Raw genomic sequence first — 72,089 nt, 5'->3', positions numbered from 1 at the left:
TTCACTTGATACTTAAGCAGAAGGACCAAAGCAGCAGACCAGGTCATGCACAACAATTCATTAGTTTCACAATTAATGGTGGTGCAAACACTTCTAACACCCGCTGCCGTAGGATGCGTAATTTACAAGAATATTGAAACAGAAAAAGAAGGTGCACTCTAAGAAAAGTCAATATCCGAAGTCGCTTTTTTTTGTATAAATTCTTCTTTATTTTGGATTTCGTTCAAACATCAAAGGCACAGCCAACGCGTTTCGTTCCACTCTTTGCCTTTTGGAACTTCGTCAGGGCTGTAATAATTATAAACATATATACACACATAAATATTCAATTGGCAAAGCCAACAAACAATTTAAAATACAAACAACAAAATTTTTTTACAAAAAAGGAAAAAGATAATAATTATACAAATGTATTACACAAACAACAAACCCAAGAAGATACAAACTCAAAATAATACAACATATTTAAAAAAAGGAGAAGCTGAAATTTATATCATTTCTAAAGTTCGCCATGACATCTTTACAGTATAGCCAGAACAAATGACAGCCATAATTGTATTGACTTGATTTCTGCAAAGCGTCCTGTATATTAAAAGAACCATCATGGTATGGTACCTTTCCACTGATGTTAAATGACCGTGAATAACGCCCTTCTCCTAGTGGGTACCTGTTAAAACCATTTACAAAACCTGTTTTTTCTATCTATATAAGACATACATAATATATACAAACTATATACAATAGAGCAAGTCAGGACACCGTCATGATTTACATTGAAATAATATGAAAAAATAAATACATAAGAGAGAGCAGTCTTTGAAGGGCGATTTTAAACAAACAGAGGGATTGGATATTCCGTCGTAGGTCTTAGAGTACCGCAGTTACAGGAAATGACACGTTGCCCTAGTTAGATCCCCTTTGCCCAAAATATGATGCAAGAGTACTAGGTTAGGGGAACCCCCACCCAACATAAGTGAGAAGTGGGGGAGGATTAAAGTGAGTCTACCCACAACCACCGAAATGTCAAGAAATAATAAAAAAGCCAGTTGTGCTTACCAATAGAAAATAAGCTTACGATTTCGAAGGCAGTAACATTCAGACTGCCGCATAGATCCACATATTGCACTGTGTATGCCGAAAGTGCGTTCTAAACAGAAGGGAACGAAATTATATAATAATTAATACACAGAAAAGTCAGCCCATTAGCGGCTCATTTAACATCAGTGGAAAGGTACCATACCATGATGGTTCTTTTAATATACAGGACGCTTTGCAGAAATCAAGTCAATACAATTATGGCTGTCATTTGTTCTGGCTATACTGTAAAGATGTCATGGCGAACTTTAGAAATGATATAAATTTCAGCTTCTCCTTTTTTTAAATATGTTGTATTATTTTGAGTTTGTATCTTCTTGGGTTTGTTGTTTGTGTAATACATTTGTATAATTATTATCTTTTTCCTTTTTTGTAAAAAAAATTTGTTGTTTGTATTTTACATTTTTTGTTGGCTTTGCCAATTGAATATTTATGTGTGTATATATGTTTATAATTATTACAGCCCTGACGAAGTTCCAAAAGGCAAAGAGTGGAACGAAACGCGTTGGCTGTGCCTTTGATGTTTGAACGAAATCCAAAATAAAGAAGAATTTATACAAAAAAAAGCGACTTCGGATATTGACTTTTCTTAGAGTGCACCTTCTTTTTCTGTTTCAAAATACTTTCACTTGATGGTGAAAAAGCATTTGATCGCATTGAATGGGAATATCTCTTTACGATTATGCAACGATTTGCACTGGGTGAGCAATTCATTGATAAAGTATGTTTACTATTTATTTATTTCAATTTATATAGCGCGTTATCACCTATAGGTCTCTAAGCGCTTGTTCAGGGTAAACACCGGACATTACAGGACTGGCAACCGACTTACATCACGCCCCATGCTTGTTGAAAGAGCACCGTTTTTAGCATCCGACGAAACGGCAATAGATTAGACTCCTTACGAAGGTGAAATGGCAATTTATTCCAAGCTGCAGGAAGAATGGTAGAAAAGGCACGCCCACCCAAAGTGGACAGGCAGAAGCGTGGGCTGACCAACAGAGTATCCTCTGATGAACGTAATGTCCTACCAGGAGTGTAACAAGACAGTCGGGCTTTAATGTAGCTGGGCGCATTGCCATATACTACCTTGTGTGAGATGCACAGACCTTTAAACATTGCTCTCTGTCTAATGGGGAGCCAATGTAATTGGCGCAGGAGGGGCGAAGCATGCGTACTCCTGGGCTTCTTAAAAATCAGTCTGGCTGCATCGTTCATAACTGTTTGCAGTCTTGAAAGTTGTTGCTGGGGGAGCCCGTCATAAAGGGCGTTACCGTAATCCAGCTGTCCTAAGATCATAGCGGACACCACGCTTCTTAGAGTAGAGAAAGACAACAGTTGAGAGATTTTACGAAGTTGCCTAAGAAGGCCGACACATGTGCCCACCACTGAAGACACTTGCTTCTTCATAGACAAATTACCATCAATGTGGATGCCCAGACTTTTCACCACGACTGCCGGTACTGGAGTCCTGCCCAACTCCTTGGGCTAGAAACGATCATTCCAGGGGTTGCCAGAGATGGTAATAGGCAACACCTCGGTTTTATCTGGATTAATCTTCAAGGAGTTGGCGGACATCCAGTTAATCGTATATTTTAGGATATTGTGCAGCCTGGCTTGGGCTCCTGGCAAATCCTCAATTTGGATGATAATCTGTGTGTCGTCGGCATAATTGTTTATCTGACATTCCATCTGATTAAGAGCTGAAATCAGTGGCTGCAAATAAATATTAAATAGGAGCGGTGAGAGAGCAGAGCCTTGAGGAACTCCACAGGTTATAACCGCTGCTGTTGATACTAGGTCTGACAGCTGAACCCTCTGAGATCTTTCCTGCAGGAATACTATATGATAGTCCACTAGCTCAAGTCAATTGTGGAGGCTTTTTTATTTACCTCCTTTCCTATTCGCAGAGGTACATGTCAAGGCTGCCCGTTGTCTCCTCTTCTCTTTCTCTTGGCGATGGAACCTCTGGCTTTGGCAATCCGACAATCTAATGAAATTGTAGGTGTTCCTCTTCCAATTGGCCATTCAAAAATCTACTTGCTGATGATATTCTTCTTACTCTTACTGACCTTCCTCGTTCTCTCCCTGCTCTTCTTCAAATTATCACTGATTTTTCTTCCTTTTCCGGTTATAAAATAAATTGGGATAAAAGTGAAGCATTACCCATGTCAATTGGTACTACAAAGACAGCAATTTATGGATTTCCTTTCCATTGGCAACAATCCCATCTTAAGCACCTAGGACTATTGATCAATAGAGGTTTGGATAATATAGTTACGGATAATTTGACACCTTTATTTACACAAATGCAAAGGGATTTTGATAAATAGAGCGCTTTAGGTTTAGGATTATATCTTTGGGGGAGGGTTCAAGCGGTTAAAATGGTCACTTTGCCGAGATTTCTTTATGTTTTAGGTATGCTTCCTCTTCAAATTCCTTTAGCTACTCTTCGATCCATTGACTCCAAAATAATACTCTTTATTTGGAGTACGGCTAAGCCGCGTCTCGCTATTGCCAAATTGAAAGACCATCAGTTATATGGGGGTATGGGTCTTCCCTCTATTGAGCATTATTCACTTGCCCTTCATATTTCTCAGTTCTCCTTTTTTTTACCTAAATCTAAAGATGTTCCTAAATGGGTACCACTTGAACGACACCTTTTGGCTCAAGACTTGGGATTATCCCTTTTGTACAGTACAGGAACTAGTTCTTCTGATCCTAAAAACCCTATTTTATCTGAAATGCATAAATCAACAATGTATTACAAAACACTTAGATCCTCCACCCGACATGCTTCAAGTATCTCCCATATTGTCTTATTTACAGTTGTTGGGGGAATTTTAAAGGAGTGACTTCTGGTCTTTATAAAACGCCTATTTCACATACTCTTCAGATGAAATGGCAATCCCGTTTATCGACTATGTATTCTAATACTCAATGGGACCAAATCTTAGAGGGACTGCATAAAGGTGTTCGTCTTAAATTCTGCATCTTCAAAATTCTTCATGAATGGCATTGGTCTCCTGTAAAGTTACACCAAGCTAAGCTATTATCGCATACTTCTTGCTGGAGATGTTCTGCTCCTGTTTGTGACATAACACACATCATTTGCGAATGTTCACGTACCAAACCCTTTTGGCTCTTCGTGGGGAAAACACTGACTTCTACAATGTCATTAACATTACCTCTTACAACCGCCACCATTATTCTACATGATTTTCGAGGTTTCCCGAAACTTTCTAAGCCACAAATTCGCCTTCTTCATACTGCTTTGGCCACAGCCAAGATTTGTATTTTGCGTCACTGAAAATCTCCCTCAGCTCCCTCTCAGGAAGAATGGTTAGTGGCAATGATGCAAACGGCTTTACACGAATGCACAATTTACAATCTTCAGGACCAAGCTTCCATTTTTCTTCAAACTTGGTCCCCGTTTCTGGAAACTACGGTAGATGATGACTCTACATCTACTGTTTCTTCTTCTACTCTTACTACACCGACTTAACTTTTTCTTCCTTCAATGATTCCTTCTTTATTACTTTACTCCATCTATCCCTTCCCTCCCCTTAAACCCCACCCCTATCCTTTCCTACATTGTTACTCTGGTACTTTTTTACTCTATTTATTACTTCTTTCTTCCTTTTCCTTTTCTTATCTATCTCCCTTCTTTTATTCTCTTCTTCTTTTTTTGCTTTTCTATTTTACTGACTTTTTTTTAATTTCTCTTTCCTTTTTATTCACTTTGCCTTCTACGCCAAGACATGTCCATTACCTTTTCTAATGTTTCCCCGTAATTGGTCATGAAATGTATGCTAATGATTATTTATTTTTTCCTCCCTCATATTTGTTTCACTTTGCATATGATTTATTATTGCTAGTATTTTCCATTTATTACTTTGACATTTTATTGTTTTGTTATTCTCTTTGTATTTCATTGAAAATGTTAATAAAAAATTTCAACACAAAAAAGAAATGAATTGATCCATCTTAACCTTTTGTGATCTGTCAGTCAAGAAGGAGGAAAGCAGTTTCAGTGCACATCCAAAGATACCTATTTGTTGAAGCCGATTGATCAACTTATTGGGAACGATGGTATCAAAAGCTGAGGACAAATTCAATAGGATCAGCATCGCGGCTAGCCCAGCATCGACAAGAATGCGTATGTTATTGACTGGAGTTATTAAAATCTGCTCCATGAACTGACTCCTGTTATTGTTGTGGAATCAGATGAATTGTGGCCTGCCAATGTTTCCTTTAGTCTCAGCAACCTCCTTATTGAGCCTGAAGCATTTAACCTCTCAGAAGATCCCTCCACGGAGGACCAACTTCCACAACTGCATAACAAGCGTTTCTGACTGGATAAAGACTTGGGGGCAGATTTATGATAACTGGCGCATCCCCAGGGATGCGCCAGTTATTTTGCGCCGCTGCTCCGCCACCCATTGTGCGCCGCATTTACAATGCGGCGCACCATGGGGAAAAACGGCACAGATGCGTGACGCATCTGTGCCGTAAAGGTGGCGCATTGCTGGAGTTGCGTCGCAAGCGCGACGCAGCTCCAGCAAGGCTCGGGGGTGCCCCATTTTTACAATGCTGTGTCAAGACCTACGCCTGCTTCAAGCAGGTGCAGGGTTTTGACGCAGCATTGACCTGAAAGTGACTGAGTGAAATCTTATAGATTTCACTCAGCTACTTTTGCGAGGCGCACCTGCCCCGGAACGCCCACCCTGCGCCGGAACGCCCACAAGTGGCGCAGGGCTTTACAACTTGACGCATCTGCCTAGATGTGTCACGTTGTAAATGGGTCGTAGGGATGCGCCACGTTTACGCCGCAGTTGCGTGACGCAAACGTGGCGCATTCCCAACATAAATCTGCCCCTAACTGCCTGAAGCTCAACAGGGACAAGACGGAAGGGCTGATTTAGGGACCAACACCTCCCTGTGGAACGACACCTTGTGGCCTCAGAACTCAGACCAACACCAACAGACCACTGCCCCAACCTTGGCATCATCCTGGACAACAAACTCACCTTGAAAGGTGAGATCAGCACAGTCACCTCTGCCTGCTTCCACACACTTTGCATGTTCTGAAATATCTACAGATGGCTCTCGGGCAACACCTGGAAAGCCCTAGTAACCAGCAAACTGGACCTAATTTTTATTTAAGCTCGCAGTCTTCCTCACACCCAAGTCTTGGCTAGTATTCATTTTGTCATATCTAAAGGAGGATTCTTTGACTTGGTTAATTCCACTGGTTTTAAAAAACAGTATCAATTTGTATAATTGTAATCCCTTTTTGTGGCAGAGCTCCTTCACATTTTTGACTGTTGAGCCAGAATTCAAATAGTGGATAACAAAATAATTGAATTAAGGCAAGATATTAGAGTTCTTCTAACCCACTATCCATAATTCGCCTGACTGCTAATAGATGTGGAGTCACCGGAGAATTAACACAAGTTTTTATTATACTGGGGACTAAAGATTAAATAAATGACCTGGTGGCCTAAGCCATAGGCTTTCCAACACACTGCAAAGCCTTAATAATAATAGTGAATGGTGCAATGCTTGAATTAATCTCAGCCACTAATAATTAATCAGGTTCAGACTATTGTTTTTTTTGTACACCATGACCCTCAGAATGGAACCACTCATATGCAAACCATCCTTTGTCCTGTTCCAAGAGGTTCAGCCGAGCCCACTTATCAGGCTTTGCCTTTATTGCAGAAGCATGTTAAACAAAAAAAAAGACCTCTGAGGAGGCCTGAACAAGCATAAGCTCTTAAAGGGAGCCATGTGCACATGCAGCATATCACATTGCTGCAGCTTCTCAAGTTCAGAGAAGAGAACAGCCCACCAATCACAACCACCTTGATAAGCCAACAGCTTTGAATGAGGGTCTGCCTGAGGTAATGAAGAAAGAGAGATAATGATATTGCTAATAAAAGAAACCACAGATATTGTTATAACCATGTTTCCTCTGGTGCTGTGATGCAATCTTCTAGTAATCCTGGCTTCCACTTCCAGAATCCTCACTGTGGATTTCTGAGCAGCTGGAGCTTGTATTCAGTTGCTGGAGGGCATACAGACCATGGGTCATTGTACCTGCTTAATAAACCTGTTTTCTCACTGCCAGCCGTGTGTCCTCAAAAGAAGCGAACAGAATGGGATCTGAAAGAAGAGGACATTTGTAATGAACAGGTCTTTGGTATAAAGTGGGCTGTGGATGCTGGGGGTACCTGTTCTTCATGTTACAGTATTTAGACCCCTGGTTGGTGGGATTGTGTTCTGGATAGCCCATCTGCTGGGGAATAGTGCTTTGGCATTGACATTGACCCCTAAAGGTGAACTGGTGACTCTGATTGAGGAAAGGAAACGTTATCCAGCAACTGCAGCAGTGGAAGAACCGTTTGTGTCAGCTGTTAAGTGGGCGAGCTGACTAATAGGTAAGTGGGTGTCTATTTTGGCTACGAGTAAAGTTTGAAAGTTTTCAGGGTCACTTATGGAACCTCGGTGAAGTTGGATTGAAGGTACTTTGGTGGACACATTGCCCGCCTTGATGCTCACACCCGGGCGTGTTTACTGTGTTGTGAATTTTTAAACCTTCTAAATACACGCTCCCAAGCAAACGCTGTCTGCAGAAGAACGTTGTGGATCGAAAGCCTGCAAGAACGGATTATTGGCCATCCATCGTGACGACATTAGATCACGTGTTTCCTTTTGTGACGTCAAACGTGGTGAGCCTCTATTGCGCTCCCTACATATTCTATGTGGCACTATGCAAGGTTATAACAAGCAGAACCGTGAAGAAGCAGGCACCAGTGTACATGTCTATGCAGTAGTGAGTGCGTGCGTGTACCACACGCTGATGTGCACAGCTTGTTAAGAAGTGCATACTCTGATGTGCACAGCTTGGTTTTAAAATCCTACGTAATGACTTAGATAACATATGCTTTTTGTTTGCGCACAGTGGGTAATAAATAAGTGATACGCACATTTCAAGAGGGTTAATTGAAGCAAAAGTTTTCACCATTACGGAAACATGAGCCAACGTCAGTAGTTCACACATATAGGTCACATATCCATATAGAATTAACTATAACATGCAATAATTGTGCATGTTCTACTTTATCTTAAGTAATTGGTACTCAGTGATCAGGATGCGCATAATTTCACTATTGACTTGTTAAAGGTGCATTTTATTTATTAACGCGAGGTAGAAGTGTGAAAGTGTTAAGAAAACCAAGGCATCACAGTTGATACCACCTCCTTCATCATTTTTACAAGAACCAGGTAACCCTAGTATGATTTGGGAAGATTGGAAGGAGGCATTTGAAACATATTCAGAAACTATTGGTGAAGAAGTATATGTTGCAAAGAGGAAATTAGCGATTCTTAAAAACAGTCTAGGTGTCGAGAGCAGAAAAGTGTTAAAAACTTTACCCAGATCTGAGACAAATGAAGGTGGAGGGGATATGGGTTCAAACACAAGTGAAGAGGATGAGGATGTATATGATGTTGCAGTCAAAGCATTAGAAGCACATTTTGGGAAAAAGGTAAGCATTGTCACTGAAAGACATACATTTCTTTCCCGTGAGCAAAAGCAAAGCTAAACTATAGACTAGTATGTTGCTGTTTTAAGGAGCTTATCAGTGACATGCAAGTTCAAGGAACTCAAAGATGAAATAATTGGACACTAATTAATTAACAGGGTGCAAAGTATGAAAATTCAAGAGAGATTACTTGGTCTAAAAGATCCCACTTTAGATAAAACTATAGCCAAGCACATGGAAAATACTTCCCATTATGATAAGGAGTAGAGGGGTACTGAAGCCAAGGCAAAGGGATCTGAAGCAGTGAATGAGGTAAACGTTGTTAAGAAGGCTTGGTCAGGTGAAAATAGGGAGGAGGACATTGAAGAACTAGTAGTTAATGAAGAAAAATCTGTCGAGTGAGATAATTTGTGCGCCATATGTTAAAAAAGATAATGTTTATCATCCACTTAAAAATACCATTGAAGTAAATGGGAAAATTGTAAATATGTGAGCAGATTCGTGTGCGTGAATTGAGTCCCTCAGATGTAGAACTAGTAGGCTATACTGGGAGCAAGTTACACATTATGGGTTATTTCATGCCTGAGTTAAAGTTTGAAGAAAGGAATGCAATGGGAAAAATGTATTTGGTCGAGAAAGGTAGGTCTTTGCTGGGCTGGAAAGAACAACGTTCGCTGGCAATTGATTTTAACCCAAAAAGGTGTTGTTAATGGAATCTCAGGTAGTGGATAGATGGGCCACCAAGTATCCTGATTTATTTAGAGATAAGTTAGGGTGTCTCGAAAGATTTGAAAACCACATTGTTTTTAGGGAAGGAGCTCAGTCCAAGGTGCACAAGGTGTGTGTCACGGGTCGGGTGTACCCAGGGAAAGAACGGACCAGACAAGAGACTAGTGGGAGGTACAAGACGTTATCGCACGTCTTCTTTTCCCACAATAGGATGACTGGATTTGTCCTTCCCAAGCAGTCACCGTAGAAATGGGCCCTGGTCCCTTTAACTGGGACTCTGTGGTCGAGGACTCCGCCTCCAGGGATGACGTCGCAGCCTTCGGACCAACAAGAGGAGGCGAGATCCGAAAGACCGTGTATGTCATCACCGGAGGACGAGAGGAGCAAGGAATGAGGAGAAGCAAAGAGTGGAGAACGAAACGGAGAACGGAGGAGTATGGAGAGAACATCAGGCGGAGGAGGATCGGAGGAGAATCGAGAGACGGCGGGAGAGCCTGGAGGCTAACGGGAACATGCTTCACCCAGCCATGCTCCAGGAGGAGCGTGGTTAACAGGTACGAGAGCGGTTCGCGGGCTGGGAAGGGAGGCGGGAGAGGCCTGAAGTGTAGAGGCGTCAGCTCCTTACCGAACCTTGTATATAGAAATCCCCCAACCCAACACCATCACTCCTCTCCTTTAGAAGTGTATCACTGGTCTTTGGGTTGCTCCTTCACTCCCCTTCCCTCCAAATGCACAACGTCTCAAAAACACTTACCCACTGTTTTCCTCTTCTCTTTTGGGGTTCCTGAGTGAAACAACGCTACCATCCTGCTCCTTGGAAATTTTGGAGGGAGAACGCCTGGTAATCGACTAAGAAGTCACCAGGAGACGGGGAAACCAGGAGGAGGCGTATCGGTTGCTTTTGTGTTTATACCTGCATACTGGCTACACGTAGGAGACGAGTGCTCCATAAAATAAAACCTACTTTAACTCGCCCTATTGTCCCGCCCCTTACTTCAGAAACGCCACAGTGCGCAATGTCCCGATTGCTCTGATTGATTTGCTGAAGGATGAGTTAAGAAGATTATGTGATGAAGGAGTGATATTGAAGCTATTAAAGCTTCAGAGTGGTTAAGTCCCATTGTAATTGCAAGAAAACCTCTTGTGAAGATCTGCATGTGTGTGGACTTAGGAGATTTAAATGGCTGTATTTGGGTTGACCGTCACCCTCCGCCTTTGTATTAATGAAATGTTGGTGAGTGTGAGGGGTGGAAGGCATTTTACCAACCTAGGGCCAGATGTAGGTAAATACCATTTACCGATTCTAAAATACCAAATTTTACCGATTCGGTATTTTAGAATGGGTAAATGGTATGTAGGTATTAATTCGGTAATTTTTACCAAATCTGTAAAATTCGGTAAATACCGATTCGGTATTTACCGAGTCGGTATTCCCCATTCATTCCTATGCACCATTCATTCCTATGGGCCTAAACGCCCATAGGAATGAATGGGGAATACCGATTTGGTAAATACCGAATTGGTAAGGGGGGGAAGACCTACAAGGGTGGCATGGTGTCACATTGACACCCTGTTGCACCCCTGAATAGTGCATGGGTGCACATGTAGCACACATACATGCCCTAAAGGCATGTATGTCTGCCACATGGCACTGTTAAAAAAGCAAAAAATTGCTTTTTAACGGTTTTTGTTATTTACCACCAACTTGTAGTTGGTGGTAAATAACGAATCCTTACAGGTGAAAAGCACTCACTTGAGTGCTTCCTACATTTCAGATTCGGTAATTTACTGAATCGGTATTTAAGAATTCGGTAATTTACCGAATTCTTAAATACCGATTCGGTAAATTACAGAATCTGAAATGTAGCCACCTACATCCCAAATGCCTAATACCGGTCGGTAACGGCCGAAATTCGGTAATTTCGGCAGTTACCGACCGGTATTAGGGTTACTACATCTGGCCCTTAGACCTTTCTGGTACCTTTTATGAGGTACGGCTGCATAAAGAATCATGACATTTGACTTCGTCCATCACACCTGAGGGGCATTTACATTTTTTGCATACCCTTTGGCCTGGCCTCTGCATTTGCAGTATTCCAGAGAGTCATGCAGAGCATCTTGAAGGACATGTCAAACACACTGGTGTTTCAAGACGACATATTAGTATGGGGAGAAAACAGAAGCACAATGGTGTACTGCAGTAAATGTTGGGCAAATTAGAAAAGGATGGGCTTACCATAGGTTAAAGTAAATGTAAGTTTTGGGTAAAATAAGTGGGATATTTAGGACATACACTGAGTTGTGAGGGAATCAAACCTAAACATAACTTAGTGGAAGCTGTAGAGAAGGCCAACCCGCCGCAGGACAAGGACCAATTACACTAAGTATTGGGGCTCGCAGAATACTATGCAAAGTTTGAACATTGTTTTGCAGAGAAAGTGCATGCATTACGTGAGTTGATGAAATTTGGAGGAAGTTATATGTGGTCAGCTGAGTGTCAAATTGCATTTGACGAAGTCAGGAAGTCCACTACGAATGCAATCACATTAAAGCTTTTAATCCTGAACATAAAACTATTATAGTAACAGATGCGAGTAATTATGGTCTTGGTGCTGCATTACTGCAAGTGCATGAAGGCATTGAAAGGGTAGTAGCATTTGCATTATGTAACTTGAGAGGGGCAGAAAGAACATACTCCACAGTGGAAAAGGAGGTTTTAGCATGTTGGTGGGGTGCAGCATTTCTGTATCTTCATAAGGGGTGTAAAGTTAGAGCTATGCACCGATCACATGCCATTATTGGAATGGTTTTCCACAGCCGGTTCTGGTAAAGCAACACCAGGTGTCGCAAAGTGGCTATATCGCTTGCAAGAATTTACTGTGAAATACATACCCGGGACAAAAAACATCAATGCTGACTGCATGTCGAGACTACCATTGAATAAAATCAGTGAGGTGGAGGAAGAAGACGAATGGATGGTAGCAGATGTAGTGGAAGCATGTGAATTCATTAAGAAGGATGAATGGAATGGCGCAGTGTTATCTGATCCATTATTGATGAAGCTGTTTGAGATCTTACTATGTGCTAGCAAAGAGAAAATGGTTGGCGAATTAGAGGTTTCTAAAACTGCGTGGGAGGAAATAATTGTTAAGGATGGAATTATGAAAAGAGAAGAGAAGAAAGATTAGTGTTACCTGCAGATTTGGGGGACAAGCTGCTCAAGCTATTGCATGAAGGACATGGAAGAATGTTGTTACTGAAAAGGAAACCATACCTAGGGCCCGATTCACAGAACTAACTTAAGACAAAATCCTAAACTCACTACTTGTGGTATTCACAGAATGCACTTACTACTTTTGGTATTCACAGAATGGGTTTCCGACTACTAACTTTACGTCCGCACTCGGGCTGGAGATTCTGGCCCAGAGGCGGAGCTTCTGGCCCGGAGGCGAAGCTTGCGGCCCAGAGGCGGAGCTACCGGGCCAGAGGCGAAGCTTGCAGAAATGCCAAAAATCCCTCACAATGTTCGCCAAGAGAAGGATTTTGTCCCTCCCAGGCGATTGATATAACGGACTGCTGACAGATTGTTGATCCTGAGAAGGATGCAACGATTGCTCTTCAGAGGGGAAATCGACCGAATGGCAAAGGAGCCCGCCAGTAGCTTCAGACAATTGATAAGTAATTTCAGTACGTCTGTGGACCACCGTCCGCTGGTGGCAAAATCTCCACATCTTGCGGGGCGCAAGATGTGGAGAACCCCATCGGCTGGCGTCGGACTCTATGAAGACGTCCGGAGAGGTGCCGAAAATGGCCTTGCCATTCCAAGCTTCATGTGATCTAGCCACTATTGGAGCTCCTCCCGAGCTTCCAGTGACAGGAAAATACGGTGATCATAAGAGTAACGTTTCTGAATATAGTACATTTTTAGACGTTGTAAGGCCCAATAATGAAGGGGACCTGGGAAAATGGCTTAAATTGAGGAGGCCAGTAAGCCCACAATCCTCGCCAACACACTCAACAAGATGGGTTGTTTGGACAGGGTGGCACAGATCTCTCTCTTTATAGATTTGATCTTGGCCCTGGATAAGAGAAGCTGTGCGCTGACTGAGTTAATCTGAAACCCGAGAAACTCCATCTCCTGACTCGGGGAGGTCCTGGATTTCTTAAGGTTTATTACAAAGCCTAAGTACTGCAGAAGAGAGGTCGTCCACCTCAAGTGTGCGAGAAGGAGGTTCTGATGCTGCGTCATAATCAACATGACGTCGAGATAGATGATTAACCATACCCCCCTCTCCAGCAGCATTGTGACCACTGGCTTCAGCAGCTTGGCGAAAAACCCAAGGGGGGGAAGACAGCCTGAAAGGAAGGGATAGATACCTGTACCATTGCCCTTTCCAGGAGAATTGGAGAAACTTCTGATGGGAAGGGCAAATGGAGACCATGAGATAGGCGTTTTTTTGGTCTAGCCACACCATCCAATTGTTTTCTGAGAGAAGATCTCGTAACAGATGGATGCCCTCCATCTTGAAGTGTCTGTACACCACAAACGGATTGAACTCTCTGAGGTTTAACACCAATCTTTGACCTGCTCCCTTCTTTTGCACCAGGAAAACGTTGCTGCAAAATGCTCCGGGAATGAAGGATCCTACGGCAATAGCTCGCTTGGCCAAAAGCTCACGCAGCTTGGACTCGATAAAAACGTTTTCTTGTAGGGAAAAAAGTAGGGAGAATCTCTTGATTCGGAAAGTCTAGTAGTTCGATTTGGTAACCTTGAACAGTATGAATGACCCAGGCATATGTGGTTAATTGTGTCCAGTTCATCACAAAATGTACCAATCTGCCCCTCAGGGGAATCAATGGAAAAGGGAGTGGACATACCTGAAGATTGGGTGTCAAAATTCTTGTAGCCCCGGTTGACGCCTCTGTTGAAGCGGCCGCAAAACCCTCGGGACCTGGAAGGGTAGAAGCCTGCTTGTTCTGGCTCTTGGCTGTACCCTCTGCGCCTGGGTGTGAAACCTTGCTGGGGACTCGGATTGGAATACCGGCCGGTCGATTGCCCCCTGCCGCGACCGGCCCTGCCCGAGACTGGATGGAAGGCTCTTTTCAAGGATGATTGTGACTTGTCTAAGGATGCAAAGGTACTCACTAACTTGGCAATGTCCATGATAAACTTCTCTCCAAATAGCTGCCCTTTCAGCTAAAGAACCTGGTTCGGCAGCCGTCAATTCCACCAGTTGCGGATCAATGCGTAACAGGACTGACTTACGCCATTCGGAGGAGAGGGCGCAGTTAGCATTCCCCAGGAGACAAATCGCCCTTTGCGTCCAGCCCGCCAGGACTCCTGGGTGAATAGCCACCCCAGTCTCTTGAGCTTGCAGGGCAAGTTTGAGGATTTTTGCAAGGGGCCCAGTGACGTCAAGTAGTTTATCTTGACACATTCTGAGGGCGGGGTCAATGCCCTTCTTTGGGTCTTTCTTGTACTTTTTCAGGAACGTCATCATGGAAGAATCTATGTCAGGGGTAACAGCCACCTTATGTGCCAAGTTGGGAAGGGGGGCATTCGGATTTAAGATGGGCCCTAACGTCTTTGTCAAAACTTTTGCGCAGGTGAACTTGCATGTATTCCGCCACTGCAGGGGCTGGCGCCCAATCAGAGGAACGGGGATGAACAATGTCAGAGGGATCAAATGAGAAGATGGAAGGTTGGGCAGGAGAGGAGGTGTGTTTGCGCTTCTTGGCGCGTTTCTGGGGTCTGGATTCCTGAGAGGAGTCGGTATCAGTATCTGTGGCCATGGTAGGGGAATAGAAAAAGTATGAGGAGGGGCTGTCATGTCCCCTAGGGCCTGATCTTTTGAAGTGCGCAATTTAGAGAATACCTTAACATTAGGCCAGCGAAGTCCGGGTGGCTCGAGTTCAGGGAGGGGGGCCGGGGTCTGACCGTCAGAAGGGGCGGGAGGATTTCCAACAAGCTGCTCTAAACGTTGAGAGATAGGCAGCAGAGCAGAAGAGAGTACCTTATCTAGTTTGGTATCAAGTTTCTTGTCAATGATAGCGTCCATAGGCTCTTCATAGTAATAAACATCATCGTCCTGCTCATCAAACGCAGCTACTTCTTCTTCATAAACGTCACAGTCCGACATAATTCAAATATATATATATGCACAGTATATATGACTCAAAACTTTCACCAGAGAGAAGCTCAATTTTACAAACCAGTACTCTCCAGAGCACGGCCATTAGTCGGGAGCAACCTGGGGCAGTGGGAGCCACAAGGTACCAAAAATATATCAACTATATCACCAACAACCCTTGCTGATAGGACTAATGGAGGGTGTAGACCCTAGTCGCCTATCCAGCACAGGGTCTGCCAAATCTCCGAGTGTGCGTAAAGCGCTTACGGTGGCTCACAAGCGATAAAATAGGCTAAATCAAAATTAAGGCACAGAATTTAAACACCTGCCTACAATAGCGCAACACGCACTGAAAAACTAAGGGGCAAAATTAAGCGTGATCACGCGTACAGTCGCAGCGCGGCTTGTAAGCGCTAAATGCTATAAAAGCATCACACGAGTATAGCATACATCAATACATAAGTAAAAACCATAAATAATGTATTACAAACATGAGAATCAGAAAATAACTGAGCACAATAATGAGGCACTTATCTTGACTGCAGAGCAGCAAAGAAAGAGGAAGCCAAGATGGTGCCTCATTATCTTATATGTTACCCTCCCATGTTATTGGTTCAATAAGGAGACATGGTTCAAAGCCTCATGGGAAGTGTAGTTTTGTGAAATGTTTACTTTTTTCTTATTGGCTGCTATTGAGTAGTAAAGATATTGAGAAAGCATAATTTGAAGCCTCCGGTCCTGCCATATAATTCAATACTCTCCTCCGTGAGCTGCTTCTGTTTATGGAAAGAGTGCCTCCCCAACATTATGCTGGGTTCATCAGAGTATTGCTTGGCAGGCGTTGCATTGCCTCTATATAGGCACCCCAGTCATTATCACTCAAATCTCCTTGTGGTGCAGGGACGACTAATGAAATAATAAAGCCAACTTGCACGCAGGACTGAAATCAACTGCATCTATCGCCACAAGATAGTTCTCAAATAGGCGTAACCAATATTTCCACTTTATTTGGGGCTTGTCAGGATGCTCTAGGAAAGGAGGAGGCTGCGCAAAATGTTGTGTTGTAGCCATGCTTGCCAGAGAACAATACACAGTAAGGCAGAAAATGCAAGCAAAGAAGCGGTTTAAACAGTACCTTCTACTGAAGAGCGACACCATCCTATGAAGCGTACAGTGAAACACTAGGTCCGTGCTGAATCCGCCTGCACAAAAATATGTTAAACTGTGCCAGAAAGAAAATATTCCAGTGAATTTTACATGGAACAGAAAATACAACTAGACTTGCTAACGTCGATCAACGAAAATTGGCAAGATGTATCTCCAAGATGGCCACCACATGTGATGATGAGTGAACGTTCAAAATAATTGGCTCTGATTACTGCACATCTAAAATGGCAACAAACGTGTTGATGATCCAATGTAAACACATCACTGGCCTTCGAATTTGTGGCTGATGTTTTGCTGATGTTGTCCTTCTCTCAGAATTTGATCACATCAGATGCTTCCTAGCAGGAGCGTAACACATTGCTTGTACAATCTCCCTGTCGGTGGACAACAACATGACTTCAGAATTTCGCCGCTAATATGTGGTGAGATGGGAACCATACATGCCAATAGACCCAATGCATTTTCTACAATAGAAGTCAAAGGGGAATTTTCATTCTCCCGATATTTTATTGTAAATCTCCCACGTCCCTGTCCTAAAATGTTTGCATGTATGGTGGGAACACCCAGAGGAAGCTGAATCTTAAATGGCAGTTTTATTTACTCAGTAATGTTGCCCTCGACCTGGCCGGACTGGTCAGCTCAGGATATCAATTGCAACTGGCTAAAGTTACCATTGAGCCACCACTCCATTCCAGAACAGGAATTCAATAAAAAAATAAATATGGCCCTAAAACAATTAGAAAATAGTACAAAGAACAAACATATAATGAAAATATGCGCTATTGTTCCATTTGCAAACACTACAATACAATAGTCCATTTTCTCTAGGATGATGTTTCTTTTATATTTCTGGAGTGCTGATGATAGTAATGTATGCTTCTCAGCCACCCATGAAATATGTACATGTAATATGGTACAATATTGCCATAGAGGGTTTTGGAGAAATCAAAAAGTATGAAAGCAAAGGCTAAGTGGTTAATAGCTGTCAACAGAAGTCCAAGATGGCACCATATTACCCATATTACCCGTTATGCATTTTTTATTTTAACTTGTTTATTTTAAGGTGGTTTAAAAAAATTATTTTTTGTAATGTGCAACTGACAATGGCCACTGATTGCAGTCAGAATGTTGAGATTTTGCTTACCTTTAATGAGTAAACTGCTGATCAATCCAGCTACTGTATTTATGTGATTCTGAAACTGCAGCATTTTTTATTAAAGCATGCTGTGCACCTTGTTAACCATAACTTGCACATCTCAGTTGAATGAGTTTCAGCCGGACCCACAACTCACTTTTTAACTTTGCTTTTTCAGTCAGTTTATGATTTACTTAATTTTCAACCTGCTCAGTACAATTTAGCAGGGCCTGCAGCAGTCCCTGCTACCAACCCACAGTGCTCACCCAACGTGTCCTGCATACGGATTTTGTCTGTGTACTGTAGAGGTGGGTTACTGGGCTAGGCTGTGTACCCAACCCCCACGATGCATGGTCTAGCATGTACCATTCTACTCTGTGTAAAACCTTTGGCCAGACCCTGTGCCAAACCCCCGAGGCTGTTGCAGCAGGGATTGGTTGCAAGGCTTGCCTTGCCTTGCACAAGGCTTAACTTGCTAGTGGCCACATTTCATGCAGATTACTTGAACAGCTCCAAAGTTATTAGTGAATGAAGCTGTAATTGCTCTCTGATTTATCTTTGCTCTTCGAAGAATCATCTCAAAACCTGACATAAGCAACAGTAATCAAAACATCTGCAAAATGTTGGGTGCCTTCATTTATAAGCATATGAACACTTCTTTCACCCAGCCACCCCACCACCTCATGAAATCTCCCAACCATTGATCTGCATCAAATTGAGAAAACAAAGACTAGGGAAAACATGGAAGCCCTGACAAAATCCATTTAGAACCACCAGACAGTGTCAACGTTATTAGTATATCAAAAATGTTTTGACCCATCCCCACTTTAAGTTCTCCTTCATAAGAGTTGCACAAATCACGAACTACCTGCACTGGTTGTAGCTGGCCAACAGCCTGCCACATCTGAGGCAGATTCATCAAACAGTGTTAAAGTTAAAGGAGATATGAACAGGTAATTCCACCAACTGAAGACTTTGGAGGCTTCTGGCTAATTGGAAAGAGAGGGGTTTGTTGGAGTGGAAGGGTTTTCTATTTCTGAGATGTGAACATCCTAGAATACGCATTTATCACCATCATCATCATCTTTATTCGGTAATGTATAAAAGCACAAACAAGATAATAAATCAGACAGTCCAATACATCATTTAGGGGAGTAAAATTATCTTCAAATATTTAAAATGATAAAGATACAGTACAGGTAATTACAAGAAAGGTGAGAAATAAAGCAGAAGACCCATACCCCCTTGCTTGTGGCCAAGGAACATCTTAAAAATTGTTTTACAGGGGGCGTGGCTATGGCGCCAGAGGGAATGGCCGCAGTTCCGAGGAGCTCCGTGGTTCGTAATTGCGCGGGAGCCCTCCAGGTGCTTTCACTCACTTTTTTGGACCGCATTGTCTCTGTCTTCAACGCCGGAATGCCTGCTGCCCCTGTAGTCTCCTCTACGACGATGCGGGACGAACTGAAGGGATTTTATTCCACTTTCCGACCTTTGGCGGTTCGCGCCTGAGACACGACCGCCATTTTGGACTCCTTGACGCCGGGTGAGAGCTGCGCATTTGCCGCTTCGCGCTACTCTCGACCTCGCGTATGTGACATTGTTTCTTTTTAGGCTTGAAAGGTATGCCTACTTCGATGGATAATAGTCTTCTCTTCACTGGCTAATTCTTTTGTCTTTATTTACATGAAATTAAATTTCTGACGCCATCTTGAGGAGGTTTGTCCTTCTTTATCTGGTAAGCAGTATTCTTCCTTTTTGGCTTCACGCTTAATAAGTTATTTCCTCTAGATATGCGCTTATGCAGTGTGACTCTTACAAACTACGTCAATGAACAATTTTATTACAATACAGAGTAAACATTTCTCTGCTATATTTTTGACTCCTTTAATACAATGGTACTCTTTAACCGTCATAACTTTGCTTATCACAATTTTTTATCAATATTCTTCACATTTTGCTAAATTTTTCAATCCTCCTCCGTCAACGGTAATACTGCTTGCTTTTTTTTTTGGGCACTAATGTTCTCACTCAAGCATTTTACTTCATCATTCAGCTTCTACACTTGAGGAATTTTTTCTGCTCTAGTTTTTGTGCTATAGTTTTAATTCTATATCTATTCCTCAATCTCTCAATGACAATGCCTCACCATAACCGTGGTTCTCCTCAGCAAATGAACGCTGCCAATGTTCCTTTGGAAGACAATAACCCTTTTAGTGTTTTGCAAGAAAATATGGAGGATGTATCAAATGGCTCTCTCACCTCAAAATGCTCATCACCTAATACTTCTCGCTCAAATGCCAAAACTTCTTCCAAAATACCTTCATCTTCTACTTCAACATAAGGAAAAAGGGTTAAAACAAATCAGCCATCCACGACCAACATAGCCTCTTCTATCTCTATGGAACTTTTACTGGAGGAAATCCGTTCACTTAAGCCCTACATGACGGAAACAAATTCCCGCCTTCAAAATCTCGAGGATAAATGGTCGCACTCTGAACGAAAGGTGGAACATCTTGAAACGACAATTGCTTCAATCCAAGTGTCCACTAACCAGGTCCCCTGTGTGCAAAAGGAAATTCAAGATCTTAAACAACAAGTTGAAAATTTAGAAAACCGAAATAGGCATAACAACCTACGCATTTATGGCCTTGCTGAGTGTCTTGAAGGATCGAATGCCATATCCTTTTTTCAATCTTTCTTACCTACGCTCCTTGGTCTTCCAAGTTCTCCCTCTTTGAACATTCAGCGAGCACATCGTCTGGGCCCGTCTTCTAGTTCACCTATTTCTTCTCCTTCGACAACAAAGCCTAGAGGTGGTATTCTGTATTTTTTGGAGTATACAGATCTAATCAAGGTGCTACACGCTGAAGATTACTTGGAATTGATCTAATCTTTTCTTTGCGCAAGATTATACCAAAATTACTGCAGACCGCCGCAAGAGGTTTCTGGAGATGAGACCTGCTCTTCAATCCCTGAATGCTCGCTTTGGCTTATTCCATCCATGCCTCTTTAAAGTTATAACAACAAGATGACGACCAGCGAGGCTTCAACAATTTCTTGACTCTTGTACAACTGAATAAATGGACATCCCTCGAGCATCACAGTGATCGACGCTACTTTACCTATGGAGCAATGTTAGACATGATGTTTTCCCTTCACTTACCCCCGCTGTATCTTGTATTTTGTAGTTTGTATTTTGTGCTTTGAATTTTTTTATTATATTCTTGTTTTGTATTTTATTCTTATTTTACTGTGTATTCAGATGTTAATATTGTTTCTTTTGGATTCCTTTTAGACGCAGTTTGTGTGATCCCTTCATCTCTGTGTCTTCATGTTTCATTTGGAGGTTTTGTTCTCCCCTTGCGCGTTCCTACGGAGTCCTTGGCCCAGCGTGCTGCTTTCCTCATGTGGTACCACCAGCCCCAGTCTCATTGTTTTCTTGTGGTATGTCCTTTTGTTGTCCTTTTTTATTTTCAATTGCTTCTATTAACTTACATTCTTGTTTCTTACTCCCTTATCTCTCCAGTGTTTTCTCCCTTGCTTCTTTCCTTTTCCTCATATCGTTCTCTTTATTTCATACACTATTATAATACTCTCTTTATTTCTATTTTCTGCAATACTCTTTTTACCTTTCCATCACTTCACCTTCTCTTGTTTCTCTACTTAATCCTGAATCTATTTCTCTTTCTTTTCTTTTCTCTTTTCTCTTCTTTAGATAATAGGATTTTGCATTGTTATATTGCTTGCATATTAGCTGCTCATAGCTTATTTGATAGATATTCTTCAATTGAGTTTATAGAAAGCTTTCATCATATAATCCTGGATTCTCCGACAGTTTACTTTTCTATGACTAGTTTATTTGTTCTATTTCATGGATATTATTTTGATGCTATTTTTATAATATCTGTGCAGGTTTGTTTTCATGATTCTCGTTTAGAGTCTCAACTTGGAATGTTAAAGGAGTTCATAACCCTATAAAGAAACAGCCTGTGTTAACCCATTTAGCTAGACTAAATGCTGATATTGCCTTTGTTCAAGAAACCCACTTATCAGATGCTGAAGCAGTCAAACTGAAAAGGGGTTGGGTTGGTCTTGTTTTCTCTTCTCCAGTCTTAGGAAAGAAAAATGGCTTATCTATATTGTGTCTTAAAAAAACATCAATTCATGGTAATCCATCAGAAAAATTATCGTGAAGGATGTTGGGTAATTGTTAAATTACTTGTTGATCAAATACCCTTAGTATTGTTTAACGTTTATGCACCTGTTAACAATGATAATATGTTCTGGAATCAGATTTCTGATAAACTTCATATGTTTGCTGATGACTATGTTATCTTCGTAGGTGACTGCAATCAGATCCTTGACCCCTTTCTAGATAGACACTCCTCTGTAAAATTACTCAATACCAAGATGCATTCACAATTCACCTCTGCTATATGTCGCAAAGCCGTACCTGGCATTTGGAGACTTTGTAATCCAGACCTATTGGAGTATACTTTTACTCTCCTCCTCACAACTCACAATCTAGAATAGATTATCTTTTCTTCAGTAAACCCTTATCCCAACTCGTCTCACATGCCGAGATAGGTTCAATTCTAATATCAGACCATGCTCCAGTTTTTGTAGATTTTGATCTTATACCTTATACCCCTCATACAGGCAGATGGCGTTTCAATAATTTATTACTATCAGATCCCAACTTCAGAGGGCAATTCACCTCTTTTGCGTCTGAATTCTTTTCTATTAATTCTACTTCAGACTCTTCTCCAGTAATGCTTTGGGACTCCTTTAAAGCGGTGGCTGGGGGATTTATAATAAGTTTTGTTTCACGGAAAAAGAAAAGTGTTGTAGCCAAAAATGCTCAGTTATTAGCCAAGATTAAACACCTTGAATATTCCTATTATCGCTCTAATCCCGAAATTTCACAACAAAATATCTGATTGATGCAAAAATTTCTTTTAATAAGTCATCTACGGAAGCTGCTTCTTCCTATCTTTTAAAAAGCAGGTCCCGTTATTATGGAGGCCAGAATAAGAAAGGCAAATTACTTGCAAATTATTTAAAAATTCGTCGGGAACGAACTAAAATTGAATCCATCCGTAATAATGCTGGAGTTTCATTATTTAAAGATTTATTTAAATGAATTTGTCTCTTTTTATAAAAATGTATACACACTGGAACAACATCCGTCCCCTGATGCTCTTTGCTCTTTCTTTCTCTCTTCATCCTCCTCCCACTAATGACACCGACATTGCCTCACTAGACTCAGACATCACTTTATCTGACATTAAACACGCTGTTTCTAAATTGAAAAAAGGGGTCCTGACGGTTTCACTATCGAACTTTATACTCACTCTGCCTCTTTATTACTTCCTCATCTTTCATCGCTTTATAAATATTTTATAACTGAAGGCTCCTCTTCAGGTACTTTTCAAGAAGCCGTGATTTGTTTAATCCCCAAAGCAAATAGAGATCCGTCTTCCTGTAAAAATTATCGTCCGATGCACTAGATGCTGAGAAAGCATTTGATAGACTAGGTTGGGACTTCATGTTCCAATCTCTTAAATGGATTGGTTTTCTTGCTAAATTAATCTCTCTCATTTCTTTATTATATTCTGGCCCCAAAGCCTCTATTTTTGTTAAAGGGAAAACCTTTGATTATTTCTCTCTTTCCAGAGGGGTTCGTCAAGGTTGTCCTTTATCTCCTCTTTTATTTATAATTGCATTAGAACCTTTTTTTAACGAAAATACGGCTTGACGACAGAATTTCTGGTTTTAAACTCGATACTACCCATGTTAAAATGTCTGTTTATGCTTATGACATTCTTCTATATTGTTCCAATCCTTCTATTTCTCTTCCAGCTTTTCGCTCTCAAGTTCATATTTTTTCTCAGTTATCTGGCTACCGTCTAATTTCAGATAAGTGTGAAGTTCTCCCCTTAAATGTTCTTTGTTTAAAGCAAGATTTTATTTCCTCCGGCTCCTGGAAAACCTCTAAAATCAAATACTCAGGTTTATGGTTTTCTCCCACTATTCCGGAAACTGTAAAAAAAAAAATTGACAGTCTTTCTAAATCTTTGTCTGCATCTATTGACAGATGGCATCCGCTTTTTCTCTCCTGGTGGGGGCGCTTAGATTCCATTACAATGATGCTCTCTCCGTTGGTACTCTACCTTTTATCTATGATTCCAATACACATTCCTGGTTTTTATTTTAAGAAAATTGATTCTATACTAAACAAATTTCTTTGGAAAAACAAGTCTCCTCGTATCGTACTTAAAACTCTCAAAGCTGATAAAATCTCTGGCGGCCTCAAATTCCCTGATTTCAAATCATACCATCATGCTTTGTCTCTGAGACAATCCTCTCGATGGCTTGATCAAGCTTAATGTGTTCATCACCCTCTTTGGTTGACTATCGAGAAGCACTTTATAGCTCCCTTCCACTTTGGTGAATCTCTGGCTTTTACCAATATATTTCTTATTTCCATCCTGAAGTGATCTCTCATACACGTAAAATATTAAAACCTCTTCTCCCGTCCTCCTATCCTGCCCTTACTTCATTAGAATATCAACCTATTTGGCATAATCATTTACTAAGTATCAAAGGTCGTACCATCTATTGGAAGAAATGGAGACTCAAAGGTCTACTTTGGATTTCACAACTGGTGTCTAATTCCCTTCCCATCTCTTTTTCAACACTTCAATCAAATTTTTCCTTACCCTCTTCTTGTAAATCCCAAAATGATTCGCTTCTTTCATCTCTTATACAATATCTTCTTTCTTTCCCTTCTAATCCCAGTATTCCTTCCAGATCTTCTACTCTTTTCCCTCTCCTATCTATTACTACATGGGCCTCTTCTTTATACAAAAACCAATTTTTCTCCTCTGATAGACCCAAGGAGAAATCTGAATTGGCCTGGGAAAAATATCTTGCAGAATGTTAGTCTATTCCTTTTTGGGACAAATTATGGTTGAAAATTCATTAAACATCTAGAGCAGCCAATACATCTCAGACCCTATATTTTATTTACAAACGCCTTCTTTTTACTCCAATGAAATTAGCCTCTTTTTCCACAGACCTTTCTTCAGCCTGTTGGTCATGTAATAACACCCCAGCTGATTTAAAACATATGCATTTTGACTGCCCCTCCCTCGCTCGTTTTTGGCTTTTAGTTTGGTCCCAAATTAATAAAGTTTTCAGTACCCAGATCCCCTTTTCCATATCCAATATTTTTCTATGCTCCTTATCACCCTCTTAGCCGCTTCCTACCCACATTCTCTCATTAATCGACGTGTTATAGCCCTACATTTAATAACTTCTAATTGGAAACAAGCTGACAAAGTTACTTTCAGGTCCTGGTGGAATGCTGTTTGTTTTCATCATAGAATGGATACACACAATGTCACCCCCTTATCTCTACGCATTAAAAGAGATCTATTATGGCTTCCTCAAACCTCCTGTTTGACAGTTATAGCTTCAGCCTCTTCTACCTAAGTTAATACTCCAGATGAAATTAGGAAACCTCCATACATTTTATGTTGTCTCCTCACATTATACTCCAGATGTATTCTTTTATGATATTACTCTTTTATTCCCTTCCAATTATTCCATTTCCATGTTTAAGTTTTATAGTATTCCTAAATATGTTCTTTTTGATGATTTTGAAGTAAGATTCAGGTAATACTTTTATTTATACTGTTTTATATGATAGTCCCTCCCCCCTTTTTTTCTCTTTACCCCTATTTCCTCCCCCTCTTAACCCTTTTCCAGATATGGACTATAATTTGCTACATTGTGATTTCTTTTATATGAAATTTCTTTCCATTTATGTAATGATTTTCTCTCTTAATAAACTTTAAAATTAAAAAAAAATTGTATTACAGCATAATGTGTTAAAAGCGCCAAGCTGGTGCAAAATACCAGGGCTAACTTATATTGTCTAATATTAGCTTCTGGTAGGATTGTGAAACATGTTTTCAATAACATGCATACAATGAACAAAAAAGAGTAAAGTACACTGTGCTTTTTACAGGGACCTCATCACTAGGGCCCTTATTACAAGCCTGGTGTTTCACAGACTTGCGGGGGCACGGTAGTGGAGGGCTTTGAACCACCCTATTATAACCAGGGCAGTCGGGCCTCCGTGGTACCACCGCCATGAATCAGCGATACATGGCATTGGCGCAGTGGTCTTGAGGCCCCAATATGCTTGGAAGGGCAGCTGAGGCCCCGCAAAAAGCATATTACGAGTTTCCTCACTGCCACACTTTTCACGGTGGTGCGACCGCCATCAAAAGTGTAGCCCTGCAGAGCCCCCTTGAGCCTTTGTGCCATGGGATGCATTCCGCAGGTCACATGTTGTGCCCCCATGTTTGCATGCACCTCAGTGCCTGCATGGACTGCAGTAGTCCATGCCGTGCAGGTACTGATTTTGATGTTCCCAGGCACAATCGTGGAAACGACAAAGAACAGCCCTCCCGACAACAGGAAACGCTTAATCTGGTGTGTGATACAAACATGGGTTTAGCATTGCAGGTGTGGGACGGTCCCGCTCCTGCACTGCCAAACTCATAATAAGGCCTTATGACATTTGGGCAGATATGTAAACCATGATCCCTGCCTTGGCAACGCCACTAAAAGTGGACAGTATAAAAACGAAATGTAAGTAAGTAAAATATGAAATCAGATGTTGTATATATAAAACTCAAAGCCTGCTGATAATTTAATAAGACTAAAATTTACACTTGACTGCAAAGTCTGAAAGTCCCTGAAACGGCTATTAGCTCGCCACTTATATAAAGTTTTCACCCTTTAGAGGCAGCTTTTATACTATTGGGGTTAGAGAAGAGCAGTCTGGGGTACCCAAGATAATAAAACCGGACATAACATATCCGAGCCATGGAATGGCTAAGGCATTATTTAAAGACAGACAATATGATACAATCTCCCTCATAAAGCTTGCTCTATTGAAGCCCATACTCTTAGTCAGTGCCTAAAATGGGCAGGTACTGTCCGGTCCTGAGCACCTGCACTAATTTAATTTGAAAGGGAGAGTGCCTGCACTTCTCAGCCTTGCCAGAATACATTTAAATGGGAGTACCAGCACTTCTAAGGGGCAAACTGTTTCAAAATCTATATGAATATCCATATAAATTCATGTGAATGCACTTCAAAAGATATCCTGCTTAGATATATCACATTAACATGAGGCCTGGAGCTCCAAAGGGCTTCCTATCTGACCTTGACTGGACAAGCTTCAACAAGCTATTCTGTACCCACCTAGAGGTCAGTTTGCCTGTCCTGACTACATGATATTTCTTAATCTGGTTGTACAAGTTGCTTACACAGTGCTGAGCCAGCCTTTCTGGTCTGCCCATATCTGGCTGTTTATAATTTGCATGGTGCAGACATTGCAAAACCATGTTAGCCATATTTGGCTTGGTGCCTTATTCTAGTTCCGCTGACATGGTATTACTAAACGATAGAGCACCCAGAAACCAGCCACTCTTGGAAGAAGCTGTCTTCGAGCCCCTAAGGTAGGAGACCTGACTTCTTCCTTGCTGATTAGCATTGATGCATGCTTTTTGGTACCAATAAATACATTTCACTCTGTTTCTGAGCAAACCTGCTATGTCTGGTGAGTTTCATTCATTTGCTCCTGGGAGGGTGCCAGTATTTCCCCATCACAAACTGGTACTCTAAAAAGTGAATACCTGCACTTTTATGCTTTCATTTAAAGCACTGCTCTTAACCACAGTAACAGAGGGCACCGTCTGACAGTGTCTTCCACAATAATCCAACCCTAATTCAGAATGACTCATAAAGTCTGGTGTGTTTTATTGTGTGTTTTTTAACATATCTTTTTATTGAAGAATTATGAAAGCTGTTATACCATATTTCCAGTAACATCAGGTTTTTTTTTTTTAACTCTTTATTTGCGACTGCATACCATCACATTATACAGTTAAACATGCTATCAGTGTACAGTCTTTTCTTTTAACTCCCACAACTAGTAACTCCAGACCTTCAAGATGCAGCCATAAGAGCTTGTTACTAACCGGTCGTATAATTCGTGCACAATCTTAAACCGTAAAACAGTATACTCCATTCACCTCCAGTATAGTTTCTCTTACATTGCTGTGCATTCGGCTTATATATGTAACAATCGTCCATGATCTTCTCAGTCTGTCCTTTCCCCACCCACCCCTCTCCCTCCACCCCTTTTCGTACGTCTCCTGGTCCATTCAAGTACCTGGTATGCTTCCCTGGCCGTAATCATTCGCATCTCAGCTAGTGTATTCATGCTCAGCTGACCAACCTGCACGCTATTTGGGCTAGGTCGCTACACATCCATCCCACCTCGCTCCCCGCTCTGTCCCTCCTAGGGGCCGTCTGCATGAATTGGCTCCTGCTCCCCCTCCATTTCCTTCACCTCCAGTAGCATCTGCTCCCACTCCTGCGCAATCGGGTATTTCCGTTGTCATCCCTCTTCCTCCCTACGCAGAACCATTCCCTCTGCTCCGCCCCATCTCAGTAAGTCAGAACGCCATACCTCTAGGTCGGGAGGCCTGGCAGACTTCCACCTCATGGTTAGGACCCTGATTGCCAACAGCAAGGATAAGTCTAGGAACTTCACCTGGGCCTTGTGGTGTTTAGGGCGTTTCCGATGATCAATCAGGCAAGGCAGTACCTCCTCCGGGACCGGGAGGGCCGTGATTGTACTAAGGGCCTGGCAAATCCCACCCCAGTAGCCCCGCAGACGAGGGCACGCCCACAGCATATGGAGAAGGCCGGCCTCGTCAGCTCTGCACCGAGGACAGCAGTGGGGGGAGTCTGGAAACATTTTATGTAGTCTGTGGGGGGTTAGATATGCCCTGTGTAATACCATGGCTTGTATGAACTTAAACTTAACGTTCCGAGACACCTCTCTAGGGTGTTCTAGGATAACCTTCCAAGCTCCCTCTGTCAGTACCTCGCCGGAGTCTAATGTCCCGGAGTCCCGGAGTGTGTTAAGAGATATTGCTGAGTAATGGTGAGTGGTGGCCCACCTAATCATGCACTGTTCACTTGGTGCTATGCACTTTAAACCATCCTGAAAATATTATGCCATAATGAAAAATATATTTATAATGTTGATAATCACATTTATTCAACAATTTTTTAAGAATGAATTATACATGATTCAAATGTTTGTTATTGTGTCATCATAACAATACACGCATTAATATATACAAATCAATTGTCAAAGCATAATAGTCTATACATCATTTTGACTGTATTATTCATTTCAAATGATCAACATGAAGCCCAATGCATTTCGGCACGTGGTCGGTGCCTTCATCAGGGGCAGTTCTAAAAGAATAAGAAAGTAATATATGTCAGTATCTGTATGATGGAAGACATGGGGTATTGGAAGTTGTGATATATGGCGTACCTTAATGTTCAGCTGCTGGTAATTTAATGTTGATGAATACCAACTCTACAACCAAAAAGATATGTATAATTGATAATGTCATATGCTCATTGATAAAGGAATGAGCAATAAAGGTGTATAAATGACATACCTGGTGATCGGAGAACTGATCGCTGTAATGATAAATGTTAAAATGTGGCTCAGTATTTAAACCATAACCCCAGCCACTAGAAAATTTGTGTGGTTAATGATGCTGTTGTTTACTCAATGATTACATGATGGGCTCTAAAAACGTTTATGTAACATACCTGGTGATCGGAATGCTGACAGCTGTAATGATAAATGATAGATGTAGCTCAGTTTTTAAATCGTAATCCCAACCATAAAATACCATGTACTGCGAGCTGAAAATAGCCCTACCTTATCTTCGTCAAAATCTCAATTCTACACGAAAAAAGAAACGAAGGCAAACATTCGCTGGTAACCTCTGGGGTCTGATACATTTATCATCGATTGTGAGCTTTTGATGTTTAAATTATAGAGGTCATACAGTATATTGGGTTCAAACATAATCTACTACTGGGTACTTATTATTTCCCTTCATGTGTTAAAAAACAGTCGTCTTTTATTTAAGTAGAACCACATCATTATGAGTATTATTACCATCTTTGCAGTGGGCATCGTTTGTAAAATTGTAATCGCAAGGGATGAGGAGTTGATCTCCCCATTGTAAGATGGTGCGCACGTTAACTTCGTCATTCACTGGCTAGTCCGTTTTTGATTTTTATGGCCACGCCACCATGTGGACCAAACAATATTTGAATGGAGTTAGACGGCAGTACTTCGTATCAGACCCCAGAGGTTACCAGCGAATGTTTGTGGCAGACGACCCGGCCTTCGAGCTTAAGGTAAACTGACAGTCATCTATCATTGTGCAGCACATTGCGCACGTTTTTATTTTAGACTTGGCAATAACAAAGTGCCTTCGTTTCTTTTTTCGTGTAGAATTGAGATTTTGACGAAGATAAGGTAGGGCTATTTTCAGCTCGCAGTACATGGTATTTTATGGTTGGGATTACGATTTAAAAACTGAGCTACATCTATCATTTATCATTACAGCTGTCAGCATTCCGATCACCAGGTATGTTACATAAACGTTTTTAGAGCCCATCATGTAATCATTGAGTAAACAACAGCATCATTAACCACACAAATTTTCTAGTGGCTGGGGTTATGGTTTAAATACTGAGCCACATTTTAACATTTATCATTACAGCGATCAGTTCTCCGATCACCAGGTATGTCATTTATACACCTTTATTGCTCATTCCTTTATCAATGAGCATATGACATTATCAATTATACATATCTTTTTGGTTGTAGAGTTGGTATTCATCAACATTAAATTACCAGCAGCTGAACATTAAGGTACGCCATATATCACAACTTCCAATACCCCATGTCTTCCATCATACAGATACTGACATATATTACTTTCTTATTCTTTTAGAACTGCCCCTGATGAAGGCACCGACCACGTGCCGAAATGCATTGGGCTTCATGTTGATCATTTGAAATGAATAATACAGTCAAAATGATGTATAGACTATTATGCTTTGACAATTGATTTGTATATATTAATGCGTGTATTGTTATGATGACACAATAACAAACATTTGAATCATGTATAATTCATTCTTAAAAAATTGTTGAATAAATGTGATTATCAACATTATAAATATATTTTTCATTATGGCATAATATTTTCAGGATGGTTTAAAGTGCATAGCACCAAGTGAACAGTGCATGATTAGGTGGGCCACCACTCACCATTACTCATCCATTTAGTGACCAGGACTGACTCTCCTGATTAATCATAGCACCATTTTAATAATTTTACAATTGAAACAATTATTTTGTTCATATCGGAGTGCTCCTCACAACCCCAATTATCATTAAGAGATATTGCAGCATGTTCTCTAACCCCAGTGTAGAGCCAGTGTACCAGGCGTCCCCCATTACCCATATAATGAAGAAGGTGTACCAGTTCGTGCTGTGCAGGTTTAATTCGCTGTGGGGCCCAATTAGTTCGTACATAATGTGACACTGTGGCATGTAGGATGTAGAGCCTCGGGGGTGCCCTGTGATTTGCAAAAAGGAGTTGTGATCTAATAGTGTGTCGTCCCCAAAAAGATCACCCACTGTGTCTACCCCTGCATCTATCCAGGGTTGCAATCTGCCTCGTGTCAGTCGTCCTTGCGGCGTCGGCACGCCTAGTAGAGGTATGTTGTCAGCGTAAGGCGAGGCCTCTGACGTGTACACCAGTACTTTCCGCCAGCACAGAGTGGCAGTGTGTAATAGAGGGTGGCAGTCCCGAGGGATCCTGACTCCAGGCAGAAGCAGAGAGTGTAATTTGCCTCGTGCCAGTCTATCAGACGTGAGGTCAATCTCGTGTAGATCCCTATCTGCAATTCATCTCGCCAGCCACTGAAGCTGGCTCGCATAGTAGTACCCCCGAAAGTCCAGCAACCCTAGGCCTCCCCGTCTGGTACACAATTGCAGTTTCCGGAGACTAATTCTCCTCCTTCCGGTCCCCCAGACCAGCGTGGTTAGGAGCGTATTCAGCGTATTGAAGTCTTGTCGAGGGATAAGGACTGGTAGGTTGACGAAATAGTATAGTATACAAGGGAGCATCACCATCATAGAGACGGCAATTCTACCCATAACTGTTAAGGGTAGTGACGTCCAGAATCCCACACTACCGCGCAGACCATTAATGGCTCTATGTATGTTACCCTCAATCTGATCCTCAGGCAATCTGTATACGTTAATACCTAGGTACTTAAACGTGGACTGCGCTATTGGAATCAAGTGTCCGCCAAATTGAATATGTGGGGGGTGCTGAAGTGCCCCGAAGTAGAAACCCGTAGATTTTGCAGGGTTAACGGCTAATCCTGACACAGCTCCGAAGCGGTCAAGTATGGCGCTATCGGCGCATAATCTCCTTCCAAGTCTCGGAAGTACAGCAGGATATCGTCCGCGTAGATCGAGATCAAGTTGTGGGTGCCTCCTATGGAGATGCCCACTCTCTCTGCGTGGGTTCTGAGAGCGATAGCTAAGGTCTCTAACGTCAATACAAATAAAAGGGGCGACAATAGCAGCCTTGATGGGTACCCCTATGTATGGGGTAGCTGTCCGAGATGTATCTGCCCATACGTGCCCTAGCAGTGGGGTTGGTATATAGTAGACGTATCAGTTTTAGCAGTGAATCTGGGAAGCCGAAGCGCCGCAACACCTCGAACATAAACGGCCATGCCAGGGAATCGAACGCCTGCCGGAGATCCAGTGCGACACAACCTGCCCTGGGCACTTCCGGCGGTGTGGCCACCATTAGAGAGTGGAGTCTCTGCGTGTTTTGGTAGGTACTCCTTCCGGGGAGGAAACCACACTGGTATGGGTGAATCAGAGCAGGGAGTCGGGCCTGTATTCTTAGAGCAATGGCCTTACTGAGTATCTTATACTCTGTGGAGAGCATCGAGAGGGGTCTATAGTTAGTCAGCTCCAAAGCGTCCTTACCAGGTTTAGGGATGGAGGTAACTAGGGCCTGCATCGTTGGTTCAGGTAAATGCCCAGACTCGTACGATGTCTTGTAGACGGTCTCCAAAATAGGCACCAGGGTGGCAGAGTAAGTCTGGTAGAACTCCACCGGGAGTCCATCCATACCCGGCGTCTTGCCATGATTAAGGGATTGGAGTGCTATTCGTATTTCTTGCTGAGTAATGGGTCCGTCCATCCCCTCTCGCTCATCCCTGGTCAGGGTCGGAAGAGGCAGATCTCGTAGGAAGTCACTGACCTTGTCGGCAGCAGTTACGGGGAAAGGGGCGTATAAGGCCCGCAGGTGATCTCGGAACGCCGTGTTAATCTCCGACTGTGTGTGTACCAATCTACCCGACCCGCCTAGAATGTGTGTGATAACCGGGGTTTCAGGGCGGTGTCGCACCAGGCGGGCTTGCAGAGCCCCGGATCTATCTGATTCAGCCTGCTGTCGTCGTAGGTACGCTTTATGGTCTATGACCCGTAACGTTTCCAATAGCTCCGCGTGTTCGATATTGCTAGTCTGTAGATCCCCCTTTCGTGTAGAATCCACGCTTGCCTCCCTCTCCAGGGTTTTCAACCGATCCTCCACCCCACACAATTTCTTGTGAATTTCCTGCCGGGCTCCCACCAGTTGGCCAATGGCCGCCCCTCGTATTACCGCTTTCATGGCATCCCACACCACCAAGTTGGACGTTGCCGTGTCCCAGTTCTCCCGGAAGTAGTTATCTAGGGCCTCTGACAGTGACCTGCGGAAGGGGCCATCCTCCAAGAGCTGCGGGTCGAGCCTCCAGGTCGGCACCGGGGACGGCACCCTACCCCACTGCAGGTCTAATGTGTGTGGTCTGTGATCCGAAAAGGTTTTAGCCAGATACTCGGATGAGGAACACTTAGACAGCAGAGATGCAGAGCACAGGAATCTGTCTAATCGTGTGTGTAGTTTGTGTACTGATGAGTAATAAGAGTATTCTTTGTGGGTTGGGTGTAATGCACGCCACACGTCTATCAGTCCCCATCCCGCAAGCCAAGTTTGGAACATGTCCGTCGTTCTATGTATTCCAGTCAGTTGTAGAGGGGGGTGTGATCTATCCAGCCCCACATCCAGTACCATATTCCAATCCCCTCCCAGGATCCAGGAGACGCCCACCCAATCTGCCAACGCTCGACCAACCCTAGCGAGGAATGTTTCCTGATCAAAATTCGGGGCATAAACACTACCCAGGACCAACAGGGTGCCGTCTAGTGTACCCTTCACTAGGACATACCTCCCCTGCTCATCCACCCTCCGGTCTAGTTCTACAAATGGGGTGCCATGACGTACCCAAATAGTAGCCCCCCTGGAGAAGGCGGAGTAGGAAGTGGAAATCACGGTTCCCCTCCATCTCTTCCGTAAGGTGTTTGCTTCGGACACTGTCAAGTGCGATTCCTGCATGAAGGTGATTTGAGCGTGATTACGTAATAAGAATGCATGGATCCGGTGTCTTTTCTGAATGGCCCCAAGCCCACGCACATTCCAGGTTGTCAGTCTGTACCTCGCTATAGTTTCAGCCATGACCGGACCCAGGTATAATCACTGTATGACACCATGCACCTCCTAGCGCACGACGCAAGTGCCTGCCAGGAGACGTACTTTAGCCCTCCCAAGAACAAAACTAACCTGGCACAGCCTAAAAACATTGCTGAGCCGAACAAGAAAGTCTGCAACAGAACCAACCAAATATGTGTGCATACGCCAGTGGGGGGGGGGGGGGGGGGGTGGGGGGGTGGCCAGGCACAGATCTAACCCAATTTGCCATTCAGTTCGGTGCCGCCGACTCAACGGCGCCACCAGGGGCGTAAATATCAGGATAACAATTCCAGATATCTTCCGGGGGGTCCCACTCCAGTGTCAAGTTCTCTCGGGACCCCATCTACATTGCATTAGTCTCTACCAATGTCTCATTTGCGAGGTACATGTACTCTGTCCCATTCCTCACAATTGTACAGTACTTTGCATTATTAGCCTCACACCCACTCCTTCCCACCTCCCACCCGTGTGTGTGCTGCCATCCAGCAGGTAACAGAAAAAGGATATCAGTGATCTTCAGGGTGTGCAGTTCCCACCTCCGCCGGTGGTCACTCGCGTCCGATGTCCAGTAGCTCATCCGCAGCTCTGGGCGTCACTGTCGGGAACAATACCATACTGTGCTCAGAGTCCGAATGGATCATACTATCGTCCGTGTCCGTATTAATAGTCGCCCGATCTTCCCTGAATTTGCCCACCAGGGCGATGGCTCCCCGCTGCCCGTCTTCCTGCTGTTCTCGTGAGGGCCTCCTGCTTCCCGGCCCCGTGCCCGAGGCGAGGGACGCTTCATCCGCTCGTTCCGAGTCTTGCTGGGGCGTGTCCGCCAACGCTCCTGGGGTTGTGGCCTGGTCACCCTCAATGTCCATGACCTCAAGCCATTCCTCCACGTCAGTGGGGCTTTCGAAGAAGTGCGTCTTCTTATCGTACACTATCTTGAGGCGGGCCGGAAATAGTAGAGCGTATCGTAGCTTGGCCTTCTGGAGTCTCTTCTTGACCTCGAAGTACGATGATCATTGCTTCTGTACCACATTGGTATAGTCTGGATACAGAGAGATGCGCCGGTTTTCAAACTCTATGAGGGATTTTTCTCGGGCCTTTCGCAGCATCGTGTCCCTGTCCCTATAATTGAGTATCCGGACGATCAGCGGGCGTGGCGGCCGGCCAGGTTTGGGCTGCCCTGTGGGGACCCGGTGCGCCCTCTCCACACAGAACAAGGATTGTAGTCCCTCAGGTGCCACATAGTCGCGAAACCACTGTTCCATAAATTCAGTCGCGCGGGTCCCCTCACTGCGTTCCGGCAGGCCAATGACGCGAATGTTATTCCTCCAATTACGGCCTTCCGCGTCCTCCACACGGTCCATCAGGGATACCACCTGTTGCTTCAGCTGGTGGACGGAGGTCGTGTGGTCCGCAACCGTCGGTGTTATATCTGCCATCGCCATTCCCTGGTCTTTGACTTTGTCGGCCAGTTTAGTATGGTCAGCTTTTAGTAAGGAGAGGTTGGTAGTCAGGGTACCCAGTTGCGATTCCATCGCCGTCCTAGAGTCTCTAATCTCCTTTAAAATTAGGTCCAGTTTGTCCATTTTTTGGTCCCCTCCGGGGCCCTGGCCGGATGTCCTCGGGGGGGCCTCCCCCGCTGCGGCCGCCTGGGTGGTCTCAGCCATAATTGGGCCTTCTCGGCTGTCCGGGGGTTTGGCGTTTTTGCGCACCATGGCCGATGCAGACCGGGTACGTTCAGCCGTGCCGAGAGAATGCCCAACAAAATGCCGCCAATATCGCCGGGTGTCCCTGCCAGGCCCCTCCCCCGTGTCGCCGCGCTCCCGGCAGCACTCGTGTCCACTGCCGCTCACCTAGGGGGACCTCCTTCAGGGCCTCCGCTCTGGCCAGCCCTTCGCGCCAAAGTCCGGTGCGCCGCAGTGCCCAGGGTCCCAGCGCGATCCAGGCCGCCTCAGTGTCAGCGCAGTGTCCCGTTCCCCCGGGGTTCTCGTCCGCCGATAGCGGGAAATGGATCCAGTGGCACTCAGGGGTTCAGTACAGCCACCCGGGGAGGGAAGAATGGGGAGATGAAGGGAGCAAGGTTGGGGGGGAGCGCCACGCAAATATGAGTCCAGTTATCTCCACCCTCACCTCCCTACCTTCAGCGGTGTTGTTGCAGAGGTGCCGTCCAGCGCCCAGGGTCCGCCAGTCCGGCGCCGCGATGTGTGCAGGCGGCGCCGCTCATAGGTGCCCCCTGCAGTCGGGACGGTCTAGTCACGGGGCAGTTCTCCCAACGCAGGGCACCCGGGCGGTCCGGTTGTGGCTCCGGGCGCTCAGCTGCACCCCCCGGTCCAGATGCGGCACTTCCGTTTTTTATTACCCGAGGTCGCCCGGGCCCGCTCTAAAATCTAGTCCCCGGCTGTCCACGAGGAGGGAGGCCGCAAACACCTCGGGCGCAACCACTGGCCGTTCTCCCTCGCTCCAAACTTGGACCAGGGGTTCCGAGTGTCTCTACGGCTCCCAAGCCGCCTGCTACGATCTGTTTGGGGCCCCCCAGAAGCTCCTGTCAGAATGGCTAAGCCCCGGCGGCACCGGAGCTCTAGCAGACTCCGTCCGCCATTGTAGCTTGCTAGCCACGCCCCCCAGTAACATCAGGTTAATGCACAATTACAAGATGAATACAGGATATATATTACAGTTCCCATTAATATCCACCTGGCCCTGTTACAGACTAGCACCTCCTTAATCTATTCTCCCACCCATGGCATGCATTGCAGGACTCCTCCCTAGATCGATGCTGGAACCCCCTCTGTATTCATTCCAACAATCTCAGATCTTCCGCCATGTTTGCAGGCACCCACGGCCTTCATAAATTACTTTTTCTACCATCATACACCAGTCCATATCTTGTTTACAGTCTTTAAGTTTTGGTGGTGTCTTCCCAGCCCACAATCTCACAATATTCCTCTTGGCCACCATACGCCCCAATGTGACCCATATTTGCTCCATCCTACCCAGGTCGGAGGATCACCACACATTCAGTACATATCTCCTCCCTGTAACGGGAACATCTCCTCCCATTACATTATTTATACACAATGAAATTGAGGACCAATAATTGTGTATCACTGGGCAACCCAAGAGTATATGTGGAAGGTTCCACTTCCTCCACACCTCCTCAAACAAGCGGAATCAAGCCTCCTCCCCATCCTTACTAGTCTATTACCTGACATGTGCATGATTTTAAGCTCTACTAGGTGAAATCGCAACCTGATAGCTACCTCTCTGGGAGATATTTGATATTTGATATTTATGTGTATTTGTAGAGCGCAAACGTTCGCTCCCGAGGGAGCATCATGGCGCTGGGCAAGCTGCAGGGGATAAATGAAGAGGTGGAGTATGATGAACAGAAAGAAATTAAATGAAAGAAAATTCAATGGCAGCCAAAACAGAGGGGTCAGATTGTTGATAGACCCATGTCTTGAGAAGTCTCCTGAAACTGTTCTCGTTTTCGACAAGTCTAAGATTGACAGGCAGGTTGTTCCAGGCCCTGGCTGCCAGAACAGTAAAAGATTTCCCACCTTTAGTCTTGTATTTGTACTTGGGAATAATGACAAGATTTGTCCCGGAGGATCTCAAGCAGCGCGGGGGATTGTAGCGCGCGAAGCGATTTACGAAGTAGTGGGGCCCTGTATTTTGAATGGTTTTAAAAACGGTGAGAAGCAATTTAAAGAGGATTCTTTTATGCAGCGGCAGCCAATGCAGCAAATTTAGTGCTGCAGACGCAGATGACCTTGTAGGGAGTTGTAGAACCAGCCTAGCTGCTGCGTGTTGTATGCTCTGCAGCTTTCTGAGGGTAGATTTTTTCACTCCGGCCATAAGACCATTGCAGTAGTCAAGTCGGGAAAGAATGAGGGCTACCACGACTGACTTTCTGGCTGCAATTGGAAGAAAATCAAAGAATTTCTTTAGAGATTTTATTTGTCCAAAGCAACGACCGGCAGTGATCCTGACGTGGTCATCGAAGGAGAGAGATGAATCGAATTGTATGCCTAAGTTCCGGGCTGATGAAACTGAGCTGGGAGGGGCTTCCGATCCTAAGGGCCACCAGTCTTTCGGGCAAAAAGGCAGATTTTTACCCAGTGGGATAATTTCTGTCTTGGCGCTGTTGCATTTTAGGTGGTTGGTATTTAGCCATTTGAAAACATCAGAGAGACAATTTTTGAACTGAAGGTCTGCGTCAGTGCACTGTTTGTCAATGGTGACGACCAATTGAGTGTCGTCAGCATAGGACGTGACAAGGATCCCATGTGACTCTATCACAGCTAAGAGGGGTGCCATGTAGATGTTAAAAAATAGAGGACTTAAAATAGACCCCTGGGGTACTCCAGATGAAATGGGTTTATTGTCGGATAGAAAGGGACCAAGGGACACGGTCTGGGACCTATTAACTAGAAAAGATGAAATCCAGGCTAAGGCTGTGTCTGTCACACCAATCTCTCGCATTCTGTTTATTAAGATGGCATGCGAGATGGTGTCGAACGCCGCTGTGAGGTCTAGCAGGATGAGGACAGCTTGCTTACCCTCATCCTGCAGGAATCTGATGGAATCAGTGAGTTCGATCAGAGCTGTTTCGGTGGAATGACCAGAGCGAAAACCCGATTGTTGAGGGTGCAAGATGTTGTGGGCCTCTACAAATGTTTTAAGCTCCTCATGAACTAAATGCTCCGTGATTTTGCCAAGGACAGGAAGTAAGGAGATGGGGCGCATGTTAGTCAAGTCTGTTGGCGATTTGTTCTGCTTTTTCAGCAAGGGTTTTACAGTGGCCTTCTTCCAGTCATCAGGGACAAGTCCGGAATCAAAGGATTCATTAATGATGGCATTAATGTGTGGGTTAACTGCCTCTATCAGGTGATGTAAAATGATAGGGGGACAGGAGTCGGTGGGCGCTCCTGATTTACAGGCCCGAATTGCCTTGCTAGTTTGTTGCATGGAAACAGATTTAAAACGGGAAAGAGGAGGATAGTTAACTGTTACCTCTGGGGGATTTGTCGGGGGGGGGAAATCTTTTTGAATGTTGACAATTTTGTCGACAAAGAAGTCTGCAATTTGGTTGCATAAGTTCTCTGAGGGAGGTATTTCAGTGGTGAGGGCTTTAGGATGGGTGAAGGACTTAACTATGGTGAAGATAGTTTTTTGGTTTTGATGGGCTTCAGCTATGAGCTTGGTGAAATATTCCTTTTTTGCTGTTTTTATGTCAGCAAGGTATAATTTCCTCTGTTGTACATAACCTGCTCTGGAGACTGTGTCATATGTTTGTCTCCAGTGTCTTTCTGATTTCCGACATCGCAGGTGACTATCGGCTAGGGTCTGGGTGAACCAGGGGGCATTGGGTTTTTTCTTCTTTGGACCTTTTCCCTGGTGATTTTTGGGCTCGGTATTGGCCGAGACAATTTGGTTCATCCAGATGTGAAAGTTGCAGGAGTCAATTTCAACATTTCCAGAAATTATAGGGGGTAAGGGTAGTGGATTGGACTCCAGCTTTATGCGTTCAGTCACCTTCTTCCAGTTAACTGTGAATGGGGCCGGGGTACAGCTAGTGCTAGGTGGGGTAGGAAGGGGTATCGTGATATTAAACGGGATAAAATGGTGGTCCGTCCAGATTTGAGGTAGTGGGGAGGACGTGGAGAGGGTTGTGAGGTTGGAACAAATGCCATCAAGAGTGTGTCCTGCACTATGAGTGGCAGTAGTGATATGCTGGGAGAGTCTAAAGACGTTTAAGGAGTGTAGGAAGGAAGTGGTATGGGGGTCAGTGAGCGATTCCATATGTAGGTTTATATCACCTATAAGGGTGAAATTGGGGTACTGTAGCAGGAGCGCTCCCAGGGCCTCGTCTAAAGAATTAAGGAAAGAAGTGGGATTTCCGGGAGGACGATATAAGAGTCCCCCCGAGAAGGAGGAGGAGGCATTGATTCTAATTGAAAAACCCAAGCCTTCGGTATCCTTAAGGTGGTATAGATCAAATGTGTGACAGGAAAGAGTTTCCTTAATGATTAGAGCAACCCCGCCGCCGCGACCGGAAGGTCTGTCCCGCCTGAAGATTGTAAAGTCAGGTGGGAGGGCAGTGGCCAGATCGGGATTAGAGGAGTCATTGAGCCAGCTTTCGGTAATGAACAGGGCATCCAGTTCGTGGCTTAGTATTAAGTCATGCACGTCTTGGCAATGACAGGCTAGGGACCTGGCATTAACAAGACCTCCCTTGAAGTAGGTGAGACAGTTATTCAAGGGGGGGTGCACGTCGATGACATCATTTGTTGGCACAGGAGGAGTCCACTTACAGCGGGAACATACAAGGGGGCTGGTCAGAAGATCAATAGGGGGACAATCGGAACATTGGGAAACGAGTGGAGGACGTAGTGACAGTAAATAGTTATTATCATACCTAATGGGGTGGTGAAATCGGGCAGCATGCCCAGCGCCCGGCGCGGTCCGGTCGCGGACGGGCGCAGACGGGCTTGGCTTAGGCGCGGCTTCGGCGCGAATCCGGCGCGCCCGCTGCGCCAGCCCGCTGCGCCGTCTGGTCGGCTCGCACATTTTATCGGAAGGTAAGAGGGCGGGAAGGACGGCCCGACTTGAGCACTGTCCCCACCTGCCACACTCAAGATGGCGCCCACCGCTGGGCTGAAGGAGAAGAATGAGTGAATAAAATGTGATAGAGGTGTCAGAGTGCCTGGCAAATTCAATTCCCCTTATGCTGAATCCCCCAAAGATAAAGTAAGGCAATTTTTAAAAATATTAAAAAACGCTGCAGATGCGCTGATTTTTAAGAACATAGGTCGACTATTACATTAGCAAAATTCCTCTGCCGCTCGCAGCCCCAATTCCCCTCACCAGGGAGAGCGACTGTAGGGCACCGAGCGCTGCAAAGGGCTCCGTTAAGTACACCAAGAGGGCGGGAAGGACGGCCCGACTTGAGCACTGAAGGATAGAGCTTCACGCCAATCACCCTTATCTATTTCCCCTATATCCTCCTACCATCTCTGACGAAGCCAGAGCAATGTGTCGGGCTTGTTTTTGATCAGTTTTTTATATGTCAGTGAGATAGCTTTGGACGTCATGTGATCGTCAATTGGCCTATCTTCCAATGGAGACGCCTCAGGGAGTATCTTGCCTCTGGGAACAGATGCCGTTATAGCGTGTTGGACCTGAAGATATCCAAAAGTTTCTGTTCTGGCATGACCATATTCCTTCTGTATTTCCAGGAACCTTAGCACTCTTCCCCCTTCCAGAGATCCCCCACCCTGGATATGGCAATCATGTCCCATTTATCGAACCCCGGTTTGAGTCTCAATGTGCCCAGTTTATTGGAGTCCCACAAAGGTGTGGATTGTGTTATTTTCCCTTCCCATCCTAGTTCTCTAAGGGTTATATGCCATGCTTGGACCATTAGTGATGTGCGTCACGTGAGGGTTGTGTGTTTGGTCGGGGTATATAGTGCCCGTTTGTAGCCATGTGGTATTAGCAAGTGGCAATCCATGGTGTAGCTTTGGTCTTCAGGGGGACAGTGCATGCACTGATTGATCGTGGCTAGCTGTGCCACTTGATAGTATTTTTGAATGTCCGGCAGCCCTATGCCCCCATCGTACCAGTCACATGTAAATTTTGTTAGTGATATACAAGGAGCCTTCCCATCCCACTGCAACGTCCCTAATTCAGAGTCAATTGTCTGAAAATATACATCAGGGGCCGGGAATGGCGTATTTTGCAATGCATATAAAAATCTGGGCAATGCCATAATTTTAAATTGTGCAGCTCTACCCAGAAGGGATAAAGGCGGGGTTCTACAATGGCAATGGTTCGAAATGCATCAGGATGTCTTGCAAGTTATGGTTTTTAAAGGCCTCTGGATCTGGGGTGATATAGATCCTCAAATATCGGAAGTCTTCTCAGGTAACCTTTACTTCAGATCCCTGAGGTTGCCTCGGTGTGCTGCCCTTAAGGATTAAGAAAATAGATTTGGACTAGTTAATAGTGTATCCTGAATATTTCCCAAAGGAGGTTAATAATGTCCCATATCAGGCCCCAAACCAATGGATCCTCATGGACCCAAATTGCCAGTGGTTCCAGGACGACGGCAAACAACAAAGGTGAGAGTGGGCAACCCTGACGAGTTCCCCTTTCAAGCCAGAATTCTCTAGAGGTTTTAGCATTACCCACCAACCTGGCCAGTGGTTCAGTATACAATAGGCGTATCCAGGACAGGGACTTTGGGCCGAACGCCATGTGTTCCAATACCACAAAAAGATAGGGCCACTCTACCCTGTCAAATGTCATACAGGCATCAAGCAACATAATCACGGCAACTTCTTGGATAGTTTGAACTCGGCCAAGCACCCCCTGGAGCCGTCTCAGATTCAGAGCTCTATTCTTACCTTGCATGAAGCTGGATTGATCTGGGTGGGCCAATTTATTGATAATTTGAACCAATCTCAAGCCAAAAAACTTCACCAGTATCTAGACTTCAACATTAAGGAGGGAGATCGGCCTACACGAGGCACAATTCTCCGGCAGTCTGCCCTCTTTGTAAATGACCACAATTGATGCCAGTCTTCAGTAAATGTGGTGTGAGCAGGGCCGTGGTAGCCTTATATAACTCTATTGGGAATCCTGAAGGCCCCAGGGCTTTACCCGATACAGTCCTCCGGTTTGCCAGGTCGATTTTGTCTGCGGTTGGGTCCGCTTCCATAAAGTCCCTATCTTTTCTAGCAAGGATGGGGAGTTGTAGATCTCTGAGAAGATCGTGAGCGTCACCCTCAGTTGCAGTACCCATTGGGGCGTACAATTGTTCATAATAGTCCACGAAAACATTTGCTATTTCTTGATGGTCAGTAATTGGGTTTCCTTCCTCCTTTGAGATTTCAGTGATCCATCTGCTCGCCTTTTCTCTCCTATCAAGCCATATTATCAATTTCCCTGCCTTATCTCCCGACTCATACACACAGTTTTGAGCTGCCCTATGGCTAAGACATTACGCATCTGTGGACAGGTCTCTGTATGCCTGATTTTAGAAGGTGAGTTCGTGTTTTACTTCTGGTGTGGGGTTTGTGTTTAACTGGGTCTCTAACATCAAAATATCTTGCTCAAGTGTCTCAACTTCTAGCCTAGTTTGTTTTTTGTGCCAAACAGTCAATGATAATCCCTCACCCTTAATTGTGGAAGTTGTCCATTGCTTTCATCAGGCCTTCCCTAATGTGTGGGACCTTCAAGTACCATGAACTGATTGTGATTCCTTTACTAGGACCCTGCTTGTCTGCACTGCATGTGGCCGATATGGGGGAAAGATCAGAAATCCCTCTCTCAAGGTGCCACACCTCCCTCAATGGTAGCAGTCTTTGGACCAAAGTGAACAGTAGGTCAGTCCTAGAAAGGTTCCTGTGTGCTCCTGAATGAAATGTGAAGCTTTGAGCTATGGGGTTTTGGGCACACCATATGTCTGCTATTCCCATTGCTGTGCAAAAATCTGTCAGGTAAGTAGGGGAGGGTAGAATGTTTCTTGGGGGTAGACAGTACAGCAAATCCCACATCGTCATGTTAAAATCTCACACCATCAAGAGGTTGCTGGAGGGAAGCTCAAATAGCAGTTTACCTAAGTCTGGTAGTGTGACTTTATGTAAAGTCAGCGGTACATATGCTGATACTATATTAATCGTATCCCCTTCCCACATTCGTCAGAGCGCCACATACTGGCTTAAATTGTGCGCCTAGGATTGCTGCTTCGTCAACAGTAGTTGTTTCTTTAGTAGAATACTCATCCCTCTGGAGCTGATCCTGAATCCTGTGTGTGCCACCATTTTATACCCCCACCTATCCAATGCCCTGCAAGTGTTGCTCTTTAAATGTGTTCCTTGGAGGAGTATCACTCCTGGTGAATGTCTTTTAATAAATTGCAACACTTTGCCGTGTTTTATTTTATCGCCCCCGCCATTCAAGTTCCAGGAGAGGAGGCGAATCTCTGAGTTTGTTTGTTGTCCCATTGCCATTCTATACAGAGATCAATGCCAACCTGGCTGCCAGCCTTTCTATGTCCACGCTGACCTGTATACACTGAGGAACCCGAATTCTCACATTTCTCTGCCGTCATATAAAGTGAACAAATATGTAACTCCCCTCTCTCCCACCCCCGTTTCCTCCCTTCCCTACAGAGCTGCCCCTACCCGTCCTCCCTGCACAGCAAACTCAGAACGGTTCCCCCCCAAACTCTGCAGAGTGCCTATCCCCCCCATTAACCTGACACAAGTGAAAGGAACATGGACCTCCACCGGCTGTCCATCCAACCTCCCTAGTTTTAGCACTGTTAAGAGTGTCCAGATCGCCCAGTAGTGCCAAGTCTGGGGCACCATCTCTAGACCACACATCTCCACAACTCGTTTCTGCATGGTCCCCTTCCATATCAAGACCCCCTGCCTCTCCCACCCCTCCCCCAGCTGCAACATCTTGCCATAGTTAAAATGTCTGGGCAGTGGTTCACCTTATCATGGTCTATCTTGCCTCTAATGCATCTAAGCATTAGGAAGAACAGTTTGCTCTTTACCCTTTATGGGTTGAGTTCAGGAGACAGACTCGCTTCTTCTTGCGGCATTCTTCAGGGTTGTTGTTGTGACAGTTCTCCTGAACGGCGCCTCTTTCGTACTCGTTGGGTCTTGACTCTTTGGATTCCAATGGTTCTCCATCCCTCCAACCACTCTCACACCACCTCTGGTGTCTTGAAAAATCATGTTTTGCTCTCCGCCTCCACTCACAATCGGGCTGGGTAGAGCATCACGTACCGGAGTCCCTTGGCCCTCAGTTCTTGCTTAACTGCCAGGAAACATTGCCGTAATCTCTGTACCTTGAGCGTAAAGTCTGAGAAAAAGGTGATGTGCGCATTTTCATAGTATATTGAGGGTACACTACAGACAGACTGCAGAATCAAATCTCTGTCCCAAAAATTAAAGATCCTGTCGATAATAGGCCTATGGCTGCTTCCTGACTAGAATTCTATGGGCTCTTTCAACCAAAAAATATTTGTTGAGTCCTTTAGGCTGCAGTTCTTTGGTCACCAAATCTTCAACAAAAAGATCTGCTGAGGGTTCCTCTGCTCGTTCCGAGACCCCCAATATGCATATGTTATTGCGCCAAGCAATCTTCCTTCAAAATCTTCCAGGCAGACTTCCATTTTTCTATTAGTGTCTCCTAGGTCTTGAACTTGCTTCTAGAGGGTCTTCGTGGCTTGACCCAAAGAGGCAGTGGTGTCCTCAATTTCTTTTACTCGAGTATTGGAGATCTGCCCTGATGAGTGACACTGCCGTTGTGACATGTCCATTCTTGTTTCAAGCGAGGTCTTGACCTCCTGAATTGCCACCATATTGTCATGCAATGTTAGGGCTTCTCTTTCCACTGGGGCAGCCCCTACTGCCTCTGCATGCTCCCGGTGCCTTACTGCTCGGACCCCCATCCTCTGTTAGGACAAACTGATCCAGTTTCAATTGCTGAGAGCCATTGTGGCCTCTGCCGCCCACCATTTTTGCTCCTTCCGGTGTATATATTGGAGTTTTGTCTTGGCCGGATGGAAGAAAGGGGGGAGGGGACTCTGTAAGAGAATTGGAGTACTCACCGACACCAGCCTGCAGAGCGAGAACTTACTCCGCGCGGCCTGTCAGTTTTCCACCGCCTAGGTCCAGGTTTCTGCCCCCTCCCTAATACATCAATATGAATATCTAGCAGCAAGCTAACATGTAACATAAATACATTGTTCACTTTCTGATGTTGCTGCTGGAGGGCAACATAGGCAATAGTTCTAAAGCTGCTGTGTGGGTCCCAGCTATTACTTAGGCCGTCTCTGGAGCGCAAGTATTCACTTGCCCTGGGTTACCTTGATTATATACCCTGATGTCGGATATGGTGTTGACAGATGAAGCCCCCGTAGTGCCCATTCATCTGCTTCTGTGTCTGTTTATTATGCGGTCCCCGCCACTGCTTTATTTGTATCTGGGTATTTGTACCAGTGCTTGTTATGCAGTGTTCGGGCTGGCCCCTCGTCCCGCTTTTCCCCGGGTCAGCTTTCCCATTCTACTTTATTTACACGGGGAGGCAGGGAAAGTAGTGTCCGTCTTTGGAGGTGTCCGCCCGGTTCCACGAATCACTGGAGGGCGTTGCCTCTCCTCTTCTGCTAGGCCGCCAGTACTCCATGTCACGGTACACCTGCGTTGCTCGAGTAGCCAGGTTTTTCTGGTTTCCCTCGGCAGCGCGATCAGCTCAGCCGCGCCGAGACACTCCAAGGGGATAGGTCAATGCTGAAGAGTCGGGGAGGGAAGCAGTCGGGTGTCGGAGCAGCTCCACTAAGCTTCCATCTTTGTTGCCGGTATGCCACGCCCCCTGGTGTGGTTTTTGGAACTGCCAGTAATCTACAGAAAACTTGTTTTCCACTTTTTGTAAGACCTCAGCCTCTACATGCTCCCAAGCCCCTGACCCTAACTTCCTAAGGACCTCCCTCACAAGGTTATGACCCAATTTCCTTGTAATTTTAAAAACAGACTCTATCGCACTAGGAAGTTGATGAGCCGACGACGGAGGCAAGATGGCGCCCGAACGCCGAGACGTGTCGGACGTGTGAGCTGCTCTCTCCTCTGACCCGCAGGTTGTTGACTGCTGCGAGAGAAGGCTGATGCGCACAGATATCCTGAATCGGCTCAAGGAATACGGAGTGCCCGTGTGATGGAAGGAGAATTGGCAATCTGACCTTTCGGTAACCTGACGGCTGAACGCTGAACTTAGAACTCTGAGTGCTGAGCGCCGAGCGCCTGAGCCGAAAGTGGTTGCAGCTGAGGACGCCGAGCTCGGTGAATGCTCGGTGAACGGTGAATGCCCCGGAGAAAACACATGAAAAACGCTGGAAAAGCTGAACGCTAAAAAATATCGTAAAAGCATCGGAGCTTTGTAGCAGCGTTGGCCGCCGAGCATACCTGGCGAGTGTTGTGAGGCTGCTGTGTTTACTTTTGCGAAGCAACGAAAGCAGAGTGATATGGCACCCAAGGGGACTCGCAAGAAACGGGACTTGGAGGCTTCAACAGTGAGTACGCACACCGAGAAAGGTGGCACTGGGTCTGGGACTGCATTAAAAAAAGCAGGGGGAGTGACTTTGGCGGAAAATAGTGATAGCCCTGATACACCCGCCGCCACTTCAAATAAGCAGACCATTTCCACGCTTTTTAAGGCAGTAGAGGCAAAAAAACGACAAGAACTGGTATACAATCCACAGACTGGCCCACAAAGTATGCAAGAAAACTCAGGAGAGCTTAATGGAGAGTCTAATGTATTGAATATGATAACATCAAACCCCCAAGGGGAACTAGACTTGATACCTCAAATAGTTACTCTGTCTGCAGCCGCCTCATTACCAAATGGCAACTTAGCCCTCACCCCCATCTCTGTTCCTACTCCTATAGGAATTGACTCTAACTCTGGAGCACAGGGGATTGACGCTATGGCAGCTTTGGAAATGCCTAACCTATCTGAACACAGCCTTGGTTTAAACGCTATTAATGAGGCAGAATCACTGGACTTTTTCTCAGTCTCGGAAAACTCAGCATCCTCATGTGAAGATCTGGCAGCGCAATATTCTAAAAAAATGCATTTGGAGGAAGGCGAGAGTGAGCTAGATGACGATGACGAAGCTGAGGCTGAGGAAGATATTGAAGATAGTCCTATTACAGTTAGGGGTGAGGGTGATGTTTCTTTAACCGAGGGGGCTATAGGCGGTTCTCAAGCAGACTTAAATGAAACCATTACATTAGCGACAATTTACCAGACTATCCTGAGTCATATGGAAAAGACAGAGCGCGATAGTCAAAAAATCCAAAATTCCTGCCGCAAATTGCAAAGTTCTATCCGGAGGCTCGCAAAATCTCAGTCTGACTTTGGAGAGAGATTTAATGAAGTTGAGACCAGAGTCTCTAATATTGAGGATGAACTGGTAAAACAAAAGGCTGCTACCGAAAATCTTAGTGCTAACAAAGAGGATATACTTTGGCAGATGGCCGACTTTGAAAATCGCTCTCGGCGTAACAACCTCAGATTAATGCAAATTCCCGAGGGCAAAGAAGGCCAAGACCCTCGCAAGTTCGTCATTGAACTATTTCAAAGGGCATTCCCGGAGATGAAGAGATGGGACTGGGAGCGAGAGATCGAACGTGCCCACAGATTCCCATTTAATATTCAATCTAGTCAGGGGGAAAATGCCAATAAACCTAGACCAATACTGGTGGCCTTCAACAGCTTCCGTGCTAGAGAGGACATCTATTTGAATACACGACCGAACAGTAAAGGCATGGGAGTAGGCTTTACATTTTTCGCGACATCGGATTATTGTAAATACACTATGGATACGCGTTGGCAACTAAGACAATTAGTGAATCAATTTCAGAGGAAGGGTGCACAAGCATATGTCATGAACCCGGCTAAATTGAAAGTTATCTATAAAGAGAGTACTCGTTTCTTTAGTAATGTTGCAGCCGCCAAAGGATATCTGTATGATTTAAAAGATGTTTAGAATAGGAATGATTGCAGTTCTTCTTTTGTTTCTTTTTCTAACTGTGCAGTATAATTTTTGTTAATTATCAAGTAAGGTAAAATATGATTTAACAGCTCTATCAGCTTCATAAGTCTCAACTGTATAAGTTTAATAATATGGCTGATAGCTGATAAGGCACACTTGTTTGATGCAAAAAGGGTCTTAAACTCTGAACGTTGACATTTTTTCTTTTTTTTTTTAAGATCTCTTTATGTATTACTTGGGGAGCTCTGTCTAGTGAGAGTTGGGAAGGAAAAAAGGGGAAAGAAATTTTTTGGGCTGCACAGTACACTTATATATCTCGAAAATGACGACCTGTGAGGTTCAACAGGGGAGAGATGTAGGTCAGAACCATCATCAGGACCAGGAGTCCGAAAGCCTCGGTAAAGGTGGGGGGGGGGCAGGGTGGGGTCAGGTGGGGTAGGGGGGTGTAGGTGGAGGGTGGCACGGTGGGTAAAAGGGGAAAATGCCTCAGGGGGGCCAAATGATCATACAGCAAGAATAATAAGGAGTAGATTCATTATTCAAGGGTCTGTAAGGAGGAAGATGAAATGTGGTAACTTAATGGAGATCTGTTGTTACTCTTATTACTGTAATGGCCAAGAACCTTAAAATATGCTCTTTAAATGTGTCGGGCCTCAATAACATAAATAAAAGAAAGAGGATCGCAGCTGAAATTCGATTTATGAACCTGGATATTTTATGTCTACAGGAAACTCATCTTCCCTGGGAGAAGAGAGCTTTAGCATCTGAATTAGGGTATTTATTGTTGGCTACATCTCGACAAACAACTATGATCAGAGGGGTAATGATTATGATTAAACCACGGTTAGGTATTCTTGTAAAAAGTTTATCGGACAAATGGGGCAGGTGGGTGATTGCCACATTAAACATAGGGGGTATATTCATTACGATCTGCTCCATTTATGGATCTAACCTGGACGAAGGGGAAATATTCGAATACTTAAATATGGAACTTGCTAATTGGGGATCCCCCTTAGTTTTATGTGGGGATTTAAATATCAACTTGATGGGAGATGAGCTTGAGAATGGAATAGAGAATTATAACGGTAGAAAACCTTGTGTATTTAGAGCTCTACATGATCTAGTGAAGGACTATGCATTGGTTGATATATGGGCTAAAAACCACCCCACATTGCCAGGTTACACCTATTACTCTAGGCCTCATAAGAAATTCGTTCGCTTGGATTACTTTTTTACCTCTACTGCAATTCATTCTAAAATAAAAAATTCAGCTATATCCCAGGGTGACATCGGAAGATTCTCCACTGCTAATAGAGATACCTTATATAGGAGAACCAAAACAGAAACAGAATTTCTCGTTTGATAGAAAATTATGTTTGAATGGAGAATATAGAGAGGTCATAAATAAATGGATTAGTGAATTTATACAGATTAATTTAGGTTCTGCTAATATTGAAATAATCTGGGATACATGGAAAGCGTGTTTTAGAGGTGAAACAAAGAGCTATGGGTTCTACTATCAGAATCTACAGCGAAGAAAAATGTGGGATCTATACGATCATCTTTCTAAGGCTGAAGAAAATTTTATATTAGAGATTAAGAAGGGGGACTATAATTTAACTAAAATTCATGAGCATGAGGGCCTAGTTGCTAAATGCCGGGCGCACATTACAGGAATTTGGTCTGAGGAGATAGCGCGGAAATATTTAACATACAGGAGATACATATACGAATATGGAGAAGCTGTAGGTAGGGCTCTAGCTTTAAAACTAAAAATGAAGGAATCTAATGGTAAAATTGTTAGATTACAAGATGAAAATGGGATAACATATAAAGACCCACAGAAAATACTAGAAATATTCTATCAATTCTATTCTGATCTGTACACTAAGCAACCCAACCTAGTATTTGACACTTTTTTGCATGGCGGTACCTTTAGAAAGTTAACGGATGGGGAAAAGATGGATCTAGAGCAACCCTTCACAATGGAAGAACTGGAGAAGGCAGTCAAAAGTATCTCTAATGGTAAGGCAGCTGGCCCTGACTTTATTCCAGCAGAAGTTTACAAATGTTTTTTTGAACCCTTAAAAATATTTATGTTGGAGACCTTTAGAAGGGCACAACTGGGGAAAGCTCCACAATCATGGGATGATGCCCTAATCGCGTTTTTTTCAAAAAAAGGGAAACCCCCGGAGTTACCGGCATCATATCGACCTATATCCCTATTGAACTGCGATAGCAAGATATACTTAAAGATGTTAGCAAATCGTTTGTCTAGGATAATTACACCGCTAGTTTCACTCACCCAACATGGATTTATTCCTAATAGAGGAACAACAGCACATATTAATAAGGTGATTACTCTAATAGACATAGCAGAAACTGAGAAAAGAAACCTTGCTTTGATATTACTTGACGCTGAGAAAGCGTTCGATCGTGTAGATTGGGCCTATATGTGGCAAGTCATGGAGAGAATGGGATTCGGCACAAATTTCACAAGAGCTATTAAGGTTCTATATTGTTCACCTAATGCTTGAGTTATTGTTATGGGCCAAAAGTCAGAAAGAATAACCATTACAAGAGGTACCCGACAGGGGTGCCCCTGCTCTCCACTTCTCTTTGCGTTATTTATTAATCCGTTCTTAAACAAACTACTAGAATCACCACTTATTAAACCATTTATCGCTGCCAATACACCCCACTCTATCTTTGCCTACGCGGACGACATAGCTGTAGTCACTACTGATCCCCATTTGGCAATTATAGAGATAGAACGGTTGGCTATTGAGTTCGGAAATAGCTCCGGCTATAAACTGAATGCGTCGAAAACGCAGATACTCTGCTCAGACAGCATTCAATTCAATGACAACAGGGTAACATCTGAGGTGACTTATTTAGGTATTACTCTAAAAACACACACAAAAGAGATTGTGGAATCCAACTGGGCTAATATATCACATCAAATTCAGCAATCATTAGATAGATGGAGGCGACTTCAATTTTCCATAATTGGCAGAGGGAACATCATTAAGATGAATGTATTACCCAAAATACTCTATGTATTTCGTAGTATTCCCCTAGAAATTCCTACTAGTCATATATCTAAACTTCAATCCTCAGGCACAAAATTTTTATGGGCACCCGGGAAAGTAAGGCGGGCGATGAAATGGCTTACACTCCCGATAGAGAGAGGAGGGCGGGGGATACCTGATTTTCTATTTTATTACTACGTGTGCTTCTTACAAAGAATGCGAATTCTCTTGACTGGAGAACAAATAGAAGACCCAGCAGAGTCCCCCTCAATCTTTTACTTACTACATTCAAAGGGTTGTTTATTGAAAGAGCTGGAAGGTAATTACTACAAGCACACTAGATTCAAGGTGATAGAATCAGTATATAAAGTTTGGAGAAAAATTAGGTCCTTAATAAAAATGGAAAAAATTACTTATTATACTCCGTTCTCAGCAAAGAGGATACTTCCCTCTATATTCTGGGATCAAGTGGCCAAAGAATGGAACAGGAAAGGAGTGGTTCGAATTGGAGATCTGCTAGAGATAGATGGTACGTTCAGAGCTTTTTCTGACTTGAATAGTAAATATCAGATACCTCATGTCAGCTTCTTTAAATATCTTCAACTTAGAGACTTTTGGTCCAAGAAATTAAATAAACCGGCCCCTATTAGCTTAATAGAGGCAATTAAATCGAAGAAAAAGATTGGTCTAATATATCGGCTATTAGTCGAATACAAACCTGACGATTTGGATAAATATAACACCTTTTGGCAGGCTCAGTAAGAAGAAAATGGTTGGAACATCTTGGATACTATTTTGAAGGCCAAAGAGCTATGTCTATCAGCTAATATGAAGGCCCAGGTATACAAAACCCTGTTCAGATTATACTATACCCCCAAATGAATGGCCACATGGGGCCCACAATATGATGGGAAGTGCTTTCGCTGTAAAGAGGAAGAGGCAGATATTATGCATATTTTCTATAATTGTCCTAAATTGCGGGCATTCATTTCTAGTATAGAAAGATTTATTACTGAAGTTATTCATCATCCTATAAAAATTTCGCCAGCCCTCATGTTAACTGGCGTGAGCCAATCTATTAATGACAATGTGGATTTGTGTGAATTTAAGAATCTTTTGTTTGTATTAATGATTATCACTCGGCTTTGTATTGCTACTGAATGGCTACAACCGGAAGCACCTACATTTGAGTTTTGGAGAAGAAAATTATTTAATATATATGAAATAGAATGGAATTTATATGCGTTAAAAGGGGTAAAGAAAAAAAAGATTGGCCTTTTGACATGGGGCACTTAAAGAACATATAGAGGGATAATTTCTGAGCTTTTTTTTTTCTTCTTTAATGTATTGAAATGAACTGCTGTATGTGAAGAATGTATTTTGTTATTTGTGACCAATCTGAGGCAAGAAAAAAAAAAAAAAAAGGAAGTTGATGAGCCCTAGATTTTAGTAGAAACTCTCAGTTTACATGGGTGTGTAAAGGAATACCAAAATACGTAAAATGTTGCACCTTTGCTTTAATCGAGCCCTCCTTGTGGCAATTTCCTTGTTTTTGTATCTTTTGGTCCTAATGTCATTATAAAAAAGATAAATTGGTTTAAGGATTAAATCATGCATAAAAGTGTTCATAGCATCTAAAAGTAATTGTTGGCCATTTGAGGTTCTCGATATTAGAACCATGTTGTCCACATACAGCAGAACCCGGATAGGGAAATACCCCATTTAAGCATACCCATACCCATCTCATACCCAAGACCCACAAAAATGTGTTGAATATACCTGGGCAATCTACTGTTTTGGTTATAGGCAGTCTTTTAGAAAATACCTTTGGGTTTATTGACTACTTTTTTGAGGCTTTTTGTTTCATCTTTATCTTCTTACACTCAAGAAACTAGGGATCTTGGGCCAGATGTAGGAGCCATTTACCGACCGGTAACGGCCGATTTCGGCCGTTACCGACCGGTAAATGGGTTTTTAGGATGTAGGGTCACATTTTTACAGAATCGGTAAATTTACAGATTCGGTAAATTTACCGATTCTGTAAAATACAGAATCGGTATTTTTACCGATTCGGTAAATCTCAGATGTAGGTGGGACTCTTCTGAGTCCCAAAGGCCCTACAAATTCGGTATTTTACCACCCAATCCAATTGGGTGTTAAAATACCGAATTCAGGTGTGCATGCACATGTGTACATGCACACCTATGCCATGTGACAGACAGACATGCCCTTAGGGCATGTCTGTGTGCCACATGGCGCACATGTCAATTTTTGGGGTGCCAGAGGGTGTCAAAGTGACACCCCATGCACCCTTGCAGAATTCGGTATTTACCGATTCGGTAATTACCGAATCCGTATTTCCCATTGATTCCTATGGGCTTCACATATTACCGATTCGGTAATTCCACATCTGGAATTACCTACATCTCCCCCCCTCTATTTTACCACTTCTTAAATACCGAATCGGTAAAATTCGGTATTTAAGAAGTGGTAAAATAGATTTACCTATATCTAGCCCCTTCTCTCCTGTATATCCGAGGTACTTTGGAAAGAAGTCTTTCTATTTATTACTTTTTATAATCAATTTTATATTGTTTTGATCATAACACCACACAAGAACCTCATCTGACAGCAACCCCCCAGCCAAGCCACTTTGCGTTGTCATCCTTCCGGTCAACAACATCTCTAGTAGTTGTCATCATTCCAAAGAATTCCCACCACCTGCCCCAGATACTGGTGTGTTTCTTGTACTCTGTACTATTGATGTCAATTCCTTATATACTTCCATCCCCCATAGTTTGGGACTTGAAGCCATGGAATCTGCCCTTATGCACACCAATAAACCCCAAGACCTACAGATTTTTCTCATGGAATTAATGCAGTTCACACCCCATCACAGCTACTTCAAAACACCAGAGAATAACTACTACATCCAGCTCTCGGGTGTAGCCATGGGCAACTGTGCCGCTCCAGCATATGCTAATCTTTTTATGTACCAATATGAAACTGAACATATCCTTTCTAATCCAAATTGGCAACAACACATACGTGCATATCATCGACGATATTTTCCTGATGTGGAAAGGTACTGAAAATCAACTCCTTACAGCTACGGATGATCTCAATAAAGTTGACGAAAGGATTCACTTTACCTATACCTTAAGTAAATCAGAGATATCGTTCTTGGATGTCTACATCAAAATTATTGATAATCAGTTAATCACATCCATGTACACCAAGGTCACTGATCGCAATAACTACCTCCATTTTTAGAGCTTCCATCAAATGGGTCTAAAAAAACATCTACCATACTCACAATTACATAGAGCGAGAAGAATTGCATCCACACAGGACCTTTTTGTCGAAAACAGCTCAAAAATCATTGACAAATTTCACCATAGTGGCTACCCTAGATACATTATGCAAGCAGCAGAGAATAGAGTTAAAAACAAAGAACGAACACAATTCTTGAAACCAAAGCCATCAGCTACTACAGATACACGTCTGGTATTCGTTTCCAAGTACTCCTTACAAAGCTTGAAAATCAAGGAATCTATACGGAAACATTGGCCGCTTTTACAACTAGAAAATGATTTTCACAATTTTTTTGAGAAATTTCCTATATTTGCTTACCAGCGTTCCAAAAACATACAACAACTATTGAGAGCACCCAAAAACACCTAATCTCTCATACATAGGAACTTTGCCATGCCACAACTGTGGACACTGCAACAGCAAAATTAAAGGCAACATTATACCACATCCAACCCAAGGAACCCCCTTAAAATTCAAGGTGGACGCTACATGTGACACGACTAATGTCATTTACCTTCTCAAATGCCCTTGCGAGCTCCCATACGTGGGCAAAACCGAACACAAAGTCAAAATCAGATTGACTGAACATCGCAGCAACATTCGCACTAAAAACCTAAAATCTTGTGTCGCAGAACACTATGTTAACAATTCACATAATGCCAGTCAGATCCGTTTCTTACTCCTGGAAGTTGTTGAGAAAACAAAAAACAGACATCTACTTCAACGAGAATTATTCTGGACACATAAACTGAGAACCCTGCCTTCTTAGCCACCATGGCCATACCCCCTTCTATTTATTACTATTGGGGGATCATTACAGTGTCGGGCGGAAAGCATCCACCCCACATTCAGAATCTCCTCGACCGCGTCGGAGCCCTTCCAACCGACTCTGTTGCTTTACATTCCGACCGCCTGATTACGATGTTCGCGGTCAAAATGTAAACCGCGCTGTCATTCCGAATCAGTCTTGAGCAACTTGCGGAGTATTCCTGTTGGCTGGAACCGCATCGTACACCCTTATGGACAGCTTTTCCGCTCTCAGGATTATGATTAGGTCTCCCAGTTTTCTGTTTAAACAGATTTTTACATATAAATACAGACGGAAAAGTATTTTTCCTTTGTCTGTATTTTTTATGTAGAAACAGCAAAATACGAACAAAATACGAGTGCCAATGCTGGACATTCCTTTCAGTGACGTACTGTGGACCTATTGGTGCAGGGCCTTTTAGTGACGGCCGTGACCCTGAGCCAATCCTGGTTGTACCGAAGCATTACAGTGTGGGCGTGCTAACACCTATAGCCCCGCCCTGGTAACTTTTGACCTTTATTTTGGGGGCTCACCTGCCTGTTTTTCTTATTTGCCTGCACTACGAACCTCCACATTTGAAGACGCCTTCCTGTTCGACATTTCCAGGGATCCAGGACTCTGCCGCTCAAATTAGCTCTGCGCCAGCCCGCCGCCCGAGTTAGACTGCGCCAGCCCTCTGCCATTTGTACTTCCAAGGTACGTGTCTTTGCCCTATGTATGTGGCATCAGGGGACAGATCGATAAGCCTTGAAAGCTGCTCCTGCCTCTCCCTGTCCCTCTGCAGCCTCAGGCTCCTGCCCTCCCTCCCCACCCCACGTATGAAGCGGCAGCACCAGATGTTCGCATCCCCGTGTTTATTGTCGTTTTTCTTGTGATCTGTGTGTCTGCTTGGCTACCGCACCGTAACCCATCTTGTGGTGTCTTGTGGTCTCGATTTTATTTTCGTTTTTCTTGTGATCTGTGTGTCTGCTTGACTGCCGCACCGGAACACATCTTGTGGTGTCATTTTGGTGATCGATGTGTCTGCTTGGCACTGTACTCTGACCTTCCTGTCTACCATTATCATCTGTGCAGGCTGCAAAGAGTTCACAAAGCAGCCTCTAGAGTTACTGTCCCCCTCAAAAAAACATGAAGGCAACTGATTTCCTCAGTACTCCAGGAGCTTCAAATCCACTGCTTCCGATAGTTTTGCAAAAACAACTCCAACCACTCTGCTTTGCCTTCACATTCCTAGGGAGGAGACTCACATATCGCTGCAGCTCAGTGGCTCACTGGCCTCTCTAAACTCCCATTTAATACTTCCTCCGTGCCAGGTGCTGTTGTGTGGCGTTTTAGGCTCCGAGTGAATATTCCTGATTCATGCCCTTATATAGGTACAATTCACATTGCCCTAATATAGGCATAGAAATCATAACCTTATTTAGACAAAGCCCATGCAAACCAAATACAGGCATGGCTACTTCCACCCGTACCAAACGTCACAGAGATTTCTTGGAAAATCGGCTTAAGCAGTCAGGGACCTTCCCTTGCTTGAATATTGATTCGTCCAAGAACTCAAGTACTTTGCAAAGAACTACTATTCCCTAGGGGTTCTTTCCTGACGTTATTATGCCTGACTTCACGTCAAACTAGACACCTTTAAGGTATAAATATGCCTTCACTTGCTCTAGTAAGACACGAAGGTTCGGAGCAGTTCGGCTATCTACTTGCCCAATGCAGCTCGCTACAGCAAGTGCCGAAGGAAGCCGACCCTCCAGCTGACGCACTGAACGAGAGGCTGTATTTCTCCCAGTGAGAATCGAGCTCCAGTGTTTCCAAGCTCCCCTTGCGGGGTGTTGGGAAATCGAGTCCCGAGACTGAGATACCAGACCTCCTTCATTCTAAACTAAGGTATGGAGCTCATTAGAACGTAGAGAAATCTTGGATAGATTCTTGGCAAAGAAAAACTAAACCTATGCTACACTACACTTACTTCTTCCCGCGTACTAGACTTAGGTTAGGTACATTGGGGTAGGCATATTTTAGAAGCACCAGTTGAGTATTTTTAGCCATTGTTATTTATGTATGTATTTATATATGGTTTAGAAACCATACAATGCTCTTGTTAAAGGTCGCTGGCACGATGGTAAATTCCGCCCTAGGGTCACAAAAACGCAATCTCTCGGAGATTGTACAGCTCAGCAAGCTGAACTACAAGGATTCAAGATGGCGCTCGAAAATACTCATAGTGTGCGATTCCTATTATTGCGTTCCATCTTACAACAAATACTTGCAGAACTGGATTGAAAACGGTTTCAAAGATGCAAAGGGTGGCACAATCAAGCATAAGTTGCTTTGGGAACAAGTAGTTCAGTTACAAAAAGAACTACAAAAACTTCACGTGATCCATACACTGAGTCATCACCAAGATGGCATTCACGTTGCAGGGAATTCATTGGCTGATGAAGCCGCGAAGGCAGCTGTGCAAACGGCTTCCGTAGCTGCAATCACTCGTACAAAAACGAAAATAGACAGCGAAATAATGCAAGCTGTCAATGCATCGAGCAAAGACAGTGGTAAAACATTACCAAAAGGCTTTCCACTCAAATACACGTATATGACTGATGCAAATAATGTTCCGTTTGCTCGAATCACTGGAGTGGGGGATAGAGTAATTCCAAACATGGAACATAGATTAGGACTAATTTTAGCAGCACATGAAGGGCTCGCCTCTGCACACGCAGGTGTTTCTGCTACAGTATCGTTATTAAAATGAAAATACTGGTGGCTGAACATGAGGACAGCAGAAAGAAAGGGACCCCCTCTATGATAATTTATAGGTCAGGGAAAAGAGGGGAAAACAACACATGTATACGTATCAAAATTTCCCTCATTGACCAACAACTCCTATTTAAAAGTAAACCAGTGACATAAATAGTTAACTTGACAATTTTTAAATTTTTACCAAAACATTTAATTTCCTCTTTTTATTATACTTATACTCATATCATTTTTTCAAAGTCAAAAGAGTGATTTCATCAATAGTAAATCCAAATACATCTTTTATAGCCATGATTATTATGAAAAAAGATATAAACATATACAAATAAATAACACATAAATATTAGGGTCCTCCTGATACACTACAACATACATATACCCATTACAATCATACAAAATCAATCATACTCATACACCCAAAAAACATCCAATATCTGTCAATGGTGAAGTCAAATTTCTGACAGAAAAGAAGAAGAGGGGATTAAATTAATCTCTTCTATCATACAATCGGGTCTCAAAAACAAATGAAATATGAGACTCGGCACTGGGTCGGCGCGCGTTTCGGTGGACTGAAGGCTGTTGGAACCACCTTCTTCAGGACCACTTCAGATATTACAAATTCAAATCACAGGGGAAACCCATAAATACAATAGCATGTTAACTAATAGCACTGGCATACAAAAACAGCAAAAACAACAATTAAATATTCTATATACATTCTAGCAATTACATTAGTTTTGTTTGACCCGACATGAACCCAAACACGCTAGTCATGAGCATATCTACAGGAAACAATCCCTATACCACGTATGGATACTGAGTGGCGCTAAAAAAAGTCTGAATACTCTGCTAGCAATAGGAAACGTCTAATAAGAACAATTAAGAGTATCCTAGTTATAGTCAGCATGTCCAAGACCATCACCAGCACCCAGTGATCAAAAAGATGAAATGAAGCTATACCGTCCTACCTAAAATAAGAGTCTGTTCTAATGTATGATGCGATAGCCAAACTACACGTCCTTCAATTTTCAAAATGAGAAAAGTACCGCATCCTACAATTAAAGAAAATTCTGTCAAGCAGTCAAACTAATAAACACATAGGACAGAGTGCTCTAAGGAGTGTAATTATTTTACCAGAATACGTATGGTTCTGGAAGGTTAGGGCGTAGACTTCTTTCTATTTATACGGGGGCCAGCAGAGTGAAACATAGCTGAAGATATATTAAAGGGCAACCCAATGAATGGCCGCAAATATTAACAAAACCATAGGACATCAATTGACAGTGCCTATCCTTATTACTTACCCCATAAAGTAGCTATTGATACGTATATCTTCTTGGTATCATGATCCGGCAAAATCTGCCAATTTCAATTGGTCACGGTGTGACAATTCCTGTAAAGAGGTAAATGATAATCCACCTTAATGACATCTTTATGTATTTCTAAGGTGCCTAAATATAAGAAAGCACCTAAAGTTTCTGAAAAACAGTGTTGCCTATTCCTATGTCTGCTTAAATAAAAGGTCATGGTGTTCACGAATTCGGTCATAAATGGCAGAGACTGTCGACCATATTAATATGATGACGACTGTACTACAGAAGAAACATAATTGAGGCTAAAAATGACAAACGTAAACTATTAAAAAAATGAGGAAATATAAAGAATGACAGCTGTAGCAGAGCGTCCCAACTGGCAAGTCGTTAGCTGTTAGCAAATACGGAACTAATAAGGCTTACGGCAAAGATTATTATAGCAAGCTGCTCACCGAGTGAAAAATAGCCGCGCCGCTTCGAACTTACCTTTTTACAAATATCGAGTGCTGGACATCTAGAACCCCGTACCACAAAGCACTAAATATCACGATGACGCCGAACGTGATTAGAACATTATTACAAGTTTGTTATAATAAGCATCAAGAACGGACTACCCATACGCGCCAACCCAATCCGGAACCGGCAACACAGGCGCGACATGCAAGTGCCGAAAATAGAGAACGAACTAAAAATAGGGGCCATATTAGAGTGGTACTGAAGAATTTCGGTTATGAAGTCATTATCCACCTAATATGAAAGGGGGAAAGCATATAAAAAAGATAATTATAAAAGGATAAGTGTGAAGGCCAGCAAACTTACTAATAACCTGGGAATATCGTGTGATTTCTGAAAACGGTAAAGAAATTGGCATATAGTATCAATATCTATATGAAAAGCTCCCCAAGATAGGAAATGTGGAGTAAGGGGGGATAGCAAAGAATCACTTGGTCTAATCCCATCCCATTTAGTAGAAATGCACATGCAGAAAATCCTCCAACAAGACATTCAGAAATGATGTAGATGGAATGAATAGGAATTTCTAAAATGAGTTACCCCTTTGTAACATACCAGGCTATTTCTTCATTCAGGCCTTTTCGTACGCTGTCAAATTGTAATATCCAAAAGGTTTCACGTTTCTTGCGCGTGACTTCCATGGATTGTCCCATCCTATGCTGTAACTTCTCTATAATGCACCACTTGAGATCCATATCAATGTGATTGGACTCTAGAAAGTGTTGAACTGGTGGAGCAGCAATTTTCTTCGTCCTAATGGCAGATTTATGCTCACTAAAACGAAGGCAGAATTCCCGCCCTGTCTCGCCTTCATAGGCAAGACCTCAGGGGCAAAACAGGCTGTATATGATGTTATTGCTTCTACAGTAGGTAAGATACCTTAACTTGACTTCTACATCATTGTGGCACAGATGGTCTGTGACCAGGGGAGAGTCACAGGCATGACAGGAACCACACCTGTGATTCCCCTGGACACAGGGTAAACCAGTGATAGATCTCTATGCATCCACTTTACTCGGAATACTGCGTGTATGAACCAACATGTCCCTGAGGTTCCGGTTTCTCCTATAAGCAACTAGAGGGAGAGGTAACTGAGAATCATTCTTACCGAATTCAAAATCCTCCAGTTCTTATTAATCACATTCTTTATCTTGTAATTCAACTTAGAATGATTGATTACACATGTGATTTGATCACGTGCTTTGTGTGTGGTCCCTTGTAGCAAAGCCTCCCTGTCATAGTACTTAGCTCAATTATAGGTGTGGCGTACCAATCGATGTGGGTATCCACGAAGAATAAGTCTTTCTTTTAGGGCATCACCATGTATGTGAAAGGATTTCAAATCTGTGCAATTGCGCCTAATGCGGAGAAATTCCCCAAAGGGGATTCAGTCTTTTTGGCAACTAGGGTGGAAGCTTCCAAATTGTAAGATAGTATTTTTGGCGGTTGGTTTTCTATAGAGACTTACTTGTAAATATCCAAGTGTCCCATCTATGGTGATGTCCAAAAATACAACCTTGCTGACACTCCAGTTGGCTGTGAACTTGAGATTCTCATTACTAGCATTAAGCCAAAGGATAAATTCCTGTAAGTACTCTGACTCACCCCTCCAAAATGAAAAATATATCGTCAATTAAGCACTTCCATGAGAACACATTATCGAAAAAGGGGGCCGCTTCATTAAATATATTCTTAAGTTCCCATTCTCCCATGAAAGCATTGGCCACACTAGGGGCACAAGAAGCTCCCAGTGATGTCCCCTTGATTTGTTTATATAAAGATCCATCGAAGTCAAAAAAGTTATTGAGGAGTACCACTTCTAAACATCGAAGTATGAAGTTATCTGGTCTATTTGAAGGGAATCTAAGTAGAAGTGCCGCCACTGAAAGTAACGCTTGACATTGAGGGATATTGGTGTATAACGCCTCAATGTCAAGCGTTACTAGAATGTCTCTCCCAGAATCGAAAGGGATACCCTCAACTTTGTTAATGATATCACCCGTATCACTTATATATGACTCATATTTCTGTGGTAAAGGGCAAATGAAAGAATCCACGTATTTAGATAGGGGTTCTGTACAAGATCCTATAGTAGAAATGATAGGACGCATGGGAGGGTTTGTCTCACTTTTGTGCGTTTTAGGGAGCCCATAGAGTGCTGAGATGACAGGGCATGATTTGTTTAAAAACTTATATTCCTCATCACAAATGTATCCATCATTCAGAGCCTCATATGTCATTTCCTGTATAAGTGTATTCAATCTCGTTAGCTCCCTGGATTGTTCAGGTCTATAATGTTCCTTAACCGCTAACATCTCTAGCATTTTTAAATTGTATTCACCTTTATTCAAGATGGCAATCCCTCCTCCCTTATCACATTTTGAGAGGTTAAAGCCTGATTTAGTAGGGTGTTTTATGATACGAGCAATATCTTTCAAAACATTTTGTTCGAAGATATTGACCTCAGGTCCTACCATATCTAGCTTGGGAGTGAAGGTGGAGGGCGGTTTACAATGGGACATATTATTGTCCTCTTCAATGGCAGGTCTATTCATGAAGAATTTTTTTCAATCTAACCTTTCTGAAGAAGGCAAATAAGTTGTCATGTAATTTGAATTTGTTCAATTTAGTGTAAGGAACAAAGGATAGTCCCCGACTAAGTAAGGAGGTTTCTTCAGATCTGAGTACTTTCATAGAGAAATTATATATTGGCAAAGTATCTTCTGTCTTTTCAATATTGGTAGTATCACTTACCACCAATATTGCTGGTTGCGTGTTCTCACATACTGTTGAGGCTGAGGTTCAGGGCTCATGTGATGCTGCCCACTTCTGTCCTGTTGCCACCGGACATTCCTTCCCCTGTACTGGGCCCATGGTAAAAAACCACGACCATGGAAGGGTTGTTGTCCACCTCTCCCCCTATGTGGTCTAGAGTTGTATTGACCGCCTCCTGCTTCAAATTGATTATCATTATCAGAGTCAGAAGATCCTGTATCTGAAAAATTTGTGAAGCGTCTTTTATAACTGTTAGTATAATTCGGGGCATAACTATTTTGATGTCCATCCTGATAATAGTTAGGATTCAAATAGGGGTATGCTTTTTCTTTAGTGAACCATCTCATATCTTTCCTCAGTTTCTCAGATTTATTATTGGTCGAGTAAGTTTCAAAATCTTTCATTTCAGCCACAGTCTTATCTAGTTTGATCTTCGCTTCTTCAACTGCATTAGATGATGTAAGTTTCTCCTCCAAGTCAGAGATTTCCTGACTAAGAGTTGACATAATGTCTTTGGCAGTTGCAATTATTAACATCATCCAGTCCCTGGAGCAGCGATTAGATATTAATGACCTCCGCTCCAGGAACTTGCGAATCTCAATAAAAAGAGCTGGGGCATTCCGTACTCTCAGGCCCGAGGGGATAACTCCCACTTTCAAATATTCCAACATGTAGAAGGCATGTGATTAGATTTGTTTTACCTTCTTCTTAAGATTTAGTGCTATTAGTTAACATGCTATTGTATTTATAGGTCCCCTGTGATTTGAATTTGTAATATCTGAAGTGGTCCTGAAGAGCGTAACGGCTAGGGCGCTCGACCTCGGACCTGGAGATCTGGGTTTGAGTCTCGGTAACGACGCCAAAAACCTCCTGTGATTCTGGGCATATCACTTAATCTTCCCGTGCCTAAAATGAATGTGTGTCCTCATGTAACGTAACTGGTGCTATGTAAAGCGCTTTGATACCCGATTCAGTTCGGGTCTAGTTCGCGCTATATAAAACTCTGTAAAAAAAAAAAAAAGGTGGTTCCAACAGCCTTCAGTCCACCGAAACGCGCGTCGACCCAGTGATGAGTCTCATATTTCCTTTGTTTTTGAGACCCGATTGTATGATAAAAGAGATTCATTTTCCCCTCTTCTTCTTTTCTGTCAGACATTTGACTTCACCATTGACAGATATTGGATGTTTTTCTGGTGTATGAGTATGATTGATTTTATATGATTGTAATGGGTATATGTATGTTGTAGTGTATCAGGAGGACCCTAATATTTATGTGTTATTTATTTTTTATATGTGTATATCTTTTTTCATAATAATCATGGCTATAAAAGATGTATTTGGATTTACTATTAATGAAATCACCCTTTATACTTTGAAAAAATGATATGAGTATAAATATAATAAAAAGAGGAAATTAAATGTTTTGGTAAAAATTTAAAAAATGTTGTTAACTATTTTTGTCACTGGTTTACTTTTAAATAAGAGTTGTTGGTCAATGAGGGAAATTTTGATATGTATTTATGGGCTGCACATGAGGAAACAGACCAGAAATTATGTTTGGAATGTGAAATCTGTCAAAAGATGAAAGTCTCTACTGTGAAACGTCCTGTGCAGACACCCCTATTGATTTCAGACAAACCGTTAGGTTGCGTTCACCTGGACCACTGCGGTCCCTTACAGAGGGATAGTAACTATAAATATATCATGGTCGCAGTGGATTTGTGCTAAAGATTCATTTGGATGTGGCCTCAGCGCTCGGCTGATGCCCGAACTGTTATAATAGATTTGCGAGTCTTTATCGGCACAAACGCAGTCGGCACGCTACATTCTGACCAGGGTCCTGTGTTTAGCTCAAAGGCTTACAAGGAGGCCATGGCCAATCTGGGTGTTGCATTGCGGTATTCTAGTCCATTCCATCCTGAGGGAAATTCGGTTGTGGAGAAAAAACCGGAACATAAAGAAATCTATAACAGCTAGGGTACTAGGCTTTGGTAACGGGTGGGTAAAACATCTAATAAGTGTCCAACGTAGTCCTAACAATCTGCCAAGAAGTTCTCTAGTGGGAATCCCTCCATATGAAATCCTTTTTGGAACTAGAATGATTGTCCCGGACCTTGATTTTCACACTTCAGTGGTAGAACAAAAACCTTTTGATTTCAAAGACCGTTTGGCTGTTTTGCAGGACTTAAATGAAACAAGAAAAAATCAAAGCAACACACTGCAGAAGCCAACAACCACTGAAGAAAAACCACCCGTCCCAGCAATGCCTGCCTGGATTCCAAAGATTCGGGATCTAGTCATAGAAAATATCGCGGACAAGAAGGAATTTGGGCCTTCATACAGACAACCAGTACCTGTTTTAGCAATCCACGGATCAAGAACAGTGCTACTGATGCCCCTTGCTGGAAGAAAGGAGAACAGGTTTGTATCCATCAACTTGGTAAAACCACATCATGTGCCCAATTATAAGTAGTAGGCCAAGTGGACTCCAAAGATGTAGCAGACGCTCGAATCTGGCTACAATCCAAGAGGTTCAAACTGAGAGCCTGATAACATTTGAAGACTCTGCAGTACAGTACAAAGGACTATGGGCCATATGTATCATGCCCAAATGCGTTCGCAAACGCCGAAATTTGCAGAATTTCAGCGTTTGCGAACGCATTTTCGCAAAATGGTATGTATCACACAAATCTGCATGCAAAAAAGGAATCGCAAAATTTGCGATTCCATATTTTGCAATTGCATTTAAGGAATCGCAAATTTTGCGAGTCCTTAAATGCAATGTAAGAAGCCAAAAAAATTTGCTAAATGGCCATAAGGAATCGCAAATTACCAACAACTTCTAGTTGGTGGTAAGTTGCGAATTCCTTGAAAAATGCACATTTTTGCATTTTTCAAAGTGCCATGTGACACACATACATGCCCTTAGGGCATGTATCTGTGCCACATGTGCACCCATGCATATTTCAGAGGTGCAACAGGGTGTCCTTTGGACACCCCTGCACCCTTGAAATTATTCTCAATTTGTGATTAGCAAATTGCGAATCGCAAATTGAGAATAACTTCTCATTCATTCCTATGGGCCTCCTGGCCCATAGAAATGAATGGGAAAGTATTCCTTAATTGTGAATTCGCAATTTGCGAATTCACAATTAAAGAATATCAAGAAATCGCTAAAAAATTGCATTTTTCTTGATACATACCAATTAGCGATTCTATTTCAGAATTGCTAATTGGTACCTTGATACATATGGCCCTTGGTAACAAAGCCATGGAACTTGTACCTCTTGAGACCCAAAAAACAGTTAGTCAAGAAACACCTGTCTACAATGATATAGCATCCGAGTATACTAATATGACAAGTGATCAAGTGGTTCCAGTGATTTCATCGAATCCTGAAGCAATCCCTACAATTGACAGTACTGCCTCTGGCTATTTCATTAACTTTGATACGTTTTCTGAGGATCCAAGTGAACCTGAAACGCCGCCAGCTAAAATAACTTTCAAAGAACAACTAACAGATCTCTTTCAACAACTGGAAAAAGCATATCTGGTTTCATCATGGGTTGAAGTATGGATTGTCTTAGGTGTACTTTTTATTCTACTTTGGTTGACTATGGCATTTATCCTGGAAATGCTGATAAGTGGGAAATATAGTACAAAGGACACAGTAAGAAAGAACATCAACTTACTCCTCAAGCCGCATAAATCATCCCATCGTGAACAAAGAGACTTATCAGCGTGAACTTCACAGCCATTACTATACCAGGTGGTATAGCTTTGGACAGACCTGAATATGACATTCTTGGTCTGGCGGAGCTGTTGAAGATTCCACACCAATTCAAGGTTTCCTTGAGTGACTTTCATTCACCCAGCACATTTTCTGATGATTGGGACATTGAGACTGTTAATAATATGATGTCAGACTTAGAAATGTCTGCAACATTTACAAATCATGAATATTTAGAAGGATCATCAGATTATGAACAAATGTACTGTTATAATCACTATGGTCATGATTTCTTGCATAGATCTGCAAACCCTAGAAATGTTTGTACTTATAACGAATGGGAACATTGTCCGACTCCACCAAAGGGTAGCTCAAAAACATTTCATGACAAATTTCCATACTTTACAGGTTTTAATATTTCCAACCCAGAATCATTTAACTTTAAAAATGCTAATAGGACAGGAATGAAAAGTATGTTGACAAATACAAAGCAAATTTTTTCTGCGGCCTTTTATGCTCAGCTGTCTGCATTAGGCTTTAACTTCGGGAAAGACACCATTGAGACAAAAACTGTCTGGGGCACAAAAGACTGGCAGGTGCAGGGCTGAGAAGCTTTATTTAGAGCCTGCATTATCCCAGAACAATTAATGTTTTTGAATGACACTGTTCAATAGACATCTTGTCTTGGATTAGCTAAGATAAAATATCAATCAATCAATCAATCCACATTTGTAAAGCGCACAATCACCCGTAAGGGTCTCTAGGCGCTGGGGGCCGTTGGGAAGATTAAGCAAGCTATTGCCCAGAGTCACATGGTGCTGGGCTAATCTGCCGCCGGTGCCAGGGATCAAACCGTGATCCCCAGATTCCGGAGTCAGTCGCCCTAGCCGCGGTTTAAACAAACCGTCAATACATACACCTACACCTGAAAGCAATAACACTTCAGAAGGAGTGGTCGACGTAAAAAATATTTTACTTAACAACAGAACAGATTCTGATTGGAAAAATTGTTAATCTGGCCCACAGACTCAAACAACTGTCAAAATAGATTCCTGAATAAGACACAAGGGTTCACATTCACTAGGCAAGATCCAAGATATGTCCAGAGACAACATCCAGGGATAGTAACATCATACAGTGTGGGAAAATTGTACCTTAAGTGGCTACAAAAATCTACACTAAAGGAAGTAAAACAACACTTATCTTTACTTAAAGATGGCGTTGACTTCAGGGACTTCTTACAAGGACCTGATAAACTTCGTCATAAAGATTTTAAATACGCCGGTATCTATGCCATGTATAATGAAGCATGGAAAGCAACGCAAGCAGAGACTGCAGAACGGATACAAGAAATTGATCGTATTAATTTAGAGAAATCTCTCTCTGTAGTTGACAATGGGTTAACAACTCCGTTATCCAGAATATAATCTTTGGACAGCATAGTATCCTCTGCCATTGACATAATGAAACATGACTTGGTCATGTTACAACATGGTCAGTCACAATAGCGTTCTATAATGCTTTTAGGCTGGACGTTGCAAAACCTTTGTTCTGGCTATGTGCCATGACGTCTAATCAACACCACGTCATTGTTTTCTGAATTTAACCTTACAGATAAACAAACCACTTTGGCACAAAGAGGAGCAGACTATACGGTGCTGAGCATTGAAAAACTGGAAAGATTACCATTAACTGTTTCTGAGAAGCCAGCGACAGAATGGATAATACATGGTACAATCACTCTGCCTGTGACGATTATCCATTTTCAGTATTGTTTAAAACATATACCAGCAAGCGTATATGAAAGGTTTGGTAAAGAATACATCAAGACATCCTGGGATTTACCTTATACACACAAATGTTGGAGTGGGGGAAAAGAAGTGTTTCTTAGTGGTACGTATTGCGAAAAATACACTAAGCGGTTCACTCTTATGTCAGGGTATTAACTTACACGGGGCCTGCGATGGTTCTTCGAACAACTTATCCTGTCACCTGCAAGGTTCTCCAGCTGCAGTAATAGATCAAATTTTTAGGCAGCTTTCTAATGGAAGTTACATTATGTTGAATGATCACAGCTGCTGTGACATGTTGCCAGGAACCCCCTATCTCGTAAGCGTGTCAGCCAGGGTCACTTGCTGTATGCAAGTATTGTTTCCTAAAACTAAGACAGACGGGGAGTCACCATTATGGCCTTCACTGATCAACTCTTTAGTACGAATTGATACTTTAAGCAGACTAAAAGCCATTCTTTTACAAAAAAACTGTGCCACTGACCTCGGCCAATGAGACGTATGATCTGCAAGTTCCAAGGACTTCTGCAGAGATACATGCGCTTTTAACTACAAACTGCCCTGTACATTTCTCAGAAATGTTAGGTCGTATCTTAAACTTGTCTGATATGAGTGGTATTGTACATGTATTTAAGACGATTTCGGGACTGTTATCACCCTTTGAAGCAGTCCTAGGCATATTTCCAAATTTTGTGCACTCTGTGTTTGGCAGCATGCCTCTTGTTTTTGGACTCGTAGCAGGAATACTATTTTTGCTCCTTCTGCTCCGATATGGCAAGCCAACTCAACATCGAAACCCAGATCACCTTGGAGAACACCCTCCTGGCAATGAAGTATTGTGAGCGCATGATACAAATACTGGGATTGACTTGTTTAAGAGATTTGAATATCACGTGGTTTCTATCATTCTGACCAATCTGGCAGGATTGCATCTTACCTGTTCTACGATGCCTGGTATGTGGAGAAGAATGCGTGCTAGACATCTGTCTGACACTCCCATCAGTCCTGCCAACGGAAGTTGATATTTTGCTTGAACCAGTAACGGCTCAAGCAATGTGTTGTCTGCAGCGGCTACCAATCTTGATGACGGCATTCGTTGAGATCTCATAGACGCAAACTGCAGATGGTGAGAAACGTGGAGCAACAGGCACACAGGTACCATCTACTTAGAACATTGCTAATGCGACTGACGCTGACGGTGATGCTTCTCATCTATGTGCGATTGATCTACTTAACGAGGTAGTCCAACTTTCACCCACAGTAGTAGACAAATTCTTTACCAGTTTAGAAGATTTGATGTTTTCTCCAAACATTGACACTGACTTTTGAAGTTAGCACACAGTGTTCAGTGAGACTTTGAATTCGACCTTCACTTTCCAAAACAAACTTCTAACTTTGGAACTCTATTTTTCTATGATTTGACTTTTTTCCAAACTTAAACTTTTTTTGGCTCAAAGTAATCTGCTTAAAGTAGAACTATTCCTAGAGAACAAGAATTCTTTGAATACTTCCAAGGGACAATATTTGACCTTGTCCACAACCAAACAATGTATATATTCTGTCATGGATTCGGAAAGCTTTTTTTAAATGTCATCTATATGCTTTGAATGAAACATTGCTTTTAAATGCGAACAGCACAAATGCTCTTTTCGTGTACAACCATTTCAAGTGCATTTTTATGTATTTTGGGTGGGGTTTTAACACATCATGTTTTAGATATGTTTTATGTGTTTAGAACTTAGTAATGTCGTACATAATAAAGTGGAGTGGGTGTTGTGTGGCGTTTTAGGCTTCGAGTGAATTTTCCCGATTCATGCCCTTATATAGGTACAATTCACATTGCCCTAATATAGGCATAGAAATCATTCCCTTATTTAGACATAGCCCATGCAAACCAAATACAGGCATGGCTACTTCCACCCGTACCAAAGGTCACAACGATTTCCTTGAAAATTGGCTTAAGCAGTCAGGAGCCTTCCCTTGCTTGAATATTGATTTGTCCAAGAACTCATGTACTTTGCAAAGAACTACTATTCCCTAGGGGTTCTTTCCTGATGTTATTATGTCCGACTTTACGTCAAACTAGACACCTTCAAGGTATAATATGCCTTCACTTGCTCTAACAAGACACGGTAGTTCGGAGCAGTTCGACTATCTACTTGTCCGACGCAGCTCGCTACAGCAAGTGCCGAAGGAAGCCGACCCTCCAGCTGACGCACTGATTGAGAGGCTGCATTTCTCCCGGCGAGAATCCAGCTCCAGTGTTTGCAAGCTTTCTTGCGGGGAGTCCCGAGACTGAGATACCAGACAGCCTTCATTCTAAACTAAGGTATGGAGCTGATTAGAACCTAGAGAAATCTTGGATAGATTCTTGGCAAAGAAAAACTAAACCTATGCTACATTACACTTACTTCTTCCCGCATACTAGACTTAGGTTAGGTACATTGGGGTAGGCATATTTTAGAAGCACCAGTTGAGTATTTTTAGCCATTGTTATTTATGTATGTATTTATATATGGTTTAGAAACCATACAATGCTCTTACAGCATTATTTTATAATATTGTTCTCACTGTACACATTATACGTTGCAGTCTGCATTACAATTGTAACAGTTCACTTTACTTGCGTGAGAAAGAAGACTGTTCAATGAAACCTTTTATTGAAAACCCCGTCTCTCTATTTCTCTGCACCTCTGTAGAAACGAAGCATGCACGAGTGACTGAGTGAAATACTTATCTATTGTTTCCGCGACTCTAGAGATACATTTCTTACTCTTGGGAAACAAAGTTGTCATGTTTATGCGGTTGTCAGAAACTAATCCCTTCTTGTGAATTCATGAAAGTTTCTAGTGACCTCTGAGCTAGCTGGTATGCACTATTAAGTTTAATATATTCGATAGAGACCTACTCGACCTCAGTCCTACGTCTAATCTATAGGATATATTATTCCGATGCACAGAGCCTATTGGGAATATAGGAACTACACAACAGTGCCACTCGACCGCGCAGCTAAATACAGTGTTAAGAGGTCCATAGAAACTCCATTACTGAAGGGTAGCACCCCTATAAATCGAACTCCCCAAGCCTGTTGCTGCCCTGCGCT

This window comes from Lissotriton helveticus, chromosome 3_1 (assembly GCF_964261635.1).
Source record: "Lissotriton helveticus chromosome 3_1, aLisHel1.1, whole genome shotgun sequence".
Lineage (NCBI taxonomy): Eukaryota > Metazoa > Chordata > Amphibia > Caudata > Salamandridae > Lissotriton > Lissotriton helveticus.
The sequence above is the reverse complement of the archived record's forward strand: the minus strand, read 5'-3'. Positions refer to the sequence as shown.